At 38.0% G+C, this 72,089-nt stretch overlaps 4 protein-coding genes across 4 annotated transcripts; 3 read left to right on the forward strand and 1 right to left on the reverse strand.

Annotated features, from left to right (window-relative positions):
- The first annotated feature begins 36,923 nt into the window (after positions 1–36,923).
- VAMP724 (vesicle-associated membrane protein 724) lies at positions 36,924–38,831 on the forward strand. The gene is made up of 5 exons (XM_079041472.1): positions 36,924–37,273; positions 37,881–38,022; positions 38,144–38,264; positions 38,356–38,418; positions 38,519–38,831. Exons 1-5 carry the CDS (start codon positions 37,084–37,086, stop codon positions 38,666–38,668), a joined length of 666 nt encoding a protein of 221 aa, XP_078897598.1. The 5' UTR covers positions 36,924–37,083; the 3' UTR covers positions 38,669–38,831.
- On the reverse strand, positions 38,787–40,342 carry LOC145104195 (DUF1365 family protein). The gene is made up of 5 exons (XM_079041471.1): positions 40,036–40,342; positions 39,725–39,836; positions 39,556–39,648; positions 39,254–39,451; positions 38,787–39,175 (listed from the first exon to the last, which is right to left on the reverse strand). Exons 1-5 carry the CDS (start codon positions 40,338–40,340, stop codon positions 38,936–38,938), a joined length of 948 nt encoding a protein of 315 aa, XP_078897597.1. The 5' UTR covers positions 40,341–40,342; the 3' UTR covers positions 38,787–38,935.
- A 1,203-nt stretch (positions 40,343–41,545) lies between these two features.
- LOC145104456 (uncharacterized) lies at positions 41,546–42,909 on the forward strand. The gene is made up of 2 exons (XM_079041701.1): positions 41,546–41,799; positions 41,847–42,909. Exons 1-2 carry the CDS (start codon positions 41,546–41,548, stop codon positions 42,907–42,909), a joined length of 1,317 nt encoding a protein of 438 aa, XP_078897827.1.
- Positions 42,910–47,031: 4,122 nt separating this feature from the next.
- On the forward strand, positions 47,032–49,022 carry LOC145104201 (pyruvate dehydrogenase E1 component subunit beta-3, chloroplastic-like). Its single transcript, XM_079041475.1, has 4 exons — positions 47,032–47,330; positions 47,508–47,611; positions 47,702–47,745; positions 47,847–49,022. The coding sequence occupies exons 1-4, from the start codon at positions 47,228–47,230 to the stop codon at positions 48,817–48,819; spliced, it is 1,224 nt and encodes a 407-aa protein (XP_078897601.1). The 5' UTR covers positions 47,032–47,227; the 3' UTR covers positions 48,820–49,022.
- The last annotated feature ends 23,067 nt before the right edge of the window (positions 49,023–72,089 follow it).

The following is a 72,089-nucleotide window of genomic DNA, read 5'->3' on the forward strand; positions in this document are numbered from 1 at the left end:
GTAACAAGCAAATAGGTAAGATCATTAAGGGTCATGTCGTGGTCTGTCACATAGTAGTCCTTAATGAACTCACTATATGACTCGGAAAGTGATTGAAAAACCCAGTCAACAGTCAACTTCCTTGAGACTTCGACACCCAACTCTCCCAGCTTGTCAACATGAGATTTCATCTCCAAGATGTGAGTACATATAGACACTGCTTGCCAATAGGGATTGAGTGACCTTGAACTTTTCAAGATATTGTGGGTTAGGGAGAACAATTTGAGGAGGTGGAGGAAGTGAAGTATGATTTTCAGTCCCATTAATGCACAACAAAGGGATTAATCTTTCACCTTGATTGCCATTTGGGATATCATCTTCATTAGGAAAGCTTTATCCAAAAGGATAAGGAAGACCATAGTTGTCATAACTAGACATCTATGGGGGAGAAATTCAAGTTTAGTTGATTTAAGTCCTTAATATAACATCCAATATGAAATATTAAGGCTAGGACCCAACACAATATTTTATAACTTGGAAGCGGGATGCCGTAATCCAAGCTACAAAATATTTGAAGGTAGGTAAATGACGATTTACCAATTTCCACCATGAAAAACGAAATTTAACATTAGGTTTTAAATGAATTGAAACTCCTAGATCTTTTGAGATTCATTGAACTATTCAAGGGCATGTTTAAATCTCGATTGTGCCCTTCAAGTTTGTGACTGGGATGTTGATGATCACAAACAAGGAGTGAAAAACCATGCAAATTAACTTGGTACACTTAATGTTACAACCACCTAATCAATGTGTCGGTTAACCACACACGCTCCATTGATCTATGATTAACATCAAGCTACCCTTTGCCACACATTGTCAGTCCCAGATTAGTGTTCCGGTTAACCACACACGCTCCACTAACGACTTAACAAGGTGCAAAGTGCAATTTCATGGGTTAGCACCAAATTCACATTTTCCTAAAGTAACTAAGATTGGGAATTTAATAAAGTTTAGTTACTTTATATTTATCATTATACTTTTAATGAAGGGAGAATTAATGTCATGTCCTACCCGTTCGGCTAACGACCCTCCACCAGTCAAGGAAGCGGTGGGTGAGAAGGACACCCATTAAACTGCCATTCTATAGGCAGTAACCTTATACCCCCCTTATAGACCGACTTCATGAATGAGGCCTACTAACGGTAAGACTGACTTACTCTTATACATATATATAAATATTAAGCCTATAATATTATAATAGTATAAGGGTTGAATTTTAAACTTCTAAAATTCTAAGGGTTGGAATTAAAGTATACATGGGGGTAACTTTGCAAATTCCAAACCTTGAGGGCAAGTTTTGAACAATTCAAAAACTTTTGGTTTCCATAACCTATGAGTTTAATATGGTTTTTATGGAAGACTTTTCAAGTTCCATAGCTTGAGGACAAGTTATGGAAGACATAAAACTATTTTATGATGACATTTAAAAACAAGACATTTCATTATTCATAACCTATGAACTTTAATGAATCTTTTAAAAGCAAAACTCTTCATTTTCCATAACTTGAGGACAAGTTATGGAGTTCATAAAAAACATTAATATCAATTATTCCAATTAACACAATAATCAAATAATTTTTCTATGATCTAGATCAAACTCATAAGTAAAGATAATTCATATCAAAAATTTTCAAGAACTCAGCTAATCACATAAACTAACACAAATCTTGAAACTTTGAAAATTATCCTTTATTTGGATGAGGATAATCATTACCATAGCATCACAATCAATGTTTATGAACAAAAACATTTTTTGGTAATGATCCTAATCCAAAACAGGCCAAAAAAAACTCGAGAATCTGCATCCAGGACAGCCAACTCGTCGAGTGCATGAGCTGACTCGTCGAGTTGGTCAACTTTGTGAGGGGACTCGTGTAACACCCAAATTTTCAAAACAATTTTTCATTTCAAAACATACTTTCCACCACATAAAAATCACAAAATCATAATAAATCTTTGTATCATCACAAAACATGTCCCAAGATCTCATATAAATAAATCCTCTCTCGTGTGTACGAATCATGTCGGCGCCTTCCAGCGATCCTCACTAGTACCTGAAACACATCACACAACAACTGTAAGCATAAAAGCTTAGTGAGTTCCCCAATATACCACATACAACACATACGCCACTCGAGGCTACAATACGACCCTCCGGTCCGATGTGTCTCAGCGGGACCCTCCAGTCCCGTAGCTCGTTGGACCCTCTGGTCCGGTCATAGCTCGTTGGACCCTTCGGTCCGGTCTGTATCATTGGACCCTTCGGTCCGGTCTATATCGTTGGACCCTTCGGTCCGGTCTATATCGTTGGACCCTTCGGTCCGGTCTATACAAAACATAGCATACATATAACACAATGCACATAATCTCATACATACACATAGCATACAAGACCCTCTGGTCTACACATAAATACCACTCTAGGTAATGTATAGTGAGAAGACTCACCTCGGATGTCTCGGATAATATCCCGCCCGTGTATATACTGATCTAGCCTCTGCCTATACACATAACATAATCATCTCAATCAATCACGACTCTCTAGGCTAGACTAGACTCTCACATGTCCTCTAAGAAGACTAAAAGGCTATTTTACCCTTCAAACAGTCCACAAGTTCCATTGTTGACCAAACCCAAAAAGTCAACAAAAGTCAACAGTCAACCCTTGATCAGACTCGTCGAGTGCACAAATGTGACTCAGCGAGTTCAGTCGTGAACTCGAGTCCTCTATCCCCCTTCTGACTCACTGAGTCATTCCCTCAATTCGGCAAGTCACTCACTGTGTGATTCACGGGAAACCCTAACCCTACTAGCTGAGTCTGCCCTTGGACTCGGCGAGTTCATGTCATGCACAAACTCAATTGACCTCCTGAGGTCAGATATGTTCCTTAGAACCATAGATCTGACCTTCCCAAGCCTGATAATCACGTAAATCTTGGATCTTGACACTCATGTGACGCCTAGGAGGCTTTACTTGGTGATTTAGCCCCAAAAACAACAACCTGAGCTCATTGCCTCCATAACTCAACATAAAGCAAGCTGGAATAAGCTCTTTAGACCACTATGGGTCCAGATCCGAAGTCTCAAAGTGAATAGGGGCCATATTCTCACAACTCCTTCCAATAAAAGACATAAAAACTCTACATCTATGGATTCCTTCAACAAAACAGATAAAGGGGCGACATAATACCTCAAAGATGAAGTCTTTTGCTCGAAATCCCCAGATGCACAACCTCCTTGGTCCCTTCCAAGCTGGAATCACCTCCTTCTTGTAAGAATCAATCACAAAGATCAAGAAATGGCTCCTTTCCTCTCACAAACGCTCTAGCTCTTTTAGGGTTTCTCTCTGGGGTTTGGTAGCCGCAAGTGACGGCCCTAAGGGCCTTTAAATAGGTCCCAAACCCAAGAAATTAGGGTTTCATTAAACAGCGTGGACTCGCCGAGTCCACGTATGGACTCGCCGAGTCCAGTCATTAATCCAGTCCAACAATGCGCGGCTCTACTCGGCGAGTCTAAGCGCCTACTCGCCGAGTCCCTCTCCAAAACTCAAAAATAATTAGATAAATACAGTACCTAGAAATCCGGATGTTACAATTCTCCCCTACTAGAATCAGACTTCGCCCTCGAAGTCTCTCTCAGCAAATAACTCTGGGTACTGTTCACGCATCTCTAACTCTGGCTCCCAAGTCTGCTCGGACCCCTTCCGATGTTGCCACTGGACCTGAACCAATGACACCTCCTTGTTTCTCAAAACCTTGATCCTCCTATCCCGAATCGCGATCGGCCTCTCAACATAGTTCAGGCTCGCATCCACCTGAATGTCCTCAAGGGGAACCACTGCCGACTCATCGGCGATACACTTCCTCAACTGAGATACGTGGAAGGTATCATGAATCTGACTCAACTTCGCAGGTAGTTCCAAACGATACGCTACTCTGCCCACCCTGGCGATCACCCTGAAAGGACCAATATACCGAGGCCCCAACTTGCCTCTCTTCCTGAATCGGATCACTCCTTTCCAAGGAGATACCTTCAGGAGGACGAAGTCACCAACCTGAAATTCGAGCTCGGACCGTCGTCTATCCGTATAACTCTTCTGACGGCTCTGGGCCGTCAGTAACCTCTGCCTGACCTGCTGAATCTGCTCGGTCGTCTGAAGCACAATCTCCGTACTACCCATCACACGTTGCCCGACCTCACCCCAGCAAATGGGAGTCCGACACCTCCTCCCATACAACAACTCAAAGGGTGGCATACCGATGCTCGAATGATGGTTGTTGTTGTAGGAAAACTCTGCCAAGGGTAAATATGTGTCCCAACTCCCTCCAAAGTCCAATACACATGCCCGAAGCATGTCCTCGAGCGTCTGAATCGTCCGCTCACTCTGCCCGTCTGTCTGTGGGTGGTATGCGGTACTAAAATGCAGCCTCGTACCCAACTCCTCATGAAACTTCTGTTGGATTAGTGTCTAAGGCTGTAACTATATTTGGTAAGTACTTGATCCGGTTATGCATGGTCCTTTTGGGTTGCCTTCACCATAGCAACTTGACAGGATGATTTGTTAAGAGAGAAGATATATTATTGTTAATATATTATGAGAATAATATATTAAAGAAATAATAATGTTATTTAATTAATATAAGTCATATATTAATTGAGAATTAATTTGGTGACTTAAAGAGGTTAATTGAATAAAGGGGCATAAACTGTCAAATGTGTGATAGTTGTATTTTGGGCTATGTATCCTTATGGATATTAGGGTGAACGAAATTTAGGGGCTTGGGAACCTTAATTTCGTCCAAGCCTTGTATCTAGAAGGACCTTGGATTGCTTAGGGCCTAAGTCATTCAATTAGGGTTAAAGGAGAAACCCTAATAGCTCATAGTATAAATAGGACCCTTGGGGTGGAGAAATCGACACTCTTGCAAGCCAAGGAACCCTAGGGCTGATTTCTATCCCTCCTCCCTCTCTCTCAAATCATCTTTTTGCTATTTGGTGTTTGTAAGCCATTAGAGGAGTGACAATTGTGACTCTAAGCTCCAAGAAGAAGAAGTATCAAGCAAGTAATTCAAGGTATTCTTTCAGATCTGATTTCATATGATTAGATTCAATATATTACATTAGATCTAGTATTGCAAGTCTTGGATTCAATGCATGTTCAATTAGAGAAACCTAGATCCGAGCAATTAGGGTTTGCATGTGCACATAGGAAAGTTCTTATGGCTCAAACCCATCAGTGGTATCAGAGCTTTGATTGATTTCTATTGAATTGATGCATTGGTTGATTGATTGTTGCTTGAAAAATTCGTTTTTGTGATTCTGACTGCTGTACTCGGCGAGTTCCACTATGGACTCGGCGAGTCCATAGAGGTACTCGGCGAGTTCGAGCGTCAGAAGGAGGAAGTTTCGGGATTTCTTGCTGTTTTACTTGAGGATACTTGCCTTAACTGTTTTGGGTCATTAAAATCCGATTTTAATCATATATATGAGTATATTCTTGACCTAACAAAAGATAATTACCAATTAGTTGAATAATAATTTCCTTATATGATAATTGTTGATTATTTGAATTGAATTGGTAAATTGTTTTGCAAGTAACATTAAATAAGATCAAATTGAGATAATCTAATTAGATGATTTATATTATTTGCTATTTGATCCTTATGCTTTGAAAAAGTTCAAGACTTGTCCTCAAGCTTTGAAATTTTAAATTTTGTGATTAAAAGTTTAATTTGGATAATTTTAAATTTCAAATCCCTAGAATTTTACAAGTTTAAAATTCAACCCTATACTATTATATTATTACAAGCTTAATATATATATATATATATATATATATATATATGTATAATTTAAAATGCTAGTCTTACCGTTATTAGGCCTCATTCACGAAGCCAGTCTATAAGGTGGGTATAAGGTTGCTGCCTATAAAATGGCGCTTAATGGGTGTACATTCACACCCACCGCTTGCTTGACTGGTGGAGGGTCGTTAGCCGAACGGGTAGGATAGGGCAAACCTCCTCTCATTAATAAGTATAATGAATCTATATAAAGTAACTAAACATGTTTTATAAAATTCCCAATCTTAGTTACTTTAGGAAAACTGAATTGATGCAATCCCATGAAATTACACTTTGTACCCTCGCTAAGACATTAATGGAGCGCGTGTGGTTAACCGGCACATTAATTGGGTTCTAAGCAAAGGTGGCAAAGGGTGACTCATTGTTTGTTATAGTTCAATGGAGCGTGTGTGGTTAACCGGCACATTGAATAGGTAACTGTAACAGTGGGAGCACCTTGTATATTTGCATGGTTATTCACACCCACTTTGTGATCCTCGGCATCCCAGTCACAAACGAGAGGGGCATATCGAGATTTAAACATATCATTGAAAGGTTCAATGAATCTCAATGAAATCTAGGAATTCTCAATACATTTAAAACTTAAAGCTTATGTTTTTCATGGTGAAGAATTAGTGAATCGTCATTCACTTACATCCAAATTATTTGCATGTTGGATTACGGCATCCCTTTTCTAATGTGTAAATAATGTTGTTGGGTCCTAGCCCTAATTTTCTTATTGGGTGTTAATTAGGGACTTAATCTAATCAAACTTTGTTCTTTCTATTTGTAGATGTCTAACGCAAACAACGCAGCTGCTAGCTCATTTCCTCTAATGAGCCTTTGTCAAAAAGTGACATTCGATGGAACGAACTTTAGCGAATGGATAAGATACATTCGCACAATCGCGCGTTACGAGGACAAAGAGTATGTTCTCGATGAGAAGCTCGAAAAGATCAATCCAGAAACTGCTACTCCTGAAGAAATGGCTGTCTTTGAGAACCATGAGCGTGATGCAACGAAGGTCCATTGCATCATGATAGCCACAATGAACTCAGAATTCCAAAAGTCCTATGAGGACATGTATCCTTATGAGATGCATCTAGACTTGATGGAGAGGTATCACCAAAGCGCGAGGCAAGAGCGCTATGAAATCATAACGAATATGATTACTGCTAAAATGGGAAGTGGAGAGTCTCTTACTGTGCACTTGCAAAAGATGCAAAGGTATGTTGATCGTCTTCGCAAGTTGAATGTCAACTTTGGGGAAGATTTGGCTATCGACATTGTTCTTCACTCCTTGCCCTCATGCTACAACCAATTTAGGATGACCTACCACATGAACAAGGAAGAGGTCCCCCTAAGCAAACTCTAAGGGCTCCTGAGGACTGCTGAGAGCAACCTCAAGGACAAGTCTGTTGCACCAACTCCCAATCCACCCGTTGCTCCTGTTTTGGCTATTGGACAGGGAAGGGGCAAGAAGAGGAAGGCTTTTTCAAAGAACCACCACAAAGGAAAGTCCCAAAATGGTTCCTCTTCTAGTGGGACCAAGGTTGATCCTGCTAAGCCCAACCCAAACCCAAAGGAGGCAGAGTGCCACCATTGCCACAAAATAGGGCATTGGAAGAGAAGCTGCCCGGAATATCTGCAAGCCATCAAGGATGGGAAGATCAAGCCATCTTTCGCAGGTATTTACACAATTAAATCTAATGATTCATCTCATGCTATTTCTTGGGTTCTTGATACAGGGTGTGGTTACCACATTTGTTCTGATTTGCAGGGACTAGGAAGAAATAGGGATGTGGAGCTTGGAAGAATAAATCTGATCATGGGAAACAGAAGAACGTCGCCTGTCACCAAGATTGGAGTGTATTCTTTAGAGCTTAGGAATGGTTTGAATTTAGAATTAAATAATTGTTGCTACTCGCCAGATATGGCAAGAAACATCATTTCTTTTCATGATTTATTTAGAATAGGAGTTAGATATTCGTTTAATAATGAGAATGGTTCGATTTATGCTTATCTAAATGGTGTTTTATATTTTGAAGCAATGCCTTGTAATGGAATTTATGAAACTGTTATGGTTGTAGATAACCTAGGAAATGATGTGTTGTGTATGGATTCTTCCAATGGTATGGATAAAGCATCCTTGTGGCATTGTCGTCTTGGACATGTCAACAAGAAGCGCATAGCCCAACTCCAAAAGGATGGAGTGTTGGAGTCGTTCGACCTTAGGGAAGATGACACGTGCGAATCTTGTTTACTTGGAAAGATGACCAAGTCACCCTTCACTGGCACTTGTGCGAGGGGTGAGGGTTTGTTGGATCTCATACATACAGATGTATGTGGACCCTTTAGATCCACCACAAGGGATGTAAATCGCTTCTATGTGACTTTCACAGATGATTATAGCAGATATGGGTATATCTACTTAATCAAGCACAAGTCAGAAACCTTTGAAAAGTTCAAAGAGTTTAAACAAGAAGTGGAGAATCAATTGGGCAGGAAAATCAAGATGCTTCGATCTGATCGAGGTGGAGAGTACCTAAGTCTTGAATTCCACGACTACCTCAAGGAATGTGGAATAGTTTCACAATTGACGCCACCTAGGACACCACAATTGAATGGTGTAGCTGAGAGGCGTAATCGAACCTTGCTAGACATGGTTCGTTCCATGATGACTCGTGCTTCACTACCTATCTCATTCTGGGGGTATGCCTTAGAGACTGCCGCCCATATCCTTAATTTAGTACCCACAAAGAAGGTTGCCAAAACACCTCACGAGATGTGGACAGGGAAAGCTCCCTCGTTGGCACATATCAAGGTTTGGGGCTGTGAAGTTTTCGTAAGACGAGAAACTCACGACAAGCTCAAACCTCGTAGTGAGCGATGTATATTCATCGGCTACCCACAGAAATCCTTTGGATATCTCTTCTATAGGCCGAGTGACAATGTTGTCTTCGTTGTGAGGAGAGGGGTTTTCCGAGAGCGAGAACTCATAAGCCAAGGAGACAGTGGGAGGCAAGTCGATCTTGAAGAGATTCAAGAATCTAGTGATGAAGAAACCTCTAACACTGGCGCTCAACCCGAGGAGGAAACTCCAGTTGAACAGATTGACGAGTCCTTACCTCTTAGACGTTCCGAAAGAGTTAGAGTTCATCCCCAGTTTTATGGTTTCCATATTACTACCGAAGGGGACACGTATATTAGTGATGGTACATTAATAAATCTAGATGAACCTAATAGCTATAAGGAAGCCATGGCAGGCCCAGAGTCTGTAAAATGGAAAGAGGCGATGGACAGCGAGATTCAGTCCATGTATGACAACCAAGTTTGGAATTTGGTTGACAATGTACCAGGTCGTAAGACGGTCGGGTGCAAGTGGATCTTCAAGAAGAAGACCGACGTGGATGGGAACGTGCACACTTATAAGGCGTGATTGGTTGCGAAGGGTTTCACTCAGACTCCTGGAGTTGACTACGACGAAACCTTCTCACCAGTTGCGAAGATAAATTCTATTAGGGTGATGCTAGCCATTGCTGCATTTCATGACTATGAAATATGGCAAATGGATGTAAAAACCGCTTTCCTTAATGGGAAGTTGGCTGAGGATGTTTACATGGCTCAACCAGAGGGTTTTGTCGATCCAAAGCATCCCAATAGAGTGTGTAAGCTTGAGAAGTCCATTTATGGGCTTAAGCAAGCGTCTCGCAGATGGAATCTTTGTTTCGATGAGAAAGTCAAAGAGTTTGGATTTGTACGAAGTGAAGATGAATCATGTGTATATGTCAAGGCCAATGGGAGTATAGTTAGCTTTCTCGTTTTGTATGTCGATGACATACTGCTCATAGGAAACAACGTCCCGACTCTGCAGGAGGTTAAGTCCTGGCTCGGGAAGTGTTTCGCTATGAAGGACCTCGGAGAGGCTTCCTATATTTTAGGAATAAGGATAGTGAGAGAACGAAGTAAGAGACTAATAGGACTTAGTCAGAATACTTACTTGGATAAGGTACTAAAACGTTTTAGTATGGAAAACTCGAAAAAGGGAGAACTACCGATACAGAGTAATGCCAAATTGAGTAAGACTCAAAGCCCGAGTACAGAAGTCGAGATAGCTGAGATGAGCCGAATACCCTATGCTTCCGCAGTTGGCTCAATCATGTACGCTATGACTTGTACTCGCCCTGATGTGGCCTTTGCTTTGAGCATGGTCAGTAGATATCAAGGGAACCCGGGCAGAGCTCATGGGATTGCGGTCAAGAATATACTTAAGTACCTTCGGAGGACCAAGGAATGATTTTTAGTCCTCGGAGGGAGTGATGACTTAAAGGTGCGAGGGTATAGTGATGCCAGTTTTCAGACTGACAGGGACAACTACCGTTCGCAGTCGGGCTGGGTCTTTACCCTTAATGGGGGAGCGGTGACTTGGAAAAGTTCCAAGCAAGAAACAGTAGCTGATTCAACGTGCGAATCAGAGTACATTGCAGCTAGCGAAGCGTCAAAGGAGGCTATGTGGTTGAAGAACTTCATTGGTGATCTTGGAGTTGTGCCTACCATAAAGGAGCCTATGGAAATTTTCTGTAATAATGAAGGAGCGGTTGCCTTGACCAAGGAACCGAGGGATCATGGAAGATCTCGACATATCGACATAAAATATCATTTTATTAGATATCGAGTAGAAGAAGGACACCTCGTGGTAAAGAGGGTATCGTCAGAAGATAACCCAGCAGATCCACTTACGAAGGGACTTAGCAGGGTTAAGCATTTGCAGCACGCTAGGAGCATTGGGCTAAAGGACGATATTAGTTTAGATTAGATAGTTTGGAAACGTGTAATAGATAAATGTAATTAACATTTGATGATTAAATAAAGGAGTATTATTTATAAGTAAAGCTACTGTCTTATGTTAATTGTTTAACTATTGTTTCATTTTGCATGTTTTGACTTCCTGAGTAATTAATTATTTGATAATAATCGAATTATTCGAATAGTCCACAGTCGTTCGTATGTTGGAAGTAGGTATGAATGAAGACTGTCATGAATTGGTGTGTAGATTGTCTAAAGTGTATTAGACATAGCAAAGGTTTGCTGCAACGTTCATGAGTGCTTATGAACTTGATTTGAGCATTGGAATAAACCCGCACTTGTTGGAATCACTTCATGGAATTTATCACGAGTGATCACAAGATGGTAATATCATATAGTCTTAAAACCTAGATATATGGTTTATTGTTTGTTAATTGGTTATGCATTGATAATACGCAAACGCATCAGTAACTTGATGTTATAAAACGTATTGTTGTGTGTAATTTGATTAGTGGATAATAAATGCATATAAGTCGAAGTTTATCTGTTCCTTTTATCCTAAGAGGGTAAAAGCGATATCAGGGCCCCTCGATGATTTGATTTAACTTATGTGTCGGGCCCGGTCAGAACTAAATTGATGTGTTCGATTAAGTTCTATGTCAAATGAATCTGAGATCGAGAAACCAAATTGCAGGACAATAAGTATGATTATGTTCCATGTAACTGTCCGCACGATATCTAGAACAGAGGATTATACGATCCCTTATCTAAAGGACAGGATACTGATAAGATCAGAGTTGACAGCATCCTTGAGAGCTACGATTGCTAATCAGATTATGTTTGCATATATAGTTACTAGACTTATCCAAGTGGGAGACTGTTGGATTAGTGTCTAAGGTTGTAACTATATTTGGTAAGTACTTGATCCGGTTATGCATGGTCCTTTTGGGTTGCCTTCACCATAGCAACTTGACAGGATGATTTGTTAAGAGAGAAGAGATATTATTGTTAATATATTATGAGAATAATATATTAAAGAAATAATAATGTTATTTAATTAATATAAGTCATATATTAATTGAGAATTAATTTGGTGACTTAAAGAGGTTAATTGAATAAAGGGGCATAAACTGTCAAATGTGTGATAGTTGTATTTTGGGCTATGTATCCTTATGGATATTAGGGTGAACGAAATTTAGGGGCTTGGGAACCTTAATTTCGTCCAAGCCTTGTATCTAGAAGGACCTTGGATTGCTTAGGGCCTAAGTCATTCAATTAGGGTTAAAGGAGAAACCCTAATAGCTCATAGTATAAATAGGACCCTTGGGGTGGAGAAATCGACACTCTTGCAAGCCAAGGAACCCTATGGCTGATTTCTATCCCTCCTCCCTCTCTCTCAAATCATCTTTTTGCTATTTGGTGTTTGTAAGCCATTAGAGGAGTGACAATTGTGACTCTAAGCTCCAAGAAGAAGAAGTATCAAGCAAGTAATTCAAGGTATTCTTTCAGATCTGATTTCATATGATTAGATTCAATATATTACATTAGATCTAGTATTGCAAGTCTTGGATTCAATGCATGTTCAATTAGAGAAACCTAGATCCGAGCAATTAGGGTTTGCATGTGCACATAGGAAAGTTCTTATGGCTCAAACCCATCAACTTCTTCCAGAATCTGGAAGTGAAACGCACATCTCGATCTGAGACGATCGAGATCGGCACTCCATGCCGTGATACCACCTCCCTCACGTACAACTATGCCAACCTCTCAGCGGAAAAGCTCTCACTGATAGCAAGGAAGTGAGCGCTCTTCGTCAACCTGTCCACAATCACCCAAATTGCATCGACGCCCCTAGCAGTCCTCGGCAATTTGGTGATAAAATCCATGGTAATCTGTTCCCATTTCCATTCGGGAACCTCCAACGGCTGTAATTTACCATGCGGTCTCTGGTGCTCGGCCTTAACTCTGCGACAGGTCAAGCACCTCTCTACGAACCATGCAACATCCCTCTTCATACAGGGCCACCAATACTTTCTCTTCAGGTCCAAATACATCTTAGTGGCCCCGGGATGGATCGAGAACCTCGATCTATGCGCCTCCTCCATCAAGATGGTACGCGTTCCACCCACGAACGGTACCCAAATCCGACCCTGAAAGGTCATAAGTCCTCGACCATCGGTAACGAACTCCGATACCTGTCCGATAACCCGCTCTCTCTTCCGGTTCTCCGGCCTAATGGCCTCAGCCTGCGCCCCTCGAATGGTGTCCAACACCGGAGTCATCACTGTCAATCTCATACAAACATCTCGTATCGGGGCACTCTCCGCCCTGCGACTCAGCGCATCAGCTACAACATTAGCTTTGCCCGGGTGGTACAGGATCTCGCAATCATAGTCCTTCACCACATCCAACCATCTTCTCTGACGCATGTTCAGGTTGGGCTGATCCATCAAATACTTCAAGCTCTTATGGTCCGTGTATATGGTACACCGAACCCCGTACATGTAGTGACGCCAGATCTTGAGGGCGAACACTACTGCCCCCAGCTCCAGATCGTGGGTGGGATACCTCGCCTCGTGAGGCTTCAGCTGTCTCGATGCGTGTGCTATCACATGCCCTCTCTGCATTAGCACCGCTCCCAGCCCCGATATCGATGCGTCACAATACACCACAAAGTCCTCCATTCCCTCCGGAAGGGCTAACATCGGGGCTTCGCACAGTCTCTGGCGAAGTGTCTCGAAGGAGGTCTGCTGCTCTGGGCCCCATGAAAAAGCAACACCCTTCCAGGTCAATCTGGTGAGTGGCACGGCGATCTTGGAGAAATCCCTGATAAATCTCCTATAATAGTCGGCCAACCCGAGGAAACTCCTAATCTCGGTGGGGGATCTCGGCACCTCCCAACTCATCACTGCCTCAATCTTGGCCGGATCGACCAAAATCCCATTCTGGTTAACGAGGTGCCCTAGGAACCGGACCTCTCGTAACCAGAAATCACACTTGGAGAATTTGGCATAAAGCCTCTCCGATCTCAAAACTCCAAGTAACTCTCTCAAATGCTCCTCATGCTGCTCTCTGGATCTCGAATACACCAATATGTCATCGATGAACACGATCACCGAACGATCCAACATCGGTCTGCATACTCTGTTCATGAGATCCATGAATGCCGCCGGTGCATTGGTGAGCCCGAAAGGCATCACCATGAACTCGTAATGCCCGTAACGAGTCCTGAATGATGTCTTCTGGATATCCTCATCTCGTACTCTCATCTGATGATATCCAGACCTCAAGTCGATCTTGGAAAACCAAGACGCTCCCTACAACCGATCGAATAAATCGTCGATCCTCGGTAAGGGGTAACGGTTTTTGACCGTCAGTTTGTTCAGTTCCCAGTAATCAATGCACATCCGGTGTGAACCATCCTTTTTCTTGACAAAAAGGATCGGCGCTCCCCACAGCGAGCTACTCGGCCGTATAAACCCCTTCCCCAGCAGCTCCTGAAGCTGCGAGGATAACTCCTGCATCTCTGGTGGCGCAAGGCGATAGGGCGCCTTGGCGATAGGCGCTGCCCCCGGAACCAAGTCAATACGGAACTCTACCTGCCTCTCGGGAGGTACACCCGGCAACTCCTCGGGGAAAACATCCGGCAACTCACGCACTATCGGAACCTCATCAACCGACCTCGGTCTCTCTGCATCTACTCTCGTATCCACCACATAAGCCACAAACCCACTACAGCCCTGCTGTAGACTCTGCCTCGCTCTAACGGCCGAACAAAATGCTGAGCCAGAACGGGTACCCTCGCCGTACACCGTAAGTACTCCCCCACTGGGGTCTCGTATCGTCACCAACTGTCGCTCGCAGTCTATCACAGCCCCAAATCGGCTCAACCAATTCATGCCTACTATGACACATACGTCCCCCATAGCAATCGGGACCAGATCTATCGAGAACTCGATACCAAAGATCTCGAGTACACATCCTCGAATCACATCAGTAGCATACACTGCTCGCTTGTCGGCTATAGAAACTCGTAGAGGTCGACTCAACGCCTCTCGCTGAACACTGATGTGTCGACTAAACGCTATCGACACAAATGACCGACTCACACCCGAGTCAAACAACAGCAAAGCAGGTATAGAACACACAAGAAATGTACCTATGCATACCTCAAAATAAGCATAATATCACAAACTCAATATAAACCGAGGAAAGCATACATACCAGCTACCACATCGGGTGCTGCGCGGACCTCCTCCGCTGTCAACTGGAAGGCTCTCCCGCAAGCCTTCGGCACCTCGGCCTTCGCCGGCCGACTCTCTGTAGCTCGAACAGCAGGCGCAGATCCCTGCGCTGATCTCTGCAGTAGCTGTGGGCACTCGGCCTTCCGATGGCCGGTCTGGTTGCAATGAAAGCAAACCGTGAATCCCTTGGGGCAGTCCCTCGCATAATGCCCCTCCTCCCCACACTTATAACAAACCCCAGCTCTCCATGTCCCCTCATGGCTCTTGCCGCACTTTCCACAAGTGCGGCCCTTCGGACCCCCAGATCTCGAATCAGCGGGCTTTGCCCGCTTGGCTGCCGGCTGAGACTGTGCCGGTCGCCGATCCACCCTCTGAGACTCGGCCTCCTCCCTGGCCTGCGTCTCCAGCTCAATCTCCCTCTTCCGGGCATTTGCCTGGAGCTCAGCAAATGTCGGATAAGTCGAGTTCGACACGAACTCCCGTATATCCCTCCTCAAAACACCCAAGTACTGGCTCATACGTGCCTGCTCAGTAGACACCTGCTCAGAGCAGAACATCGCCCTCTCATGAAACTTCCGGGTAACCACAGTAACCGAATCAGTACCCTGTTTGAGGGTCAAGAACTCCTGAGCCAATCGTTCCCTCTCCACCGGAGGAACATACTCATCTCGAAACATCGTGGTGAACCTATCCCAGGTCACCGCAGTCAGCTCTGCAGTAGTGAAGTCTGCCGTCACAAACTTCCACCAGTCCTTCGCTCCCAAGCAAAGCTGGTTCAGTGCAAACCGAACCCTCAGATGCTCTGGACACGAGCAGGTATAGAAACAACCCTCAACATCGGTAATCCATCTCATAGCAGCAATCGGATCCTGCGTCCCATCAAACTCTGGTGGCTTCGTGTTGCTGAACTCTCTGTACAGCAACAAGTCACCCCCCTGCGGCTTGGCAGCAGCAACGGCTGCGGTGGCCGCAGCAACAGCTGCATCAGTAAGAGCGGCGTACCGCTTATCAAAAGCCTCCATCATCGTGGTCTTGATAGACCCGAACATCTCTCGAATCTCAGCGCGGATGGCAGTAGCCACCTCATCATGAATCATCTGGCGGAGCTCCTCATCGCTCACAACCCCCTCGCTAGTCCCTGGCCGGTGGCGCGTCCCAACCATGATGTCTCTCTGAAATACAACACAAGATATCAGAGACTCGCTCGAGTATACTCGCACTCGATAACTCAACCCTACTTGCTCCTTAGTACCCAATGGATTCTTACTTAGGATGCACACTGCTCCGGTGTCTTCAGTAGTACGGGCCCTATACTACCGTCCACACCGCATCAGCATTCACTCTAAGTCCTCCTCCTTGGATTCCAGATCACAAGTACACTACATCTCACTGGCATAGGCTACCCTTCGGTAGGCCTCCCAACAGCTCCTCACTGCTACCTATTCGCTCTCAAGCATCATATAGCAGCAAAATCATTCCTAGGCTAAGGCATCATAGATCAGGCCACTCTATTCCTAATATGATCACCTAGCCTACTCTAGCATGCATAATATCTCATAATATCTCATAACACATAAGGTAAGGGTATTTTGGGAAATCACCGTTCGGGCGCTGGCTGATCGTACACACTGCTTCCTTTTGCCTTTCTCAAAATCTTTTATTCTTTTAGAAAAATTGTTTATTTTATGAAAACTTTCTCATCTCCTCAGTTTGAGTTCGGATTCATCCGATGATGCACCCGAATCCCTCAAACCAAGGCTCTGATACCAAATTGTAACACCCAAATTTTCAAAACAATTTTTCATTTCAAAACATACTTTCCACCACATAAAAATCACAAAATCATAATAAATCTCTGTATCATCACAAAACATGTCCCAAGATCTCATATAAATAAATCCTCTCTCGTGTGTACGAATCATGTCGGCGCCTTCCCGCGATCCTCACTAGTACCTGAAACACATCACACAACAACTGTAAGCATAAAAGCTTAGTGAGTTCCCCAATATACCACATACAACACATACGCCACTCGAGGCTACAATACGACCCTCCGGTCTGATGTGTCTCAGCGGGACCCTCCAGTCCCGTAGCTCGTTGGACCCTCTGGTCCGGTCATAGCTCGTTGGACCCTTCGGTCCGGTCTGTATCGTTGGACCCTTCGGTCCGGTCTATATCGTTGGACCCTTCGGTCCGGTCTATATCGTTGGACCCTTCGGTCCGGTCTATATCGTTGGACCCTTCGGTCCGGTCTATATCGTTGGACCCTTCGGTCCGGTCTATACAAAACATAGCATACATATAACACAATGCACATAATCTCATACATACACATAGCATACAAGACCCTCTGGTCTACACATAAATACCACTCTGGGTAATGTATAGTGAGAAGACTCACCTCGGATGTCTCGGATAATATCCCGCCCGTGTATATACTGATCTAGCCTCTGCCTATACACATAACATAATCATCTCAATCAATCACGACTCTCTAGGCTAGACTAGACTCTCACATGTCCTCTAAGAAGGCTAAAAGGCTATTTTACCCTTCAAACAGTCCACAAGTTCCATTGTTGACCAAACCCAAAAAGTCAACAAAAGTCAACGGTCAACCCTTGACCAGACTCGCTGAGTGCACAAATGTGACTCGGCGAGTTCAGTCGTGAACTCGAGTCCTCTATCCCCCTTCTGACTCACTGAGTCATTCCCCCAATTCGGCAAGTCACTCACTGTGTGATTCACGGGAAACCCTACCCCTACTCGCCGAGTCTGCCCTTGGACTCGGCGAGTTCATGTCATGCACAAACTCAATTGACCTCCTGAGGTCAGATCTGTTCCTTAGAACCATAGATCTGACCTTCCCAAGCCTGATAATCACGTAAAGCTTCTATCTTGACACTCATGTGATGCCTAGGAGGCTTTACTTGGTGATTTAGCCCCAAAAACAACAACCTGAGCTCATTGCCTCCATAGCTCAACATAAAGCAAGCTGGAATAAGCTCTTTAGACCACTATGGGTCCAGATCCGAAGTCTCAAAGTGAATAGGGGCCATATTCTCACAACTCCTTCCAATAAAAGACATAAAAACTCTACATCTATGGATTCCTTCAACAAAACAGATAAAGGGGCGACATAATACCTCAAAGATGAAGTCTTTTGCTCGAAATCCCCAGATGCACAACCTCCTTGGTCCCCTCCAAGCTGGAATCACCTCCTTCTTGTAAGAATCAATCACAAAGATCAAGAAATGGCTCCTTTCCTCTCACAAACGCTCTAGCTCTTTTAGGGTTTCTCTCTGGGGTTTAATAGCCGCAAGTGACGGCCCTAAGGGCCTTTAAATAGGTCCCAAACCCAAGAAATTAGGGTTTCATTAAACAGCGTGGACTCGCCGAGTCCACGTATGGACTCGCCGAGTCCAGTCATTAATCCAGTCCAACAATGTGCGGCTCTACTCGGCGAGTCTAAGCGCCTACTCGCCGAGTCCCTCTCCAAAACTCAAAAATAATTAGATAAATACAGTACCTAGAAATCCGGATGTTACAACTCGACGAGTCACTCATCCAACTCGGTGAGTCCAAGGCAAAAACCATGCAACTCGTCGAGTTAAGCATTAGACTCGACGAGTTCTGCTGTCAGAGTGCAGAAAATTTGATTTTTTCACTTTGAAAACCAATAAAACGTCAAGTATAATAGAAAACAACCCACGGATCTGATACCACTGTTGGGTTTTTTGTATACTACAACATCCTATGGTGCACATACAACCCTAAATGCCTTGGATCTATGTTTTCTCTAATTATACATGTAATAGTGTTTCCAAAGCATTAAGCCTATAACTACCATGCAAATAACATATGTATAATAAAACAAGTTTTAGACATACCTCTTGATGTTGTTTATGTTGCTAGGAAGCCTTTGGCCTTTAAGAACTTAGTGCCCCAAGTGTTGCACCTCAAATGGAATCACAACTCATCTAGGACAAAGGACGACATTTTGAGAGAGAATTCCATGCACCAAAAACACCCTCCATGAACTCCAAGAACTAGAAGTTCTCCAAGTGGCATTTTTAGGATATGGAGCTTATATTTATATGTAGGATTCCAAGATTCATGGGTATAACCCAAATCCATACCCATGGGTTTTATGTGATAGGTTTCGAGCAATACATCATTCCTATGGTGTACATGCAAACCCTAATAGCTTTGGATCTAGTTTGTCTAATGAACATGCAATTGATAATCCAAAGCCATAAACCCTAGATCTAATAAACTATAACTGAAATTAGGGTTTAGATCTTACCTTTGATTGTTATATAGCAATAACAATCAATCCTTGGCTTCAGAAAGCTTAGTGCCTCAAGTGTTGCACCTCTAATGGAGTCACAAACACCACTAAGCAACTTGGATGAAGAGGGAGGAGAGAGGAGGCACCAAAAACGGCTGGAAACCCTAAAGGATTACTTCACCACGTTTTTGGGGCTTAAGGGTCATTTATATACATGTAGGCTATTAGGGTTTTCAACTAGGAAACCCTAATCTGACTGCTTAGGCCTTAAGCAATCCAATGGACCTTTCCAGAAGGCCCTTGGACGATTTCTTTATGGACCTACATATAGAATTCGTCCATTGCCATCTAATGGATCCAAAACCCAACTTTGTAACTATCTTATAATTACAATATCAGTCCCCTTAATTTAATTAATCTCTTTTAGTCACAAAATTAATTCTTAATTAATTCTTGACTAATATTAATTAAATTATATGATTTCTCCTTTAATATATTATTCTTATAATATATTAATAAATCATAATTAAACCTTTCTCTCCTTAATTCATCCTACATATTGCTATGGTGAAGGCAACCCAAAAGGACCATGCTCATAATCGGGTCAAGTACATACCAAAATAGTTATGGACTTAGACACTAATCCAACAGTCTCCCACTTGGATAAGTCTAATAACTATTCTGTATAACTTCAGAACCTGATCAGCAATCGTAGCTTTCAAAAGCCGCTGTCAACTCTGATCTTATCAGATACGCGTGTCCTTTAGATAAGGGATCATATATTCCTCCATTCTACAAGATATCGTATAGACATGAGACATGGATTTAAATCATTCTCTCTGTCTATGTACTGTTTCCCGACATCTGATTTATGACGACTGACAACAGACTACAATTGAACACATCAACTTAGTCCCGGCTTGGCCAAGCGCTTAGGGTGTCATCACTAAATCATCGAGGGGCCCACAGATATCGCTTTTATCCCACTTTGGGTAAAAGGAATGGATAAACTTCGACTCAAATGCTCGCTTGCATTTACTGATCGAATCACACACAACAATAAGTTTTATAACACCAAGTTACTGGTGCGTTTTCTTATTATCAATGCGCAACCGACCAACAAATAACAACTCACACGTCTCGGTTTCAAGAATATACAATGTTATCGTCTCACTAATCACCTGTGATAAATCCATGAAGTGATTCAACTGAGCGTGGGTTTAATCCAATACTTTAATCTTATCAAAGCACTCATGAACTCTGCAGCAAACTTGTGTTATGTCTAAACACTTTAGACAATCTACAGACAGATTCATGACAGTCTTCCTTCATACCTACTTCCAATGTATGACCGACTGTGGAGGTTCGAATAACCCAGTTATTCTGGAAGTCAAAACATGCAAAGTGAAACGCAATAATAATATTAATCCTATATGGCCCCAAAACTTTTGAGCGTAAATAAAACACTTTTATTTAAACACCATATTGATTACTCATTATTCATTGCTTACTGTTTCAGAAAATCAACTTATTACTCGAATTATAACCACAATTGTCCCATGCTCCAAGCATGCACACTTTGGTTTCCTATGGTCCATACTTTGTGAAATAGATCAATTGAAAAACTTTTCCAATGAAACTCATTTCACAATCCCTAATCCTTATTATTAGTATAAGAATACCAAATTCTTGCCACTTTTAGAATATGTCAGATTCTAATATTTTATGCAATGATTCTTTCGTAATGTCACAGCACAAAAGTCACCAAGACCCGGCTAATGAAATTACAAGGTATTCTATCGGAAATTGTTACAAAACAATTCCATAGACGTGAAGTCTCACATTCAAAGTACATTCCTTTGAACATCCTTCTCACATAAAAGTTTCTAATCTAGACATATTTCTTAATATCCAACTCCCATTAATGGAAACATTTCCATATTTGCCATATGACAACTCATTCTTAATAGAATCTTATCTATTCATAATAATGTCAATATAGTCCATCCAGTACTATACTTCCAACTACTCACAAGCGACAAATCCTCAGTGAACCTCAGATCGTCCTTTGATAGTTGTTTAATTATTTTAGTCAAAACCGATTCTAGTCCCTTTTTCCCTCTTAATGCCCTAGGCATTTGGAAAATTTTAGAATGGTCAAATATTATAGCATATGCAATCGATCCTATACCCGAAGCGTATTGGACACGATGCATAATGTCTCACATAAAGACGTGATACTTTATTAGCCTTCTGCCATAATATTTTATGTGCCCTGTTCCCATAATTCGAACTATGAAGAGGGATGCCGTAATCATAATCGAATTTTGAGAATGCACTATGTATCCTTGACTAAATTTATTAACATTTCTCGATCTAAGCTTTTAGATTTTGAAATGAAGTATAATATTCTCTCCCTTAATTATGGCAAAACAATTTTTCAACCCTGCAACTTTGCAAAATGAATCTTTGTTTTCTATAATTAATATTGCTAACTTGCAATACTTACCATAATAATCATGTTCCCACTAACATGATGATTATTTTCTTACCAGCATAACACTTATGCTCCCACTAGCTTTGACATGTATTCAGAAAACAATTGAACTTCCAGAAAATAATGCTTATTGAATTCCTTAAGTTCATATTTGTAATACCTAATGCTTTGATAAGCCTTTATCTAAGCTTTTTAAGCTCATACATCGTTGCCTTAGATAGCTCACATGTGTGTCTAAACAATTCAGAATTTATGTTACTAAGTCCCAAATGTTCAGACCAATTGCCAAATCTCACAATTCGAACTATGAAAAGGGATGCCGTAATCATAATCGAATTTGAGAATACAATTTTCACAATTGCTATCTTCTTAAAATCTCTCTTAGTGAAAGCATTTCCTCACAATCATTTTCATGAAGGAGGGAAACCTTATGACACTTAGATTTTAAAGTGTATGTGTTCCTATCCATGTGAATTTGTCAAAACCAAAGTTTGCGACAAATCCAAACTCATATGGACCGAACATGCTCAATCTCGATTTCTTGCCTCATGGTAACATGAGTGCCCACCATGTCTTCCAAGAAACTCACCCTTTCATATCAATGTACTTTCCATTGATCAAGGTGCTTTGTCTTTATGTATTCAAATGAGAACTCATAGAACTCATATGCATATTAACTCAATTGGAATGGCACAGAAAAAGAGTATGTCATCCACGATAGGCTTTAAACCTCAAGTCGTGTGCTAGTGATGATCAACTAGGTTTAACTCTTGATTTGTTCTTGAAACCTTTTAAGACCATTAAGACTCCCACTGACTCCTTGACATATAAGATTCTCTTGTCAAGAAACATTCCTTGACAAAACAAATATTTAAGAGTTATTGTAGTTTTTATCAAGACTATCACTTCACATAATTGGTTCTAGTTGGTCTTTGTCTTATCCAAGACATCACAACTTACCAATCTCAAATGTGCAGGAATAAGAAGACTTTTTCCAATTCCACATTTGTTGAGTGTTATAAACCTACTGAAGACTTGTCACTCAATTCACAATCTTGGAATATAACTCTAAGACTTGATATTGGAACGAAGTATGATTGACTTCTTGATTTTAACCATTTCTACAATTCTCGATTCCTTTTCTTAGACATGCAAATGCACTAAGACTCACTTGGAGGATCAATTGAGATATGGTTCTTAATCATTAAGACTTATCATAAAACACAATAAAAGGTACTCTCCCTTCTTCTTAGAATAGAGAAACTTTTATCTTTCTGCCTACTTGATTCTTCTTATTCGTTCTGCTATTAACTGAACCTCTTTCAATCAACTCAGAATTATACTTAATCTTATAAGTATAACCATATTTACTAAACTTTAGTAAATCATGACGAATATCTTTATCACTCTTGTGATGGACTTGATCAACGCACAACCTAGTGTACTTGATCTCCTAGTCCTTCTCTTGACACTTTGTCAAAAATAGTCTAATTTCCAAATATGAAGTTTCTCATTCATCACGCAACCTAGTTGTATGATTCCAAGTTTCTGTCCAATTGAAACTTGGGCGATGAGAATCTTCCCTTATTTGGCAAATTCTCGACATTTCCACAAATAACATAAGTAAGAATCAAATCCATTATTGCTAATAATAGAAACAATTAATCATCAATTTTTCATACACACCATTGCAAGGATAAATAAATAAGACAAAATCAAAATTTATTTTATTGCGGAAAAAATTGTCCTTAAAATGCAATTCAACTGAAAAACTATGCTATTTCATATTTCTTATCATTCTATCCTAACTCTAGAGTAGCGGCTCAAAAAATCTGATCTTCGAATCCATGCGATCGAAATCCATTTCTTCATGATCAGATTCAGCACGCTTCTTCCTTAAGCTTCCTTTCTTTTCTTCGATCCTGCAAAACATCAAAATGTAATCTTATCACATCATGTATCAAGAATCAAAAAATAGGAGCTTACAGAGTTAGTTAGTGGATTTTACCTGAAGTAGAGCCATACGTCTTGACTCTCCCATCTCTTAGATCTCTCAGGTAAACAGGGCAGCTTCGTCTCCAATGCCCCTTCTCTTGGCAGTAGAAGCAGATGGACTCTTTTGGAATGGCACAAGGAACTATCTCAGAATTTACCTTTTCTGGATTTCCAACGTCACCATTTTCAATGTCCATTGAAGTTTGGGAGTTTGATTTGCCAGACAAATTTGCTTGATCAGCACGCCAAATCATTTCTGATTCAGCAGCTATAAGCAAATAGGTCAAATCAATGAGGTTCACGTCATGGTCCATCATATAGTACTCTCTAACGAACTCACTATATGATTCAGGAAGTGACTGAAGAACCCAGTCAACAGCCAACATTTCTGAGATATCGACACCCATCATCCTTAACCTATCAATGTGTGACTTCATCTCTAAGATGTGTGCACACACATGTTTCCCATGTTCGTGTTTACTTGCCAAAAGGGCTTGAGTGAGCTTGAACTTTTCAAGCCTTTGAACTTGTGGGTTAGGGAGAATAATTGGAGGAGGTGGAGGAAGTGAAGCATGACTCTCATTTCCTTGATCGTATCGTGGAACGTCATCTTCATTTGGAAAGCTTGTTCCAATGGATTTGGGAAGACCATTGTTAGATTCAGACATCTACAAAACGGGAGAAAATTCAAGTCAAGTTGATTAGAATCCTTGATGTAACACCCAAACGAAACATCAAGGCTAGGATCCAACACAATACTCTACAACCTAGAAGAGGGATGTCGTAATCTAGTTGCAGAATATTTGAAGGTAGGTAAATGACGATTTACCAATTTCCACCATGAAAAACGAAAAAGAAATTTAAGTTTTAAATGAATTGAAACTCCTAGATCTTTTGAGATTCATTGAACTTTTCAATGGCATGTTTAATCTCGATTATGCCCTTCAAGTTTGCGACTGGAATGCCGAGGATCACAAACAAGGTGTGAATAACCATACGAATCACGTGGTGCACCCAATTGCTACTATCACCTAATCAATGTGCCGGTTAGCCACACACGCTCCATTGATCTATGATAAACATCGAGCCACCCTTCGCCACCAATGCCAAACCCAAATTAGTGTGCCGGTTAACCACACACGCTCCACTAACGTTTCGACAAGGGTACAAAGTGTAATTCCATGGATTAGCATACAATTCCACATTTTTCCTAAAGTAACTATGATTTGGGAATTTGTAAAAGCATGTAGTTACTTTGTACTTCATTATACTTATAATGGAAGGTTTCGTCCTATCCTACCCGTTCGGCTAACGACCCTCCACTAGTCAAGAGTGCGGTGGGTAAGAGTGGATACCCATTCAATCGCCATTTTATAGGCAACTTCCTTAAACACCCCTTATAGACCAGCTTCGTGAATGAGGCCTACTAACGGTAAGACTGACTGTTAACTTATACATATATAATATTAGACTTTTAATGTCATATATACATAGTATAGGGTGTATTTTAAACTTTTAAAATACTAGGTGGTCTAATTTAATTAATTATACTTTTAATTTAATTAAATGTAAACCAAAACTTTATGGAATTATTAAATCTCTTTTAATTATACACTTTAATTAATTAATAAAACCATAAGGGTGTAATTTGAACTTTTTCAAAAATACGAGGGTTTTAGAATTTAACATTTCAAAATTAAACTTTTAATTAACTTTTAAATTCCAAAACTTGAGGGCAAGTTTTGAAACATTTCAAAACATTAGAGTTTAGAATTTAAATATTTCAAAATTAAACTTTTAATCAAAAATTTAAATTCCAAAACTTGAGGGCAAGTTTTGAAACTTTTCAAAACATTAGGGTTTAACTATTCAAATTTCAAAAACAAAACTTTTAAGTTCAAATTTAAACTATAAAACCTAAAGGGGAAAATTGAAACTTTTTCACAAGATAATTCAAATCTAAATTACAAATAATCAATCTTTATCTAATAAAACAAAAGATTATCTAAATTTTGACAATTATCTTCTATTTTGGTAAGGATAATCACCCAATATCAATAAAAATCAGATTTTATGAATTAAAAACGTTTATGGTAAGTATCCCACGCCAAAACAGCAAGAAAATCGCCAAAAAACGCTGCCAGATCCATGGACTCGCCGAGTCAGGGACTGGACTCGCCGAGTTCATCCACTGACTCGCCGAGTCGGAGATTCAGAGGCCAAAAAACTTCGTTTTTCATGCAATTTTCGATCAATCAAGCATCAAATTCACTAACAAACAGCCCTAGGCTCTGATACCACTGATGGGTTTCGAGCAATACATCATTCCTATGGTGTACATGCAAACCCTAATAGCTTTGGATCTAGTTTGTCTAATGAACATGCAATTGATAATCCAAAGCCATAAACCCTAGATCTAATAAACTATAACTGAAATTAGGGTTTAGATCTTACCTTTGATTGTTATATAGCAATAACAATCAATCCTTGGCTTCAGAAAGCTTAGTGCCTCAAGTGTTGCACCTCTAATGGAGTCACAAACACCACTAAGCAACTTGGATGAAGAGGGAGGAGAGAGGAGGCACCAAAAACGGCTGGAAACCCTAAAGGATTACTTCACCACGTTTTTGGGGCTTAAGGGTCCTTTATATACATGTAGGCTATTAGGGTTTTCAACTAGGAAACCCTAATCTGACTGCTTAGGCCTTAAGCAATCCAATGGACCATTCCAGAAGGCCCTTGGACGATTTCTTTATGGACCTACATATAGAATTCGTCCATTGCCATCTAATGGATCCAAAACCCAACTTTGTAACTATCTTATAATTACAATATCAGTCCCCTTAATTTAATTAATCTCTTTTAGTCACAAAATTAATTCTTAATTAATTCTTGATTAATATTAATTAAATTATATGATTTCTCCTTTAATATATTATTCTTATAATATATTAATAAATCATAATTAAACCTTTCTCTCCTTAATTCATCCTACATATTGCTATGGTGAAGGCAACCCAAAATGACCATGCTCATAATCGGGTCAAGTACATACCAAAATAGTTATGGACTTAGACACTAATCCAACATTATGATCCATGGGTCATGTGGCCCAACTCTTTATCTATCCATATATAAACTTAGTCCAATATGGATTATAAGCCCAACACATATAAATATAACCAATTACCATAATTAGTCCCCATATATTTAATTAGTCTCTTTTGATCACTAAATTAATTCCAAACTAATTCCTGATCAATACTAATTAAATCATATGTTTTCATATTAATATATTAGAACTTATAATATATTAATAAATCATATATAACCTCTTCTCAAAAGTCCATCCTAACAAATTGTCATGATGTTATGCAACCCAAATGGACCATGCTACTCTCGGGTCGAGTACATACCAATAATAGTTATGGGCTTAGACATCTAATCCAACAACAAGACAAGGCAAAAGCACAAGTTTTTCTTCGTAAGCATATTGATGAAATGTTGAGATTTGAATATCTTGATATTACTGATCCAAGTATTCTCTGGAATCTCTTGAAAGAAATATGTGATCGTCAAAAGGAAGTTATACTTCCAAATTCTAGAGATGAATGGAGAACATTGAGGTTTCAAGACTTCAAGAAAGTAAATGAATACAACTCAGCTTTGTTCGGAATATGTTCGCAACTCAAGTATTGTGGACAAGAAGTTACTGATGAAGATATGTTGGAGAAAACTTACTCCACATTTCATGCAACAAACATTACCTTGATGTAACAATATCGGTTGCAAAAGTTCACAAAATATTCTGAACTGAATGCATGTCTGCTTGTTGCAGAGCAAAACAATGAGCTCTTAATGAAAAACCATGAATCTCGTCCAACAGGATCAGTAGCACTTCCTGAAGTAAATGCTACAAATATTGATGGTTATCGAAACAATACACATGGACGAGGGTGTGGCCGTGGTCGAGGACGAGGTCGTGGCTATTTTAATCAAAACCAAAGCCATAATCAGAACCATAATTTTGGTCGTGGACAAGGTAATAATCATGGTCATAGCCATAAAAGGAATAATTACCAATCTTTACAAAGAAACAATATCCATACACAAGAAAAGGCCAAAGTGGCAAGGCATGATGTTGGGACATCACAAAATTCTGATGGTTCATGTTATAGATGTGGTAGCACAAGCCATTGGTCAAGGACTTGTCACACACCTGCACATCTTTGTCAACTTTATCAAGAGTCCATTAAAGGAAAAGGAAAAGAAGTAAACCTCATTGATAAAGTTGAATGCACTCCGCTAATTGTTGTTGATTTCTGCAATGACATGGAAGACATAAACTAAAAATTTATTTTATTGTTCTTGTAAACCTGTTTTTCCTTCCTTTGTTTTTTCTGTAATGTCTTTCCTAAAATAAATGAACTTTATTTATAATAATTATTGTGATTATGTTTATTGGCTTATTATTTCTTTCATATGTGAAGTTTAATATGAGTCCAACTGGAGCACAACACCAAGAAAAGGTTGGAGATCTTTGTATAACAGATAGTCATAGTATGCATACTATTTTGAAATCAAATAAATATTTTTCAAAATTAGTACCAACAAAAATAGTCATACATACAATAACAGGTCCTGTAGACTTGATAGAGGGAACTGGGAATACCCAATTTATATTACCAAATAGTACGAGCTTTTGTATAGAAAATACCTTATTTTCTCCAAAGTCTAATAGAAACTTACTAAGTTTCAATGAAATATATTTCAAAAGATATGACACAAAAACTATGACCGTTGAAAATAAGAAATATATGTATATTATAGACAAAAACCATGTGCCTGAAAAACTACCAACACTTGATTTTGGTTTGCATTATACAAATATACACATGATTGAATCAAATATGGTAGTCAAAGAAAAATATTGTGATCCTGGGACATTCAGTTTATGGCATGATAGGTTGGGCCACCCAAGATTAACAATGATGGGAAGGATAATTGAGAATATGCATAGGCAACCACTGAAGGACCAGAAGTTCCCTCAATCCAGTAGCATAAGACCATGTAAATCTTGTTTCCTTGGAAAGTTAATTATAAAACATTCTCCAATGAAAGTTGAAAGAGAGTTACCCAGATTTCTAGAAAACATTCAAGGTGATATATGTGGACCAATTCATCCACCATCTGGACCATTTAGATACTTTATGGTCCTAATATATGAATCCAACAAATGGTCTCATGTTTGCCTATTATCAACTCGTAATGTGGCATTTGCAAAGTTTCTTGATCAAATTATTAAATTAAGGGCACATTTCCCTGATTATACTATCAATATAGTGAGACTTGATAATGCTGGTGAATTTACTTCACAAGAATTTAATGACTATTGTATGTCTGTAGGAATTGTTGTTGAGCATCCAGTTGCTCATGTACACACACAAAATGGTTTAGCTAAATCACTGATTAAACGTCTCCATCTAATAGCTAGACCATTGATAATGAGAACCAAACTTTTTGTTTCTGTTTGGGGCCATGCAACCTTACATGGTGGATCATTGATACACATGAGACCAAGTTCATATCATGTATATTCTCCCCTAAAACTTGCCTTTGGTCAAGAGCCAAATATATCTCATTTGAGAATTTTTAGGTGTGCAGTATATGTCCCCATTGTACCACCACAAAGGACAAAAATGCGTCCTCAAAGAAGGTTGACAATATATGTTGGTTATGAGTCAGTCTCTATTATAAGTGTAACGCCCTATTTTGAATCGTTTCTTATTTTGGGAAGTGGTCAAAGATCGGGTATCAGTAGGATTAGGACCTTTAAACAATTAAGTTATGGACTCATTTGGAGGCGGGTGATGTATTTGGATGATCCAGGTGTTCGGTTTGTGTTTTGGAGCCAAGGGGTCTTTCGGTAAAGTGTCATTTTGGGTTTTATGGAAATTGGATTCTTGTTCGGTAAATTTTATGGTAGGTATGAGTTGATGAAATCATAGAGCTTCTTGTTACCTTTTCATGGATATAAGGATCGTCGGAATCGGATTTATAACAAAGAAGTTATGGCCTTCAGAGCGTTTTAGGGTTTAAGAGGAAACTCTAGTACGAGGGGCGTACCTAGGGAGTACGCAGGGAGTATTGGTGCAAAGGGTAGTACGTGAGGCGTAATTTGGTGTACACTTAGCGTACTGCAAAGGGTGGATCAGGAGTGCGAGGCCTCGTACATTGGGCGTATGAGGAGTACGCGGGGCGTACGAGGAGATAGTGGAAACCCTAATTTAGGGTGTTGTACCCTATATAAACATCTTAAGTCTTTAGGGCTGACCTCTTTACCAGCCTCCAAGCCCCCAAAACCCTAGAAATCGTCCCTTAGTCTCCATTGATGTGCATTTGAGCTCTTGAGGAGAATTTGGTGTTGTTTTGCTCATTTTTAAAGAGATTGAAGAATGAGGAAGGTTCATAGCTTGGTGGGGAACTTAGAGATCCAGAATCATTCATCACTTTGCAAGATCCTAGAGGTATCAAGTTCAAATCTTGACTTCTTAATGCTTAGATCTCTTCCTGTCTTGATTTTCATGCTTTTGGGTCCCTTTTTGGGTTGATTGATGAGTTAGATGTTTGAAGGACTTATTATTTTGGATCTAAGTTCATTGGGAGTTCCTTATGCATAAAGGTGCCAACTTTATGGGGTATTGGGTCTCATGCATCCATTAAGTCATATGTTAAGTCCTTTTAAAGCTTAAGAGCTTCATTTAGCCATGCATAAATGTAAAGTTGGTAATTTTACGTGATTATCCAGCTCAACGAAGTCAGATCTACGTTTTGGGATCAATGTCTTAGTTGATTAAGAAGCAATTTGAGTTTGGGCTGAATGGAGGAGTACGCTGGACGTACAAGCCTGTACACGCAGCGTACACCCCCTTAAGCCAGTACGCTTAGTGTACAATCTGAGTACGCCCCGCGTACTCATTAGGATGGGATTTCGGTGTTTGGGCTTCGGTTTGGGCCATCTTTTGGGCTTAGTTGTTTTGGGACATGTTGGGCCATCAGGGTTTGGACTGATATTTATTTATGGAGGCCCACTATGGGATTTGGGCCCAATTTGGAAAATTAGGCCACGATTTGGGCCTTGGGTGGATAATTAGGTTTGGGCCATTGGATTGTTGTATTGGGCCTTGGCCTTGGGCCAAGTTATGAAGAGGGTAAAAATGTCTTTTACCCTAGTTTAGACTTTTAGTATGAGTTAGGACCCCCAGTATTTATTTGGATTATGTTTTGTGATTATAGCGAGGGGAGTTAGCGGGCCAGCAACCAAAGATTTATCTGCGGGATTCAGAAGTGCAAGGTGAGTCTCCTCACTGAGTTTAGCGGGTTGAAGGTGTTGGGTTTTAGTTCAAAAATAGTTTCATAAACTAGAAAAATATGGCAACGGAAGACTTAAAATTTTGAGCATAGCATAACATTTTATACCCACCAAGGATCTCCTTGCAAGTTATAGAAAGATAAAATACCAACCATATAAAGGATGAAGAAATAACAACATTTGTTGTTCTTTGGATCCTCAAGGGGAGGCTTGGAAGTTGATGAAGAATGTGGAACCTTTGAGACACCAACAATGTCTCAACTTGATGTAGATGCTAGTCCATAAACTCTTAAACCCTTAAGCTTTAAGTTCATAACCAATATGAACTTAAAGGGGGGACGAAGATGCAAGTAATTTCAAGTGTTCTTAACTAATTAAGAGAGAATGAGAGGGAGAAGATGGATTCAGAAATTGCATCAAGCAAAGAAGAATGAGTGCAAGCCTCATCTTTTATATGCATAAAGTGAATTTATGGACCATAAGTCCTCAACACTTTAAGACAATAATGTCTCCTAAAGCCTATTTGTCTCCCCATGCTTTTAAGACATGTAATTCTTTTCTTTTAAATAATCAAAAGCCCATAACATGCTTCCTAGAAGCATGTCACGGTTTTAATATATAAAAAAGAAGTCAAACTTTTATAAAACTTACAAGCTCTTTTATAAGTTATAAAGTTTGGATTTTGGCTAAAATACAAAAGACTTTCTAGTCCAAAATAATGTACATGACTTATAAATCATACCATATGATCTATTATGTTACTTGCTAATGAAAATTAGTATTTCCAAGAAATAAATAATTTCCAATTTAATTATAAGAGTTTTATTGAATATTTATTAAAATCAATTTCTAATAAATAATCAATTATATTAAGTTGTTGTTAGTGTGACCCATTAGTATCATATGTTAATTAGCAATATCACTTTAACATGACTCTTGAGCATACTAGACCTTTCAGAAGGCACCAATTCCGACCCATGGTTTATATGTTTGGATACTAGATGTTTGCATGACTTTTAAGTTGTTGTTAGTGTGACCCATTAGTATCATATGTGATGGTATGCTTACGGGAAACGCTCGATGCCAGGTGGGACCTGATGAGTATATTGTATGCTAGTTATCAGTATGTGTTTTTATGCTTATCGAGTGAGGCCCGATGCCGGGCGGGGCTCGATGACTATATGGTATGCTATGGTCTTTGTGATTATTGCATGGGCTAGTAAGATTATATGTTTATATGATTATGTGGTTATATGATTAAGTGTGTATCAGGCGGGGACCAATCTCAGGTGGGGCCTGGTGATTGACAGATCTTTAATCTGAGGGGGGCTTGATGTCGGGCGGGGCCCGAGGCCGAATGGGACTCGAGACCGAGCGGGGGGCGATGGATGGGCGGGGGCCCAATATGTGGTTTATTGTATGTAGGGTATGTTGTATCTTAGGGAACGCACTAAGCTTTGTGCTTACGATTTTCAGTTTATGTTTCAGGTACTTTGGTTTTCAAATGGAAGAGCTCGAGATGATTGCAGAGCACACACCACATGTTTCCGCATTCTGTGATTTACTCTGATAACGATGATATATTAATAGAGCTTTGATTACCTTGGTTTATGAAATTGAGATGATGTACTATTTTAGAAATTTAAAAATGGAACCTTTTTGAGTCTTTTAGTTGGGACGTTACAATAAGAAATCTTGAACCTTTAACATGTGATGTTTTTACAGCATACCTAGCTGATTGCCAATTTGATGAGGCAAATTTCCCATCACTAGGGGGAGAAAAGAAGATTATAGAAAAGGATGTTTCATGGCATGAGCCTTCTTTATCATATCTTGACCCTCGCACAAAACAATATGAAATGGAAGTTCAAAAGATAATGCATTTCCAAGAAATGGAAAATCAATTGCCTAATGTATTTACTGAGATGAAAAGGGTGACTAAATCATATATACCAGCTGTCAATGTTCCAGCTCGAATTGAAATTTCATATGGACAATCTGATGATAAAGTCACTTAAGAGTCTAAAACACGCCTGAAGCGTGGAAGACCATTTGGTTCTAAGGATAAGAACCCACCGAAAAGAAGAGGAGTAGAAAATACACTAGATCATGAGGAAAGTGTTCCTAGAGAAACAAGAAATATCAAAATTCCCCCAGGAAAGGAAGATGTTGCACTAAATTATGGTTAAACAAATAGAATATGTGACCAAAATGAAACTGATAATATAAGTGCAATATTTTCTTATACAGTTGCATCTGATATTATGAATGATGATCCCGAACCACAATCTGTCATTGAATGTCAAAGAAGAAATGATTGGGCTAAATGGAAGAAGGTTATGCAAGTTGAATTAAATTCTCTTAATAAGACAAAGGTTTTTGGGCTATTATCCTCACACCTGGAGTTGTGAAACCATTAGGGTATAGATGGATCTTCGTACGAAAAAGAAATGAGAAAGACGAAATTGTAAGATACAAGGCTAGGCTTGTGGCTCAAGGTTTCTCTTAAAGACCTGGAATTGATTATGAGGAAACTTATTCACCGGTAATGGATGCAAACACTTTTTTTAATCAGCTCGACAGTCCCTGAAAATTTAGAGATGCGCCTTATGGATTTTGTTAAAGCTTACTTGTATAGATCACTTGATAGTGATTTCTATATGAAAATCCCTGAAGGATTTAAAATGCCGGAAGCATTACGTGCAAAACCCAAAGAAATATATTCTATAAAATTGTGAATATCTTTGTATGGGTTAAAGCAATCTGGGCGCATATGGTGTAATCGTTTAAGCGATTATTTGACAAGTAAAGTTTATAAAAATAACACTATTTGTCCATGCATATTTATTAAGAAAACAACATTTGGGTATGTTATGTTGATGATCTAAACATCATTGGAACAGATAAAGAAATCCTATAAGTGATTGAACTTTTAAAGAAAGAATTTGAAATGAAAGATTTTGGTAAAACCAAATATTGTCTTGGTTTGCAGATTGAGCATATGTCTAACAGAATACTTGTACATCAATCAAGTTATACAGGAAAAGTCTTGAAACGTTTCAATATGGCCAATGCCAATCCTTTAAGCACCCCAATGGTTGTTAGATCATTAAATATTGACAAAGATCCATTTCGTCCTCGGGAAGAAAATGAAGAAGTTCTTGGTCCAGAATTACCATATCTAAATGCAATTGGGGCTCTTATGTATCTTACAAATTGTACTAGACCTGACATTTCTTTCATTGTAAACTTGCTAGCAAGGTTCAGTTCATCCCCAACAAAAAGACATTGGAATGGGATTAAGCATATTTTACGATATCTTTGAGGAACTACTGATTTAGGGTTATTTTATCCTAATGATTCAAAACAAGGTTTGATTGGTTATGCAGATGCAGGCTATTTATCTGATCCCCATAAAGCTAGATCTCAAACTGGATACATATTCATGAACGGAGGCACTGCAATTTCCTGACGCTCTCAAAAGCAAACACTTGTCGCCACGTCCTCAAATTATGCTGAAGTAATTACACTAAATGAAGCTACTAGATAATACAAATGGTTAAGATCGATGAGACAACTCATTTTGTCTTCATGTGGACTAGATAAAGATAAAGGTCCAACTTAAATTTATGAAGATAACTTAGCATGTGTCACTCAAATGAAAGAAGGATATATCAAGAGCGACGGGACAAAACACATACCTCCAAAGTTTTTTTAATACATTCAATAGCTTATAAAAGATCAAAAGGTTGAGATAGAATATGTTCAATCTAGCAACAATGTAGCAGACCTCTTCAGGAAAGCACTTCCTACTGCAATCTTCAGAAAACATGTACATGACATCAGAATGTGACATGTGCATAACACACAACGTAACAAATGTCTAAATAAGAGGGAGTCAACTATATGTTGCACTCTTTTTCCCTTCGTTAAAGTTTTTTCCCGTTGGGTTTTCTTTAACAAGGTTTTTAATGAGGCAGTACTTCGAGGTTGAACTCAGATTTGAAAAAATATGATTTAAGGGGGAGTGTTATAAAAGCCATAAAATTATTGAGTTAGACATAGCATGTAGATGAACATTTTCACCCTTCAAATAGTCTCCTTTAACTATTTTGTTAATTGATGATGTAAGAATATGATGATATGTAGTATAAATACACATCAAATGTGAAAGAAATAAACACACGATCTTGAATACAATCTTCTAAGTGTTCAAGAACCCTCACAAATCTCCTTCTTTTATTTTATAATGCTTTAGTTTAATTTTGTTAGTTTTAGTTTTACTTGCACCAAATTTATATATATATATATATATATATATATATATATATTCACGATGATTTAGAGATTTCATTTTTGTCACCAACATCTAATACATTAACAACGCCTTCGATGTGTTTAACGTCAAACTGATTTTATTCTTGTTTGGTATAAAAGGGAAGGTGACAAAAGCTAATTGAGCATCCATTCAAGCTAAAAACGAAAAATTAATAATAAACATGATGATTTAGAGAGTGTCGGACAAGAAAATTCAACATAATGCATCTGAAACCTTCATACATACAAAACATATAAAAATGAATATTATTAAAGTTCTCCATATCAAAATTCAAAATTAAAGAGATTTGTCTTGCTTGTCGAGACCGAAATTTCTTATGACTAGGGATATCGCAAATATAAGAAAATGGGGTATCATTGATGGATGTTGTTGGAAAATAACCCGTTAATATGGTCATCAAACTATTTTGTAATGTTTTTATGTGTTACGTGCAATTATATTATGCATTGTAACATTTTCCATAATGTTATGACAAATCCCTAAACTTAAGTATATGCAGGTTATGTTTGATGTAGTAGCTGAAAAGCTAGTTGATAGTTAAAAAGTTAGTTATTAGTTGAAAAACTAACTAATAAAAATAATATTTGATAAAAACTAGCCGATAAGTTAGCTTAAATATATAAAATGACATAAAATGGCATCTAAAAGAATATGTTTTTATAATTAGTTAAGGGTATATTAGAAATTATTTAAAAAAAACACTTATGAAAAACTAATATAAGTAACTTTTTAAAAAGCTAGCTTATAAGCTATTTTTGGTTTGCCAAACATAACAACTTAAAAAGCTCAAAAAATAAACTAACTTATCAGCTAAATATGACGCACCACACGCAGTCGTAGTATGATGGATATCACATTTTGTCTATAATAGAAGAGACTAAATCTATATGGTTATATAACTTACCTATAAAATATAATTGATAAATTAAACACGCAAGCATTAGAGAAACCTACGAGTGAAATCTCATTTGGTTCATATCCTCTAACATAAATTCTCTATAAACACCGTAATCCTATGTGTAATATTCTATCGTATTCATGAAATAGTAATTTTACCAATTGATGGGAGGGGTGAAAGAGAAAATAGAAAGGTAGGGAGGATAGAAAGTGAATGGTTGAGTTCTTATTTCAATTTTTGTAATAATTTACATATATGGTACTTGTAGTTTATATCTTTTATAGACTTAATTTATGAGTAAAATAGTCATCACCTATTGACGGCAACGCCCAGAAAAACAACATTAATAGATTTTAAAACCATGAAAAGTTGAAAACTATCCGTATAAATTTTTTAAAACTTGAACCAAAGATAAGTGCCAACCACAGGGACTGAAACTGTAATTTACTCAAAAATTGAATCGATGAAAGTAACCATTAGCCCATCCTCATGTAATTTCCTTTTCCACCAAAATATCTTTAACTTTAAAACCGGAAAAACAAAATTAATCATTCGATTATTTTATTTTTAAACATCCCCATGCCAATTTTATTAGTATTAAAATAAAAACTGTGGCAACCGGTGGGAAATACTTTTCTTAAAATGTGAAAGGAGGAACTGTGTCGGAGAACATCTGCGGATATCGGTCACTGAGTTTTCTCTCTCCTTCTTCCCACCATAACTCGGAGCTAAATCGAGAGAAAACTCAAACCAAAAGCAAGCTTGATGGGTCAGGAATCCTTCATCTACAGCTTCGTAGCTCGAGGAACAATGGTTCTGGCCGAGTACACCGAGTTCACAGGCAACTTCCCCGCAATCGCAACTCAGTGCCTTCAAAAACTACCTTCTACTAATAACAAATTCACGTACAATTGTGATCACCATACCTTCAATTTCTTAGTCCAAGATGGTTACGGTAAGTTCTTCTATTTCCTTCTTCGTTTTTTCAGCTGGATCTGACAGTTGGTTTGTATTTCGTCCGAGATCTTACTCTGCTTTACGTACATGTTAATCGATTAATTGATTGATGGATTTGGGGAAGAAATAGAGAAATTGCTTTGCGAGGTTCAGGGTTTTGTTAAAAGGGAAAAATTCAGATTGTTTTGATTGGCTTACAAAGGATGGTTTAGATTGTTCTTGGATGATTAAATATGTTTTGGTAGGGTTTTGCTGTTCTCCTTTGCTTTGAATGTAAATTTGATAAGATTGAAAGACGAAAGTTCCATAAAAAAGTAGGGTATGTCGTGGGTGAAAAAGGGTCTCTTTAGATTCTGAACTGGTTTTTAGGGATTAGGGTTTATAAACTTTATTCATGCCAAAATTCATCCTTATAACACTAAACAACATCATATATTCAAGAACAGCAAATTCATACATTTCCCCTTTTTAACTCCTTTTTTATATCTTGAACATTTACAAATTTGAAGGGTATGGTATTTAAATATTTGTATAACAACATTGATCATTAATATATTGAATCACGAAATTGTATAACTCATAATTACTCTGATTTAAAATTTCAGCTTATTGTGTTGTTGCAAAAGAATCAGTTGGCAAACAAATATCAATTGCATTTCTTGAACGTGTGAGAGCAGACTTCAAGAAAAGATATGGTGGTGGTAAAGCCGATACAGCAGTTGCCAAAAGTCTCAACAAGGAATTCGGGTACTTATAAAAACATATATATATATATATATATATATATATATATATATATATATATATATATATATATATAACCATGTCTTGTTATATTAAATTGACACAACACGATTTGTGAATGCAGCCCTATAATGAAAGAACACATGCAATACATAATCGAACATGCAGACGAGATTGAGAAACTTATAAAAGTGAAAGCACAAGTTTCAGAAGTTAAAAGTATAATGTTGGAGAACATAGACAAGGTTTGTATGTTTTTATTTATTTTTTTATATTTATTTTGGTAGTTTATTAGTTTTTGATATTGAAATTAACATTCTTGATCTTACATTTCAGGCTATTGATAGAGGACAAAACCTTACAACTTTAAACGACAAGGCTGAAAATCTGCGTGATTCAGTATGTGCATTTACCTATTTGGGTAAATCAATTTTCATGTATGTCAGTATGTATAATATTTTACTAATTCTTTATTTTATTTTATTGTATTATTTTTCAGGCACAAGAGTTTAAGAAAGCGGGAACAAAAATACGAAGGAAGATGTGGTATCAAAACATGAAAATAAAACTAGTTGTTCTTGGGATTCTTCTGTTACTTGTTCTTGTTATTTGGCTTTCAATTTGCCATGGTTTTGATTGCACCAACTAAGGTTATAATGTAAAGTTGTGTTGTTATATGGTTTGAGAGAAAGAGTGAAACTAATTTCCCTTTTTCTCTCTCTTTTAATTACTTGTATCTTCTACTTAATTTGTTGTAAAATAACAAAGACAAGTAACTTGATTTATATTATATTTTCAACATGTTGTAGTCATTTTTTTCGTTAATACAATACTCTTACAATCATCATATGTTCATTCAATGTGACATCTTAGTGAATTGGTTTTTAAATAATCTTACAACAATGACTTAATCGATTCAGCACCAAGGCCATTTAGCATCTGTCCATTGAAACCAACGATCTTTTTTGTTCACATCAGAATCAAAAAGGTCGGATTCAATACTCTTTTCAAATTTTCCACTTTCATTTCTTTGTGTTCCAAAAGCTTGACAACATGCAAAACTTCTATCGCGTGTCAATGCATCTTCTTTATACGATGAATTTCCATATCTTGGGTGCATAATAAACACCACATTCTTCCACCATAGCTTCAAAGCCTGCATCATGTATTTGAATTTTTGAGGTGCCTCATACATTCTAATGTATTTGAATTTTGAATTTTGACACACACTTACATGCCAATAGATCCAGAGTGCAACTTTGTGTGGCATTAACCAGAAGAAAACTGCATGATCGACTGATGATGAAGATACCCTATTTGCCCTCAAGGATGCAGTGAAATAGTCACCATGTTTAGGATGTTTAACGGAAATATTCACTACAAGATTATCCCCAGGTGTACTTGTTCTTATACTCCAGTTCCCAAGCATATCCTGTAATCAACATGAAATCAAAACAATAACAGAAACAATCAGTTTATGCATACATATCTATGTCTACATGTTTGTTTGTAAGTGTGTTTAAGTCGATTGAATACCATGAAAGGGCTGACATGAAGGGGTTTAGCGACTACATCAGAATCCGGGTTGAAAAGGAACTGTACTCTTTCTCCCCATGGTGTATTGGTGACCTAAAGGGAGAAATTGTAACCATGTTAAGGTAATTGACATTATAAACAGAGAAATCGAAAGTGATGGATTACAGACCTCAGCTATGCACTTGATTAAGGTTGTGTTTGAGCCTTCTTCGTTGTAGCAATAGTACAAACTTAAGGGGTTTTGTTCGTATCCGACGCTAGGAGGAATTGTCAAGAGGAAACTAAGCGAAAGGTGCAAAAGTTAGTCAAGAGATCTCGAAATCCAAACATATTTGATCTATATCATATTATCCAAAGAAAATGAAACTACTTAAAAATTCAAAATATTGGAATCGGAATGGAAGAATCGAAATTATGCAGAACAAATAAAATTGACAGAAATAAGAAATTAGCAAGGTTTAAGGACAATTAGGTACTTACACAGGACCATTGGTTTGAGCAATATCGCGAGCTTGTTGAGGCGAGAGGTGGTGAGGTGGAGCGTGAGGTGTGTGATCGAGGTCAATAAAAGCGTAACGGACGGGGTACTTGAAGGAATGGTGAACGGGACGACCGCGTTCGTGCCAGACGGTGCCATCGTAGAGGGAGATCGAAGTGGTTGCGTCGGCGGTCGTTGAGCGAGGGAAGAGACGGTGGAGGAGGAGGCGGAAGGGGAGGAGGAGGGAGAGAGTGAAGGAGATAAGAGTGGTGGAGATGATTGAGCAGAGAAGATAAAGCAACTCCATTTAGACCGTTTGTTGATTGGCGTCATGTTATATGCGGTTTTCGATTTAACCGCGTGTTTTATTTTTACTTTTTATTGTTTAAGGGCATTGATTTTTCCACTTAATTTTTTGATTCTTCCACTGAAAAAATTACATATTGACTATTATACCTCTATTTGAATTTGTAAATACTTAAAGATAAAATAAAGAAATGCAGTTTTTGTTTACAAAAACTTATGACCAAGTCTTGGAAACTCCGAACGAGGCACAGCGGACGAAACACTTCTTCCCCCCTTTAGGCTGCATCTTCAGTCGACGCTTCTTCAGCCCACAAAACAAGATTTTCTCATTTCTTCTCGATCACCTTTATACCAAACAGGATCTTAAAGATGCGGTTATCATGTTATTGAGTCTTGCTATGCATTTCATCAAGCACATGATGGACGAACCAAACAAAAAGACCAGAATTATTGACACACATACACAACCACAGCCAACCAGATTAAACAATATACACCCTTAGTCATGTACAACTTTATAGACTGGTGGATTTTTTAAACATATATTTTAATGGACTTGACATATGGCTTCTTCACTTTTTCCCCGGGTACAGTAATCGTGACTCGTAGGTTTTGTTGTTCATTGTATGTTACCTTTAAAGTGTTATGACATAGATCATTTAGGTTGCATGTGCCCTTAAGTGTTAAGAGATTTTCCGCAAGTATATAGTTTTTTTAACCTATAAAACCCATCAAATTGCTCAACCCTACCCCTACTGCATGTGATTTCTTAAAGCATATTGTAGTCTTTTTTGTAGTTTTGTCCAATCCCAACATATAAAACAATTAGATATTATTTCAACTATTATGTCTCACGTGAACATTAAAGAAACTTCTCTTAACCAAATCCAGTAAATGAGACATCAACAACATTCGATAATTCAGCTCCTTCTGAAACTATGAATGTTCCTCCCGTTTTTGCCTTCTACCCTAAATATACAAAGACATAATAAAAACCATTGGAAAAATCCAACAAAAACTTTACCGGATTGAAAACTTTCAATCGATATCCCATTTGTATTCCACGTAAGGTCTTTCTGGCACTTTCTCCAATTCTTGAATGTATCAGAGACTTCAATTCATTTTCTCTCTCAAAGCTTTATGCTTAACATGGTATCAGAGACTTCAATCCTTCTTTTCTGCCATTAATCTTCATCATCGTCAATAATGGTTGAATCATCTTCAACTGTTAATGATTCATCTGTTCTTAACAATTCAAGTCCTTTTTTCATTGCTTCTTCAGATACTCCCAATTCAATTCTTGTTTCAACAGTCTTCAATGGTGTTGGCTTCAATTCTTGGAAGAGATCTATGATTTTATCTCTTTCTGCCAAAAACAAATTAGGTTTGTTGATGGATCAATCGCTAAACCAGCTTCTAATTCTTCTTCATATTCTCTCTGGTTTCGTGCAAATTCGATGGTTATCAGCTGGATCTTAAATTCTCTCTAAAAATCTATCGCTGATAGTGTTCTTTTCTTCGAATCCGCCTCTGAAATTTGGAACGAGTTAATTCAACGCTACGAACAATCAAGTGGAACTCAGTTGTATCAAATTCAACAACAACTATACTCATTATCCCAAGGATCTGGAGATTTTTCTACCTATTTCACTAAAATCACAAAGATCTGGGATGAATTGAGGATTCTCCAAGATCTTCCTTCTTGTTCGTGTGGTACTGCTGCTCGGATTCAGAAATTTCTTGATGATCAGCGTCTTATACAACTTCTGATGGGTTTAAATGATACATATAAAGTTGTGAGAGGTCAATTACTCATGACGAAGCCATTACCATCTGTATCTACTGCATATTCAATCCTTCTCCAAGAAGAACAACAGAGAAGTATTATTAATTCTCCTTCTATTCATTCATATGCGATTGCTATGCAAGCTTCATATGATAATACTTCCAAAAAGACTCTCACATGTAACCATTGCAAGAAAACGGGGCATACCAAAGCACAATGTTACAAGTTAAATGGTTTTCCATCAAATTTCAAATTCACAAAAGGGAAAAGAGATGATGTCAAGTCTACTGCACAAAATGTCACCGCTCAATCTACCTCTCCCATTACTGTTGATCAGTATAATCAACTGCTTCAACTGCTCACCGTTCACAATTTCAGTCCATCTTCTTCATCCACTCAAGCCAACACTTCCATTACTGAAGGTGCTATGAACAGTGAAGGTATCTTTTCTTTTGAACATTTTGTTTCTAATGTTCAAAAATCGTCACATTTATTACATGAATATTTTTCATGGATAATCGATTCTGGAGCTACTGATCACATGTGCTCCAATAAATCTTTGTTTCTTAATCTTCGAAAGCTCCATCAACCTCATCTTATTGGTCTTCCTAATGGCCATAAAACTTCCATTGATTCTTATGGTGATATACAAATACATGATTCAATTCTTCTTCGAAATGTATTGTATGTACCATGTTTCAAATACAATCTTGTTTCAGTCCCCAAATTAGCTTCTCAACTACAAACATTTGTTCTTTTTACTGATCAATCTTGCTTCATGTAGGACCCTTTATTGAAGAGTAAGCTTGCTCTTGGTATACTGGGACATCGAGTCAATGATCTCTATGTTTTCGATCATAGATGTATTAGAACAAGTCTTTCTTTCAATTGTTCTGTTTTCAAATTTCCAATAATTGCCAATTGTTCCAATGTAAAACATATTTCTAGTGTGTCTGTTTGGCATAATAGATTGGGGCATGCCTCTTTTGAAACACTTAAACATCTTAATGTCATTCCTTCGAATACTAATAGTTCTAGTATTTTCCCTTGTTCAATTTGTTTTAAATCCAAACAACATCGTTTACCATTTATGCACAGTCAAAGTGTTTCAAATGCTCCATTTGATCTAATACATATTGATGTATGGGGACCCTATAAACATCTTTCGTATGATGGTTACAAATACTTTCTTACAATTGTTGATGATTGTACTCGACACACATGGATTTACCTGATGAGTAATAAGGGATGTGCAATGTCTTTAATCAAGGCTTTTGTAAATCTCATTAAAACTCAATTTTCAAAGACTATCAAAGTTATAAGAAGTGATAATGCTTTTGAATTGGGGACAAGCTTTGAAGGACAAGATTTTTTCAAAGAACATGGGATTTTACATCAGAAATCGGCTCCAAGTACCCCTCAACAAAATGGCATAGTTGAGAGGAAACACAAACACATATTGGAGACAGCAAGAGCTTTGTTCTTTCAATCCGGATTGGGTATTGCTTATTGGTCTTGTTGTGTTGAAACGGTTGTTCATTTAATCAATCGTATGCCTAGCAAAGTTATCAAGCTTAAATCACCATTTGAAGCTCTCTATAATGTAAAACCTGATATTTCACAGCTCAAAGCATTTGGTTGTTTGTGTTTTGCAAGCACAACTCATGTTGGAAGGGATAAATCCATGCCAAGATCTCAAGCATGTGTTTTTGTTGGATACCCACTTGGTCAAAAAGCATATAAATTACTAAACATCTCTACAAAACATATTTTTGTTACAAGAGATGTTAAGTTTTATGAAAACATTTTTCCTTTACATGTTCTTAATCCCATAACACATGAACCAAATTCCACCTCATATCTTCCCCAATCTGTTGTAGACGAGTCTATTACTTTGAATTCTGAAGAGATTTATTCACCCATAGTCTCTCCAAGTGTTGTTCATACTCAAACACCTGATCCACCCATAAGACGAACAACCAGATCAAGACAACCTCCATCATATCTTCAAGATTATATTTGCAATCATGGTGATGTTACATCCTCTACTGATACATGCAATCACACGATTACTAACATGTGCATTCTTCCTTTTTCTTCCACTCATTCCTTTTGTTCTCAAGTTTCTTCCCAAAATACCCTTTCTCATATTCATCATATCGAGCCTGCATTCTATTATCAAGCTAAGGGTAACACTAATTGGGAAGATGCAATGGAAAAAGAGTTAAAAGCCTTAAAAGACAACAACACATGGACTCTTGTTAAACTACCTAAAGGCAAGAAACCAATATCATGCAGATGGGTGTATAAGATAAAGCTCAAAGTTGATGGCTCTATTGAGAGGTATAAAACACGCTTGGTGGCAAAAGGTTTTACACAAAAAGAAGGGGTGGATTACCATGAAACTTTCTCACCAGTGGTAAAATTTAATACCATTAGATGTATTGTTTCTGTTGCAGTGAAAAATGGATGGCCAATTCAACAATTCCATGTAAATAATGCATTTCTGCATGGTGATTTACACGAAGATGTTTACATGAAAGTGCCTCCTGGATTAACAGTTGATTCACCTTCATTGGTTTGTAAACTCAACAAATCCTTGTATGGATTGAAACAGGCTTCAAGGCAATGGTATGCTAAATTGGTGAATGCTTTACAATCAAGAGGTTATCACCATTCTCCAAATGACTATTCATTGTTCTTGAAGAAAGATGAACATTCAATTGTTATCATTGCTGTATATGTGGATGATATTCTGATCACAGGTGATAATCTTGTTGAAATTACATCACTCAAAGAGTTCTTAAATGATACATTCCAAATCAAGGATTTGGGAAACATAGGGTATTTTTTGGGGTTAGAATTCAATGAAACAAATGGAGGAATGGTCATTCATCAACAGAAGTACATTCGTGAACTTCTTGCTCTGTATTCTATGGATCAGTCACCTTCAACTTCAACTCCTTTACCTGCTAAAGTTTCACTTTTACCTGACATGGGGATCCCTTTAACTGATCCAACCACATATAGACAATTAATTGGGAAATTAAATTTTCTTTTACATACAAGACCAGACTTATCTTTTGCTGTGCAACATTTAAGTCAATTCAATTAAAAACCATGCCAAGATCACTATGAAGCGGCTTTACATGTTCTTCAATATCTTAAAGGCACACCTTCTCAAGGATTATTCTTCAATAATGACAAAAATTTCAAATTGGAAGCTTATTGTGACAGTGATTGGGCAGCTTGTCCAATCACTAGAAGATCAGTCAGTGGATTTTTTATCTTATTTGGAGGAAATCCTATATCCTGGAAATCTAAAAAACAACTCACTGTATCACTTTCTTCAGCCGAAGCTGAATATAGATCCATGAGAAGAGTCTGTGCAGAGCTTGCTTGGTTAAGTCGAGTATTTGAAGAATTACAAGTCATCAATATTACTCCTATACCCTTGAAGTGTGACAATCTTGCAGCTATATATATTGCCAAAAACCCCGTATTTCACGAGAGGACAAAATGGCTTAATTGTTTTGTCTCATGTTCCTACTACTCAACAGTTAGCTGATGTATTCACTAAATCTTTACCAGGATCTAAACATCGAGAAGCAATACACAATCTAGGTCTTATTTCATATCCTCCAGATTGAAGGGGGGTGTTAGCATTAAGGGTATTTTCGGTATTTCAAGTGTTAATCTGTTAGTTTGATTTGTTAGAGTTAGTTAATGGTTATTAGCATGCTATATATTCTCGATGTACATATTGTAATCAGTTAATCAAGAAATGAATAAAGAAATCAATTCATTTTCTCTCTCAAAGCTTTATGCTTAACAATGAACAATGACAAACAATTTTTATAATTTATTAACGATATCGTTGTTGAAGTATATGTTTTGGTAGGTGTCTATGTGTTGAAGGCTTCAATAGTTATCAACGGATTGTTTCTTTCCTTTTTTTTTTTTGGTTTGTGTGTTTAGGGTAGAAAATAAGTATGTCGAACAGTGCATGATGTTGTTGAAAGGTTGACATTTGACGTGATACAATACAAACATTGTTTATCTATGTTTTTTTTTTTTGGTGTGAGAATTTAGTTTTTAAACCGAAATCTCTTCTGCACGAGGACCATTCATTGTCCCCTGCAACTAATCGTGTATTCTAATATGATATTATCAACGCCAACGAACATAAAATGTATGATATATATTGAGTCATTGATTTATGTAGTAGACTTCAACATATTTAAAGATATATGAGATCAAGTTGTACTAATGTTGGATACAATAACACCCCCTATAGATGGAGACTCGATAAAAATAGAAAATGATGTATTAAGCCATGATAATGTTATACACCGACTTTGATCCCGTAAAATATATGTAGAGTATATGGGTTATTCTATAAAAAAAAATTATGTAAAAAAATGGATGATTAGAACACATATAAAATCGTATAAGATTACGATATACCAATAACAATAAAAATACAACCTCCAATTCTAATCCACACATGTTTTAGACTTTTAATAGTTTCAACCAAACAATTAAATTATAGCTACAATTATCTATACTATCTTTACTATATTACTTACTCATACAAAATCAAAAAATAAACAAAAAATTAATTCAACCCGTTTCCAAGTCGTATAAAACCATCGGTTTTGCTGCCAATTGGTGACCAAACAAGAAACAACACATCATATTGACTCAAAGGCCTTGATTTTTTATAATTAATTTATTTATTTTTTGCATAGATGCATGATGCATCCAACTACTCCTATACATCCACGTAGATAAAAATTATTCTTCAAGTGTACTTAAGTCCTTCTCATGACACGTGTCCTATTAAGATTTGGAGGAACATTTCTTATCATGCACACCCGCTGTAGGGGAACCGGCGTTAAAATCAAAGTCCGACTCCGAAGCCCCAATTCTTCTGCAACAAACACCCACTAAATCGACACACGCTTCGCCACAGAGAGCTTCCTCGATTCCTCCGCCGCCGCTCCCCCACACACTATAGAGTGAAGTTGGTGTTCTTTCCGAGTTTGCTTACCAATTGATCTTCTTGCAAGCACTAGTTTCATCCTCAAATCTTGAAGACAATGGCTTCGATTTTTCAAGGAGTCGGAGCTGCAACAGCGCTCTCGTCATCCACCTCATTCGACACCAAGAAATTCCAGTTCTCTACTCGCAGATCTCTTCCAGGTTTGTAGAATTGATTTCAATTGTTTTAGTTTTATTGATTGATGTTTTTTAGGTTTGCAATTGCATTTGATTGATTCCAGTTAGGTTATTTCCTCTCGTAGTGTTTCAATTGTTTGAGATTTTCGTGGATTATAATCAATTTTTACTGATCTGTATAGCTTATTGCTTGAATTTCAGAGAGGAAAACGAGTTTTGTTGTTGTGAGATCTGGTGCGAAGATGAACAGTGGTTCGAGCAGGACAGATGGCAGAGCAGACCATTTGGTTACAAACGCTGTTGCAGTGAGCATCTTTTTTACTCAATTTTTTACGTATCTCTGTTTGTTTAATCTGATCTATCTAATGAACTATTCTATCGTGTATGTATTGTAGACAAAGTCTGATAATCCAGCAGCATCAACTGCATCCAAACCTGGGTAAGCATGTTACTTCAGATCTATACATCCTAATCACATTTCTTTGGAATACGAGGTGATATAATTCTATAACTCATAATCAAACAATATTTCTTCTACAGCCATGAATTACTACTCTTTGAAGCTCTCCGAGAAGGTCTAGAAGAAGAAATGGAAAGAGACGCTCGTGTATGCGTCATGGGAGAAGACGTAGGCCATTACGGAGGTTCATACAAAGTAACAAAAGGACTTGCAGATAAATACGGCGACCTAAGAGTCCTCGACACCCCCATAGCAGAGAACTCCTTCACCGGAATGGGAATCGGAGCAGCCATGACCGGATTACGTCCCATCATCGAAGGTATGAACATGGGATTCCTCCTCCTCGCTTTCAATCAAATCTCCAACAACTGTGGCATGCTCCACTACACCTCCGGTGGTCAATTCAAGATTCCGGTGGTCATCAGAGGCCCTGGCGGAGTCGGGCGGCAGCTTGGAGCGGAACACTCCCAAAGACTGGAATCGTATTTCCAATCCATCCCGGGAATCCAAATGGTGGCATGCTCAACTCCTTACAACGCAAAAGGACTAATGAAAGCAGCTATTCGAAGCGACAACCCTGTGATACTTTTTGAACATGTTTTATTATACAATCTGAAAGAAAGGATTCCAGATGAAGAATATGTTTTGAGTTTAGAAGAAGCTGAAATGGTGAGACCAGGTGAACATGTGACGATTTTGACCTATTCAAGAATGAGGTATCATGTGATGCAGGCTGCGAAGACTTTGGTCAACAAGGGTTATGATCCTGAAGTGATTGATATCAGGTCGTTGAAGCCGTTTGATCTTTATACGATTGGGAATTCGATTAAAAAGACTCATCGGGTGTTGATTGTGGAGGAATGCATGAGAACCGGTGGAATTGGGGCTAGTTTGACGGCGGCGATTACTGAAAATTTTCATGATTATTTGGATGCACCGATTGTTTGTTTGTCATCGCAGGATGTGCCGACACCGTATGCAGGGACTTTAGAGGAGTGGACGGTGGTTCAGCCGCCACAAATTGTGGCGGCAGTAGAGCAGCTTTGCCGGTGAAAAGGCTATTGCGTATTAGTCTTGCATTCTCATTGCCTTCCTCCTTATATATTTATTATATTATACTCATTAAAATTATCTTTTTTTGTTATGTTTTATAAGATGTTTTTGTGTTGGTTTTTCATTATTGACATTTGAAATTGGTATGTAGTAGTTTATGGAATTCTTTGATTAATATTTAAATACTTAAAATGTTTCCTTTAGATGATTTGCATTGGAATCTTTCTAAAAATGGAAATATTGCAGCTTTGATTATTTATGTGAAATACTTGTTTTTACTCTTAAAATACATCCACCTCTCGAATATGGACATCATGGACAAATGATAAATGGCAGGAGATTTAGGGTTTGCCCCAAATATATGGCAAGTGGGTTTCAATTTTGAACTAATGTTTGCATTGAAGCCTTCAGAAATTTCATTCTCGATTGCTGCATCACAACACCTGTCCTCTTAAAAAACCCATTTGACCATGTTTTTGGTTAACTCTCCATGATATGATCACAATCGAGAATGAACTAATAATAACAAGGATGTACATCCTCCAATGATGTAGTTGAGTTGGAGAGGTTATAGAAGAAGAAGAAACGAGGATGAAGAGTTGAAGACCTTCTATTTGGACTTGGCTTTCTTTCTGTTTAGTTTGAACAACATTAACCCTAAATGAGGAAGATGACTTGATAGTCTAGCTCACAAATAAGATGCGGAATCAGTGTTGAAGTTATAATTGTCGGTAATAATGGTATTTTTTCAACAATTAATGTAAATTTAATGGTTTAATATGTAAAAACATTATGTACAAATTCAAAAGTTGGTCCCTTTGTTCAAGTCATCATCCCTTGATTATTATTATTATTGATTTCATACTAAGACAATCCACACCAACCTTATCCCACTCGTTTTTCATATGTTTATCAACTTTTCCGACTACATATTCATCATAACAAATGCATGAAAGTTGATCTTTATTGTCAATCAAAACTACTTTATATTTAACAAATATCTTAATTATATATAATTTATAATAATTCAGTAATATATTTTATATTTAACAAATATCTTAATTATTTATAATTTATAATTATTGAATAATATATTAGAATGAGTATCATTATATGTACTTTAAATAGTATTAAAAATTATAATAACTAATGATAATGAATATTATATTTGATTTAATTTGTTGTGCATTTAAATAATTTAGACATTATAAAGCTAACAAATCACAAAACAAACATCAGATTAATTAATAATTATCATTTTATTTTCATATCCTCCCAATTTTTTTCTACAAACTTTCCTTGGACATCCCGATATGTCCTAAACATTTTAAATAAAGCTGTTTTTATCTATTATAATAACATATATGGTAAAGAAAAAAACAAGTATTATAGAACAAAGTTTACATTTTAAATAATTTATTAAGCATTTTATAAAAAAACAATTTTCAAAGATGAACTAAAAGATATCATATATGGTAAAGAAGAAAAAATTGCAAAAATAGTCGTTGTAGTTTGTCAATTTCTATGGGTAAGGTCCAAAAAATGTTTATTAGTAAAAAAGGTCCTTATTTGATGGTTTTGTTGTGCTTTTGGTCTTTACCTCGTTAAGTTTAACAGCATGACTGTAAACTTTTGACAAATGATGAATTTACCCCTGAGACCGTTTCTGCAATTTTATCTTTTTACCAAATTATAAGGACCAATTATGCAAGCTTTCTTTTTCATTTTATTGAACTATTGTATATTAATTCTTTTAATTACTTTTTTTTATAACTTTTTTCTTATTGTATTATTTTTTTATTGGATTATTATATATAAATAAATATTATTTTTAATATATTATATTTATATATTAATAAATATTACTTTATTTGATTGTTATTTTTTTAATTTTTTTTTTAATTTCTTCTTATTGCATTAATTTTTTTATCGGATTATTATATATTAATAAATATTATTTTTAACATATAATATGTATCGATTAGTAAGTGCTACTTTATTGGATTATTAATTTATTTAATTAATTAATTTTTTTTACTTTTTTTTATTACGTTAATTCTGTTTATTGGATTATTAATTTAAATTTATTATTTTTATTTATAATAAATAATAGTTTTTAATTTTTTTATTTTCTTTTAATTTATTTCTTTATTGTTTTACATAAAAATACCAAAAAATCTCACCCACCACACATTTCCTAATTTATTTTAAATATTTGGAAGATAACATATTTTGGACAACACCGCCACCATCACTCAGTCACAACAAACCACTATCGGGCCGTCTCCAATAGATAAATATTATATGTATATAATTTCAGTAATTATTCACGAAGTAAGATCATCGTGTGTATTTTAATTTTTGTGTATTCACATATATCTAAATTTGTTATATATTTCAATAAACTTATGATTTTGACATATATAATTTTCCTAAAAATATTTCTAAATGAATTACCAAATCTGAGTATTCGCTACTCGGCGGTCGGCCGAACGAGTACCGAATAACGAGTTCTACAACCTTGCCACCACCTGTAGTGACTATGGTGGTTTGAAAACCCTCGATCTAACATTGTCATCGTCGATGGCGGTATCTGTAATGAATGGTCGGCTGGAGGCTGTATGGTTTCTAGGGTTTATTGCACATTGTGTGGGTAGTCGACTGGTGTAGTTTTCGTCGAGAATGGCCGACTGTAGTCGATGATCGATGATTTCCAGCGAGATGATACGACGACGCAAGGTGGTAAAAAGCAACGAATGGAGGAGCTGACCAGGAGTGTTTTAATTAATTCTTTTTTTCAATTTTTTCTTTATTAGATTAATTTTTTTTCATTGGATTATTATATATTAATAAATATTAATTTTATTATATTATATTTATATCTTAATAAGTATTATTTTATTATATTATATTATATTCGTCGGAATCCTCTATATCTACCACTAAGCTGACCATATTCTGCTACAACCACGAGGAGGTCCGATCCAAACACTCCTGTTCAGCTCCCCCATTCGTTGCTTTTTACCACATTGCGTTGTCGTATCATCTCGCTGGAAATCATCGATCATCGACTACAGTCGGCTATTCTCAAAGAAAACTACACCAGTTGACCAGGCTCATCCCAGAGGGTGGGCGATAGAGGCTACCGTCCAGGGCCTATCTTTTAAAAGTGCCCAAATTTTTATGATAATTGTTATATTTAGAAGATAATATAAGTAATTTTCTTTCAATTATTGAGTTATTATAAAGAAACTTGATGACATTTGTGTATTTAAGGGCTCATTTTTTTCTTTCGCTCTGGGCCCATAATATGTTTGGAACGGCCTTGCAGTCGACTACCCACACAATGTGCAATAAATTCCATAAAACATACAACCTCCAACCGAATATTCATTACAGATATCGTCATCGATGACGACAATGTTAGATCGAGGGTTTTCAAACCACCATAACCACTACAAGTGGTGGCAAGGTTGTAGAACTCGTTATTCGATACTCGTTCGGCCGACCGCCGAGTAGCGAATACTCGGATTTGGTAATTCATGTAGAAATATTTTTAGGGAAATTATATATGTCAAAATCATAAGTTTATTGAAATATATAACAAATTTAGATATATGTGAATACACAAATACTAAAATACACATGATAATCTCACTTCGTGAATAATTACTGAAATTATATACATATAATATTTACATATTGGAGATGACCCGATAGTGGTTTGTTGTGACTGAGTGATGGTGGTGGTGGTGTTCAAAATATGTTATCTTCCAAATATTTAAAATAAATTAGGAAAGATGGGGTGGGTGAAATTTTTTGGTATTTTTATTTAAAACAATGAAAAAAGAAATTAAAAGAAAATAAAAACAATTAAAAAATATTATTTTTTATAAATAAAAATAATAAATTTAAATTAATAATCCAATAAAAAGAATTAACACAATAAAAAAATAAAAAAAATTAATTAAATGAAATTAATAATCCAATAAAGTAACACTTACTAATAGATAAATATTATATGTTAAAAATAATATTTATTAATATATAATAATCCAATAAAAAAGAATTAATGCAATAAAAAAGAAATTCAAAAAAAATTAATAACCAAATAAAGTAATATTTATTAATATATAAATATAATATATTAAAAATAATATTTATTAATATATAATAATCCAATAAAAAATAATACAATAAGAAAAAAGTTATAAAAAAAAGTAATTAAAAGAATTAATATACAATAATTCAATAAAATGAAAAAGAAAAATTGCATAATTGGTCCTTATAGTTTGGTAAAAAGATAAAACTGCAGAAATGGTCACAGGGGTAAATCTGTCATTTGACAAAAGTTAACAGCCATGCTGTTAAATTAACGAGGTAGGGACCAAAACGATAACAAAACCACCAAATAGGGACATTTTTTGCTAATAAACTTTTTTTTTGGACCTTACCCACAGAAATTGACAAACCACAGTGACCATTTTTGCAATTTTGTCGGTAAAGAAAAAACAAGTTTTAGTTTATATGAAGTTTCGTGGGACTTAAATGTTCTTCAATTATTCTTTGCAATACTAAACATCATTTTCTTAAAGATACATGACATTCAAAACATAATATTTAAGACAATAATGTTCGGGGAGCTACAATTTAAACATAATAAACTATTAAAAACATTGGACAAAATCATTGCTACAATCAGAATTTATGCAAGATGCATTGTATGCATTGTTTCAGTCCTAAATCTAGTGGTTATATACCACACCATATATGCTTACGGTCACCACTCATCACTACCATAGCTGCTTACGACAGCCAATCCTCATTACCATAGTTTTTTTACAATCACCGCTCGACATTACCATTCCAATAAGAACTAATCAACTCGGTATGTGTTTATTGATTTTGTGATGAAATGCAATTTGTGGATGGAAGTGTAATTGTATGTGTATGTTAGATATATGTATATATGTTACAAATGACATGTTAAGTATTTTTATGCCTCCTTTTTTTTTCTTTGAACGGTAGAAATTTTCGATGCCTACTTGCTAAATGTGTTAGCATAGAAAATTTATTTGGTAATTTTTTGTTTGGCTTTGTGAAATGGAAGAGTAACATTCCACTAGAAAATTGATTTGCAATAAAATGACTATGTGCTAAGTGTATTTACCAAATGGATTGCATAAATTAGTAAAAAGCATGTGTTTCGGTTTGAAACTTTTGTTTAGGTTTTTAAAAAAATTATCACTTTTCTTTTACCAAAACGATTTTTACCCAAAAAAAATATAGATATGTTTTATATCTGATTTTGAAAATTTTAAAATTTGTTTTCAATAATTAGAGATGGAATGCAAAAGTGGGGCCAGTACCCATCTTTATCTCTGAATCATCATTCCAATCATCGTCCCCATCTACATATATCTCAATTGGAGAATATAAATGAATCCATATCCACACCCCAACGGGGACCGAAGATCCCTAGCAGGAAATCAGAGATTTCTTTTTCTAATTTTAACATGAAAACTTTTACGTAAAGAAAACTTTATAGTTCAGTTTTACCCACATAAGTTTAAAGATTTTACAAAACGTAAATTCATCAATAGATTGTATAACAACTATAAACATATTTCTTTTATCAAATTTAAATACATACATAGAAAATCAAGTAGAAAAAATTTAACAGAGTGACATCAATAGATAAACCAAGGATAAAAAACTATAAACGAGGTTAAATTAGATAAACGAAGAACGAAAAGTATAACTTCAACCAAATAATTACTAATGATTTAGGTTGTTTGGATCAATTTTAGATATTGTAGACTTTACTACAAATAAATGTTTTGTATTATTTGTATATGTTAACATCTATTGGGGTCAGGTCAAGGGTCGAGGATTAGGAGTATTCTCATCCCATTTTTTTATTTTGGGATTCTCTATCCCCATCCCCATCCACGGTCAACATGGGGATTCCCCGGTCAAAATGGGTGCGAGTTTCGGATTTTCCATCGGGTATGAGTTTTTTTTCCATCCGTATCAATTCTGTACAACATATATAATATACATATTATGAGGAAACCCACTATTTTCCGTGTCGTACGATGTCTCTTTGAAAGATCACGATGTCAGCCTTTCTTGCAAATTTTCAATGGATGTTTGCTAGACTTATTAGGTTATATGATTTAACTTTTAAATGATTTCATGATGTTTCGATTGGCCAAATTGATTTAATATAAATTTACAAAAATGTAATCTTTTATGATTACAACATGTGATTTATTTGTTTGTAAATCATTCTTGATGTTTTAGCACATTATTATGTCATAATCTAGTTTCGGTTGTTTGAATTAAATTTATTAGAATTATTGGCTTTTCTTGGTTAAATGTATCAACATTTTGCTAATATATTATTGTTTGATTATGCGTGAGTATGGTTTCTCTAATTGATTTTATAATCTTTTTATGTTCTAGACATTAGAAAATTTTTGATTGAAGATATTCTTGTTTGTCATTTGTGGTATTTAAAGATGGCTAATCCAATGTTTGATCAATAGGCAACACACTACCAGATGAATCCGGACATTTGCAATTGAAATATCTAGAAATAACTTTATAAGGTGGATAATAAGAGATAGATGTCGACAATCATGTCTTCAAAGGGGTTAAATCGACTACATCATATAAATGACATTCGACATGAGCAACTGACAACCTGTAAAAGAGGAAAATATAATGAGTAAATCAAAGTTAGAAGAAAGACATAAAGATTATAAAAAAAATAGGGCCTCCAATTTTGAGAACCTACAAAAGAGGCAAACAATAGGAAGTAAGTAAAATGTAAGTAGTAGCATAATAGATGAATAAAACATGATACAAAGATATGAGCATAAAGTATATGCCAAACAGTCGATCATGAAACAAAAATGCACTGGAGCGAGCATGGGCGGATCTTATATAGGGCTAGGGGGGTTGTGCCCCTCCCTGATTTTTTTGGCAGAAATAGTCCCTATACTTTAGTTTTATACATATTAGGCGCAAAAATATAAAATTTTGAATATAGCCCCCCTGTTCACCATTTTTTTATACAAATTATATAAAATCGACTACATCATATAAATGACATTCGACATGAGCAACTGACAACCTGTAAAAGAGGAAAATATAATGAGTAAGTCAAAGTTAGAAGAAAGACATAAAGATTAAAAAAAAAATAGGGCCTCCAATTTTGAGAACCTACAAAAGAGGCAAACAATAGGAAGTAAGTAAAATGTAAGTAGTAGCATAATAGATGAATAAAGCATGATACAAAGATATGAGCATAAAGTATATGCCAAACAGTCGATCATGAAACAAAAATGCACTGGAGCGAGCATGGGCGAATCTTATATAGGGCTAGGGGGGTTGTGCCCCTCCCTGATTTTTTTGGCAGAAATAGTCCCTATACTTTAGTTTTATACATATTTGGCGCAAAAATATAATTTTGAATATAGCCCCCCTGTTCACCATTTTTTTATACAAATTATATAAAATCGACTACATCATATAAATGACATTCGACATGAGCAACTGACAACCTGTAAAAGAGGAAAATATAATGAGTAAGTCAAAGTTAGAAGAAAGACATAAATATTAAAAAAAAAATAGGGCCTCCAATTTTGAGAACCTACAAAAGAGGCAAACAATAGGAAGTAAGTAAAATGTAAGTAATAGCATAATAGATGAATAAAGCATGATACAAAGATATGAGCATAAAGTATATGCCAAACAGTCGATCATGAAACAAAAATGCACTGGAGCGAGCATGGGCGGATCTTATATAGGGCTAGGGGGGTTGTGCCCCTCCCTGATTTTTTTGGCAGAAATAGTCCCTATACTTTAGTTTTATACATATTAGGCGCAAAAATATAAAATTTTGAATATAGCCCCCCTGTTCACCATTTTTTATACAAATCGACTATTTTTTTGACAGAAATAGTCCCTATACTTTAGTTTTATACTATTCTCCTACTTCCTTTGATGACGTCTCTCCTTCTCTTACCATCAACTGTTATTGACTCTACCATCCTAAGTGATTGTCACTGATGGTAGCCTCCCGAGGACATGTCCATACGACCTCAAACGTATTTTCCTTATTTTTTCGGGGTTCAGTGCCACTCCTAAAGACTTAATGTGTGTTATAAACATATCAAAACGATATCAACAATAATTGCATGTCAAATGGACATCATGCACCTATAAAAATTATAATGATCTTCATTGTTCAATGGCCACAATCTTCATTTGACGAGACGATGTACAAAACTAGTATATTTAAAATTTGAATGAAAACTGCAAACTCTCGATATTATGAGTGTTTTCGAATCATAATACAAATGTAACGAGGTACACTGATTATTAATATTGACATCTGTTTTTTAGATGTAAACGTTTATTTTCTAGCATGTACGGATACTAAAGAGTTTTGTGTTTGCAAATGAGCACACTAACAACTCATATGTTCGTTCTCTAACATGTGTTCAATGACGTATGTTTACTAATTACAATGATTCTTATTTTGTTATAAAGGTTAATTTATTGATATATATATGTTATGCCAAAATACTATATTTTCATGATTTTCAAAATGTATATCAATTTTCAATTTAATTTTATTTATCGAACCTATATAGTTGAATAAATCATACTAAGGAATCAACAAAATGTATTTATGTATAACTGGAATCATAAAAGTTGAAGCTGATTGACCAAACATAATTTTTCCATTCATGTATTGGCTGTAATAAAAACTTGGAAGCAAACAATAAATGTAGGACTAGAAATCTCGACGAAGGTACAATGGATGTGTAATGTATATTGATTGAATGAAACATAGCAAAATAAGAGAGGAAAGTAGACAATTTTGTTAAGGTGATAGCTCAATTTATAATATGATATTCACAAAATATATAAATTTCACGAGCAGTTAGTCAAATCATAAAGATATATAAGTTCGACAATTCGATATAAATGAACTTATCAAACTTTATAAATTTTGATTTAAATGAACTTATCAAAATTAATAAATTTTGCGAATAATCAATGAAATCACTCTTCATAAAAAAATGCATTTTTTACTTATTAAGGATATTTTGAGGTAGGGATATAAACCGGTCCGGATACGACACTACCGTACCAGAAACGAAGGACCGAAAACCAATTAAGGAGTTAACGAGAGACCGAGAATCGGACCGAATACCATTATTCGGTCCCAACCGGTTCCGTTTCGATTTACTAAGGAGTGTGCTATCAAAGAATGTGTTCGGTACCGTAACTGAAAAAATAAAAACCCGAAAATAATAAATTGAAGGAACCGGATACCAGACCGAATTCCACTAATCGGTAGTTGCGGTTCGATTTCGATTTTTTTCCGATTAAATAGCTCATCCTATTCATTTACCCTATTTTGAAGAATCGATGGTGGTCATTGTAACGTCCGCAGATTCGAGGTAGTCAATTTAGAGACAATAAACGTTAAAAATGATTTTTTGATAGAAGATTATTTAGAATAAATAATATTAACCAAAGTTATAGTATGTGTCGCAAGGATTCCGTACATATAAAGAACGCTAAAATCCGACTTATAACGAAGAAGTTATGACCCGTTGAAGTTTCGCGACTAAACCGACAAGACGCCGTGTATCGTAAAAAGTGAATTTTTGATAAACTACTTTTTAGCCTTAGTGATCTAAACGAAAGTCATAGTATATGTTAAACCGATAACGTACATAAAAAGAACGTCCAAATCCGACTTCGTTAGAGGAAGTTATGATTTTTCTAAGATTTAGCATAGCAATACACAACCCGAAAATCGAATTTTAGATCGATCGATTATTATTCAACACAACCTAAACGATAATTGAAGATCTCGTTAATAGGAGCTCAACGATATAAAGACAGTCGAAAACGGACGTCGGATGACAAAGTTATGAATTTTTAACGGACTTTAACTGTCTAAGCCTGTTAAAATATAACTTTAAAAATAAAATCAAAATTAGCTGACGGAGTTTAAACGAAAGTTGTAGATTCCATTGATACCTACGCGTGGGTATAAAGAACGTCAAAAACGGAGCTCGTATGCGAAAGTTACGGATTTTAGAAGATAATTCGTTTTTGGAGTAACCAGCGATTGACACGTGGCGCAATCTGAGCAACACCTTCTTCCCCACGGCTTTGCACGAGATCGCGACACGTGACACATTACGCCCAGAGTAAATTAGAGTATGCTCAGCATAACCCTTTAAAACTCATTACGCTCAGCGTAATTCTGGAGTACGCTCAGCGTACTCGGTGTTGGCAACCTATAAATAGAAGGCATTTTCATTATTTTTCTCACATCTCTTCACCCATTTCTCTCCCAAACACTCCCAAACCCTCTAAGTCTTTCCCTAGCACCTCCTAGGTGTTAGTAGCAAGTCCGGAGCGCCAGAAGGCCCCGAGAAGAAGAGCTTTCGACTCAGAAGTTCTGACCGCTCAGAGTCCGGTTTCTCGTTAAACCCCCCTTGTAAGTGAGTTATGCTTACCATACTTTAAGTATAACTTATGTTTAAGTTCATTATCATTACGATGAACCTATAAACAAGATTTATCAGTGATTCCAAGTCGTTATACTGATTGATCTACTTACCGGGATGATGTCTAGGCTGTGATTTAGTGAGGTGTTTAAAATGGGATTTCCAAACAGTATACTTCGTATACCAAACGGACTCTACCTCCAATATGATCCTACCTGGTTGTTCCTTAGTTGATAGATCTTGAAGTAGACTTTGAGTTAATGATGAGTTTAGACTAATAATTAGTCGCAATATTAGAATAAAACTTAGTAATAATAATACTAGGTTCTGTCAACAGAAATGACCATTGCTAGAAGCGAAGCGCTGCCCGAATTTCGAGTCGTCACTTTAACAAGTGAGTGCATAGTTACTTTCATGTTACACATAGATATGAAGTATTTAATATTAATACGTGATATATGTGCTTTCTATCTGTGTTCCTGATATATATGCTAGATGAACGATTTAGACCTGTTTTACGTGATTTAAACTGTATATGTATTTTTATACCCATAAATATATTGGGTAAATATGGGTAGATGAATGATGAGAGATAAAAGATGATATAGATGATGAGAGGTGAAAGATGATGAGAAGCCGTGACTTTAACGATGATTCAGTCGTCTAGCAGAGTATAGATGACGACCGCAGACTATTCTAGATAGTCCAGTGGAACGCTAGCAGGCTCGCAACCTGTAGGTGTTTTTGAACTACGTGTTCACTAGATGTACTCTAAAAATCCTGACATCTGCGCCTAATGGATAATATTGGCAGATGTGCCTAATAGATAACCTTTGAACTGCGTGTTCACCAGATGTACTCTAAAAACTCTGGCAGCTATGGACTTAGTGCCTTGTAAATGAACATTGGCAATTGTGCCTAACAGATAACATCGACAACTATAGACTTAGTGCCTGTTTGATAAACCCTGGCAGCGATGGACTTCGTGTCTATTCCTTCGAAAAATCCTTAGGAATAAATATTGAAGAATAGATGATTCTTAGGGTAGATCCTTAAGAATAAAGAAGACAATGGGGATGAGAAATTGGGTTAATTGTTTGATTATTAAACATAATAATTATATTATTGTGGGTTGAAAACCCTATGTACTCAATAAGTTTTCAAATCTGACTCACTCAGTGTAACGCCCTGATTCCCGAGTATCAATTTATAGTTATAAATTCTCATGGTTTTAAGGTCTACTCGACGAGTTGGTGGCCTGACTCGCCGAGTGGCAGCGGGTTGGTCCGCGAGTTTGAGTGACCTACTTGCCGAGTCCAAGAAGGGACTCGACGAGTAGGAGTTGGCAGATGAAACCCTAAATTCCGGGGATTTGCACCCTATTTAAGGACCACTTATTCCCCTTAGCCTCTCTTACTGCCTCCCTTGAGTTCAGAAACCCTAATTCGTGGTTGCTCTCTATAATTGTGTGCTCCTTAGCTTGGAAGAGGGATCTTTGGAGTAAAAAGCTTGGAGTTCATGAAGTTTGTAGCAAGGGGCTGTTGTAGGTCCGAATTCTTCTCTGTCTTGGCATCATTTTGGAGGTAACAAGTTGTTACCTTGGCTCTCTCTTAGTTAGATCTCCACATTATGGGTTGGGATTTTAGGGTTTTGTGGTGGTTCTCCAATTTGGGTCAAGATCTGAGGTTGCAATCTCAGATCTGGACTCCTTTAGCCCCTCTTTGTCATAAAGTTCCAGTCTTTGTTGAGCTATGGCCTTTCCCTTACCTTAAGCCACTCATTTAGCTTGTTTTGGGCCATTATCACCTTGCATGCACGTAAAGTTTGCAACTTTACGTGATAAACATGCCCTAGGAACTCAGATCTGCAATATGGAGTCTTTGCATGACCTAAAAAGCATCTGTATGGTTGAAGGATTGAAGGGACTCGACGAGTCGCAAGGTCGACTCGGCGAGTCATATGAAGATGGTCATGAACTCGACGAGTTGGATGAACAACTCGGCGAGTCCGATGAAGATTGCCTTGGGCTCGGCGAGTCAGATGAGTGACTCGGCGAGTCGGCTAGGGTTTTCCCAACCTTTGGACACGTATGAACGCGGCGAGTTGTAAGGGGAAAACTCGATGAGTTGGCCAAGGAGTTTATGGCCACTGACTCTAGAAACTCGGCGAGTCACTCAAGTGACTTGGCGAGTTGGCGAGTTATGTCAGGAACTCGGCGAGTAGCTGAGAGTACTCGACAAGTTGAGGTCAACATGGACTGTTGACCTTGATAGTTGACTTTGACCTTGATCAAGGGTTGACCAGTTGACTTCTGAGGGTATTTTGGTAAATTGAATATTGATAGCAAAGGACATTGGTGAATATAGGTGTTGGAGTTGGAGCTACATTTGGAAGAGTTTGACACTACCTTCCGAGCTACTTGCGAGGTGAGTTATCCTCACTGTACTCAAGGGTCTAAGGCACCAAGGCCGGCCCTTTGATTTGTATTTGGAATTGATTTTGTTATGATATGTTAGATCGGTATCCTGGTAGATAGGATGGTTGTATGTTGGTATGATCTGTTAGGTCGGTATTCTGGTATACAGGATGGTTATATGTTGGTATGGTATGATAGATCGGTATCCTGGTAGAGAGGATGTGGTTATGCTTAGAGACCTATAGTTGGTCTGACTGTCTGTATGATGGTAGGAGATTACCTGTTATGTGTGCACATGATTGATCGGTAGTTTAGGGTATTCCATCCCGAGGATGATAGGACCCTAGTATGTTATCTCTATAGTCTGTTACATGATTATCTGATATAGGTGCACATGTTTGATGGTTGTGGGCCGAGAGTATTCCATCCCGAGGATGAGTGGACTCGTAGTACGTTGGCATTCCAACCCGATGGTTGAGGGGCCTGGGGTATTCCAACCCGATGGTTGATTGGACCCATAGTATGTTGGCATTCTAACCCGATGGTTGAGGGGCTTGGGGTATGCCATCCTGATGGATGAATGGACCCATAGTATCTGTGCTATGTGTGTAGTGTGTGGGCATTCCAACCCGATGGTTGTGGGTCGAGAGTATTCCATCCCGAGGATGATTGGACTCGTAGTACGTTGGCATTCCAACCCGATGGTTGAGGGGCCTGGGGTATTCCAACCGGATGGTTGATTGGACCCATAGTATGTTGGCATTCCAACCCGATGGTTGAGGGGCCTGGGGTATTCCATCCCTACGGATGATTGGACCCATAATATGTTGTTTGTTATTATATGTGTATTTTTGTGTGTATGGGTACTTTAGGGGTAACTCACTAAACCTTCGAGCTTACATTTATCGATTATTGTTTCAGGTACAGCGGATGACCGCGGGAAGGCGAAGGCGTGACCGTACACTTCCTCGATTGATGAATATGATTTCTGGGAAATCTGATGTTTAAACTATTTTGAAAACTAACTGTAATAAATGAATGGTTTTAAATGATTTAAAAAGTTTTAAATTGGCTCAAATTTTATGGGTGTTACAAGTTGGTATTAGAGCCTTGGTTTGAGTGAATTGGAGGAATATTCGTGTGCATCCAGTCTCAAACCAAGGAAAAGATTTTCAAAATGATTTCTTAAAAGGTTTTCAAAATAAGAAAGGAGGATGCGAAGTGTACGATCAGCCGGAGCCAGTAAATAGACCCCAAAATACCATACAAGTTATTTGATCTTATGTGTTAGAACAACATGCTAGTAATAAGATAGGGATCCTCAGGAATCGTATGATAGAATTGTCTGATCTTTGATGCCTTATCTTATGTAGAGTACCTCAGTTGATTGATTGTGACTCTTTCGCGTGTGAACTAACTATTGGGTGAATACTCTAAGTCACATGCTACATGGGTTAAATGGTCTTAGGGTGAGGAATTTGTTCTTGCTGCGCAGCTCTTGTCTGAGTCCAACCGTTGTGGGATTAAATCTTTTAGCCTACGATTGTTTAAGCCATGTGGTATGTGATTGTATTCACGCAATAGTTAACTGGAACCAATGGAGGGTCGTGTGGCCGTTGGTGGATGGGTGGGTAGTGAGAGGCCGGAAGGCCAGTTATGGGGTAGTTTAGCATTCCTCTAGGAGTGAGGATTGAGTGCTCGCTATGATATATATTAGGTTAGGGTGTTGTGATGATACTTGAGACAAATATGGGTAGGTGTGGAAGGTAGTATGGGCCCGTACTACTGAAAGCACAGGACCCATACGCGTAGCAAGGAAGTCACAACCCCTAGGGTTTGGTAGGGAGTTAGTTCCCGGTTATCTGTGCGGATTTCCTGATATCTTCTTGTTATATTTCAGAATGGTGGTTACGAGGCATTTCATGACTGGATCCGGATCGGGGTCCGAACAGGGTGATCAGGAGGCCCCAGCAGCGCCTGAGATTATCGGCCAGGAGGAGCCGGTGTTGACAGAGGATCGGGTCAGGGAGATCATCCGCGAGGAGGTGGTCGAGATTGTCCGGGGTCAGATTCCGGAGTTGTTTGGGACTATTAAGTCCGCTATGATGGAGTACTTTGATGACAGATACACAGCCCTCAATGAGGCGGCTGCCGCCGCAGCCACAACAGCTGTATCGGCGGCAGGGTTGGGAGCCGGGCGAGCTTTTCAGTACCGGGACTTCGATAACACGAAGCACTCGACATTTGATGGTACTCAGGATCCGATCATTTCCATGAGGTGGCTATCCGGCGTGGAAGGATGTTTCTTCACATGTTCATGTCCTGCTGACCAGAAGGTCAGGTGTGCTCTGAACCTGCTGAGGTCCGGAGCAAAGGATTGGTGGAGGTTGATTACTGGATCATATTCGGATGAGCAGCGCGCTGCGGTTACTTGGGATCGATTTCGGGATATGTTCCGTACCCGTTACGTCCCGTGGGTTGAGCGGGAGAGGCTAGCGCAGGAGTTCTTGGATCTGCGACAGGATGCAGAGTCGGTGACTGAGATCACCCGCAAGTTTACTGAGAGGGCGATGTTTTGCCCTGAGTTTGCTTCAGAGCAGGCTCAGATGACCCGATATCTGAGCATGCTCAAGACGGACATCAGACAGTCCGTGTCCACACAGAGATGTGATAACTTGATAGAGTTACAGGAGGCCGCCAGGCGGAGAGAGTTGGAGATTGAGCTTCAGCTGAGAGAGCAGAGGTAGGCCCCGACGTAGTCACAGCCTGCGCCAAAATGGTTTAGGGCCGCTGATTAGCGACAGGAGAGTCAGAGGGGTCGTACTTGTGGGAAGTGCGGAAAGGTACATGATGGGGTTTGCCGATCTTCTTCAGGATGCCACAAGTGTGGCAAGGAGGGTCACATCGCGAAGGATTGTAGGCAGCAGACTCCAGGGGCTGGTGTCAGAATTTGTTACCATTGTGAGCAGATGGGCCATATGAAGGCCCAGTGTCCCCTACTAGTTGCCAGGCCGGTGCAGGCTCCAGCGCCGGCCACCCTGAGGATTACTGGTGGGGGTCAGGGTAGAGCAGAGCCTCTGAAGGCTCAAGGACGCGCCTTCCAGCTTACAACCGAGGAGGCCAGGACAGTACCTGATGTGGCGACCGGTATGTCTTTTCTCCTGTCTATTTGTTTATAATCGTATTACGAGCTTTCGTTTTCTTTCTGCATGAATTATTAGGACATAGGAGATGTTAGGGATAAATTATTGTCAGGGGATTGTAGATAGTTAGGATCCGAAGATGCATTCGAGGATGAGGAGTTAGGATAGAGAATCACCAGTCTAGGACGAGCAGTTGTAAACCATAAATTCAGAGATCATCAGCGAGAATTCGGATTTTCTTGAAGTTCGTTACTTCGTATCAGGAGGATTGTCTTGTGTGGGTTAACCCCTATAAAGTTAAGAATGGTAATACTCGGTTAGGACGGTTAAGTCGTGTATTGGTTCTCCATCAGCGGGTAGTGGTTAGTGCTCTAAGTGGGGGAGAACTGGCTATCTAGGGAGGGGCACCAGGACGGGTTCAGGATTTTGCTCAACAGACCCAGGGCGGCCCGGATAGACTGAGGGCCCTGCGAGGCGGAACAGTCTGGCCGGAGGCCCGGAGAACGGTCCAGACAGGCTGTAGGCCCAGTCAGGGCGGACCAGGCATGCTGTAGGTTCGGGGAGTGGGCCAGATAGGTTGAAGACCCGGTAGGGGCGGTCCAGTCATGCTGAAGACTCTTTATGTGTTTGTAGATCTATGTGTGGGTATTGAGTATGCTGCTATGCTATAGCAATCAGTAGATCTACCCCAAGTATTGAACATGCTGATGGAGTATGCTGAAGATTTTGTATGGGTTTTGTTAGTTATATGATCAGGTTCTGAGTATATATGTGGTATGGGGTAGCAACTTGTTCTGCAAGTGGATAGTGTAGGGTGAGGTTCAACACTGTGACACTTGTTGGTGTTGTGAAGGACATTGATTAGGCCTTCTTGGGAAGTAGGGGAGGTGAGTACCTCCAAGTGGAGAGTTGGACATCCATAGCGACGACAGTGATGTCGATAGGTTATCGGGAGCATTCCAGTCATGAGCTAAGGGCCGGAGAGGGCATACCAGACTCATGCTGTGGGCGCAGAGGTAATCAAGACCTATGCTGAGCATTCCAGTCATAGGCTGTGGGCGTAGGGATTGTGGTGGTTATGTCTCTGGTAGGAGCGCGCTCGGATTGGATGTGTTGTGAGATTCGGGGGAGTTGTATTCGGTTGTGACGAATCAGAGGATTTTGGATGAGACGTAAGGATAGATCCTTGGATCTCAAGTTATGAGTTTAGACCCGGGTTATGTATTCAGTGGTATTCCAATCTAGGGTATTCCATCATAGGGATGATCAGACCCTATGATTGACTGGACCTGACATGTTTAGTATTCCAACCCAAGGGTTGATTGGGCCAAACATATGTGTGATACGAGGGTATTCCATCTTAGGGATGACCGGACCCGTCGTAGGCATGCCTGGTATTCCAGCCGAGGCTGATTGGGCCAGGCATGAGTGTTCATGGTTATTAGTGGATTGATTATGTATGATATTCTGGGAGCTAAAGGACGCATTATCCTGTCAGCACAAAGGGGTTCGCTTCAGGAAAAAGGGAAAGTTGGGTATCCGGTACTTTGGATCATCAGGATTTTGTCAGGTTGGCGAGGTGGCATATAGGCTAGAGCTTCCGGAGGAGCTTAGTCGGATTCACAGCACTTTCCACGCTTCGCAATTGCGAAAGTGCGTTATGGACCAGGAGGTGGTGGTATCCTTGGATGACATACAAGTCGAGGAGCGTCTGAACTATGTCGAGAGGCCCGTGGCCATACCAGAGAGGAATATGAAGATTCTACGGAACAAGGAGATACCTTTGGTGAAGGTACAGTGAGAGCATCGGAGGGGATCCGAATGGACGTGGGAGCCGGAGGCAGGGATGCGGGAGCACTATCCAAGGTTGTTCACCACAACAGACTTCAAGGACTGTCACACCCCCGAACCAGGACGGCGGAAACGTTCGGGGGTGGATGACTTCATGTTACAGTATCATAACAATTGAATATGAATGAAGCATAGCAACCAAACATCATACATTAGAAATACACACTTACATAGTTTACATATTGAACTTGTTCATCAGTTACACAAAACTAAGAATGTAAAATTTCTTGAAGTCGCACCACTTAATCTCATAGCCGAGCTTATTACCTGTTACTGAATCCCTGAGAATACAAGTCGTTTTGAAAAGCGTCAAATAAAAAGTTGGTGAGTTCATTAGCAGTTTTGTATAAAAATGGTTTTTGTACTTGTTTAGAATAGTTTTCATAGTGCCTTCAGAAATCCGATATTTTCTAAAAAGAAATGATTTGAAATATTTGTGTCTGATCTTATATTAATGCATGTGTGTTAATGTTTGCGAAAATAGAAAGAGAATGATTCCAGACAACCCGATGTTGTCTGCGATAGATAATGCTGGAATCTCAACCCTCGTGGTTGAGTGCCAGTGCGTATAGATTACTGTTTTATCAAAAAGAAGGTTTTCCGTTTTATCCAAAAAGAACATAGAATGGTTTCCCGTTTTATCCAAAAAGAACATAGAATGGTTTCCCGTAAATTTTATAATGTTAATTCCTCTAAGTGAGCCGTTATAACCATACTAAATAATGACAATTTCGCCTGTCTTGGCGTCTTTGGGACGCCGATGGAACAAGGTACGGTTTGTCACCCTAGACTGGCCTAGTCTAACTGTAGCAAGCAGCTTAGGTGTGAGGCGTCACCCCCGTATAGATCTATACACAAACTCACACTCAACCTCCAAGAGACTCTGATTATAACTACAGGCTACGATCGTACACTCAATAGGTGTCAACCGACACGTCTCACTAGATCCATAATCAAAGTTTACTCGGAAAAAGAAGAAAAACATATAAAACTCATTCCTAGGCCCAATGAACCATGTAAGTGAACCATTAAGGCATCGCTAAACATGTAAGTCATTTGAAGGCCCGATAGGAATGATATTATATAATATGGGCCCAAAATATATGTAAAAGGACCACTAAGGCCCATTTCACATGTAAGGTATTTATAGGCCCAAATAGCATGCAAATAGAATCCAAGGTCCGTCACACATGTTAATCGGTCAATGAGACCCAATAAACATATAAATAGTATTCAGGACCTATCAAACATATTAATGGGTTACTAAGGCCCAATAAATATGAAAATAACCTAATTAGCCCGTTTGTTATTATATTTCTAGTTTTAGCTCGATTATTTACTAAATTGATAAAAAAAACCCACTTTTTGTAAAAATGACGTTCTGGGCCCAATAAGCCGCAAAATTTTCAATTAAGACCCAATACTAGTAAAAATAACACTTTAGTCCCCATTTATTCAAAACTTGTATTTATAGCTCGTTTTTGGTAAAAATAAAATTTTAACCCATTTTTGTCAAAAATATCATTTTTGGCTTGATTTTTGTGAAAATACATATTTTTCTGGTTTTTGACTTTTCTGACCCGGTTGTTGGAAATTTTGTAGAAAATTCATCGTAAGTCGAAATTTGGATCCGTAAATTTTGGAAGTTTGGAGATTTTGTCTACTTTGTTCAAAATATTTCTCATAATTTTTAATGGCCTCTAACAAGTGTGAAATTGCTCACCTTCACCGGCTGGTCCGAAATTATTTCAAATATGATAGGCAGTTTTGTAAAATTCGCCAAAAATTGTAGAAAAATCGTATGAAAACGTGAGAGTAGTCATTTTAAAGGTAATAACCTGAACATTTTGCATGTAAAACAGTTTTGAAAAATATTACCATTAAGGTGGTCAAAACAGTCCGAAACTAGACCATAACGTTCCTGTGAAAGCTGAATTTTTGAGTTTAGGTTATAGATGTTTGAACACAACACTTGTTGTTGCTACTTAGGGTGTATAATCTCAGATCTACAAGTTTACATGTAATATATGAGACAAAACATACTTTTCTCATGGTTTTTATGAAGATCTAGGTGATAAACTTCATTTTCAAGTAAAGATCTAAAAGTTAAACACATAAACATGCACATATACATAGATCTAACACAAAAGCACTTGTATCCTCCCCCAAAAACATTATAAAACCGAAAACAAGGGGGTATGAACTCACCTTGAGGGTTTTTGAGATGTAGAAGAAGAAGAAGAAGAATCTTTGAACCTAGCTTGAGTTCTTTGAGATAATCTCGAAATGGTGGTGAATCTAAGAGTTTTGAACACAATCAAAGGATGTAAACAAGAGTTTTAGCTTGAAAGATGTGATAATCTTTAAGGTTAACAAGAGTACTTACCAAGTTATGAAGGCTTGAAGAGAACTTCTTGAAAAACACACTCACAAGCCCACAAATTTTTGAAGAAGAAGAAGAAGAAGAGAGAATCCTTGAGTTGTTGGGAGAAATTGTGTTGGAGATGAAATTGTGAATGTAGGTGGAGAGGGAGAAGTGGACGAGAGATAAGAGGGAAGAGAGGGAGAGAGAGAAGATCATTGATATATGATGGTTAATCCAAGTTTGCATGGATGTATGCAAGATAATGGCTTTGTTACATGTAGTATAATATGGAGGTGGCAACAAAAGTCAACCTCCCTCTTATTGGTCTCTCTCTCTCTCTCTCTCTCGCTCTCTCTCTCTCTTTAATATAGGGCCGAGAATGGGGGAGATATTCGGCCCAATGTTGGCCCAAAAGATCAAATTTGATTTTTGGTTAGCCCAAAAAGGATTTTCGGCCCATGAAAGTTTAACAAATGGCTTTGGTTTCAAAGGGCCCAAAGAATAATAACTATTGGCCCAACTAAGGTCCTAGTATATGTTTTCGGCCCAAAAGGCCCAATGAGAAGGTTTTGGTCCAATAAGGGTTTTAGGTTGAGGATTTACGGGTTAAGGCCCAAAACTGATTGGGCTTGGCTTATTGGATCGAGTTTTGGGCTTATACAAGGAGATTATATTGTTTAGGAATTCACATCTTGACCTAATTTTGCCAGATGTGACATCATCCCCCCGTTAGAGAGAATTTCGCCCCGAAATTCATTCTAAAGCAGCATCTCAAGTAGTAAGGGAAAGGTGCGAGTATCTCAGGTTCGCTTTCCTATGCTCTTCCCAAAGCGTATTATCTCTTTCCAAATAGGGCTTTTAGTAGCACAAGGTCACTGACTTGGAATCCTAAAGACTTTTGTCGTTTACTGCATATTCCTTTGTTAGTTCCTAGATGTCTTTAGTCATGCTCGAGTTTGTGTGATCTCTTCCGTTGCCTCCCTGGTGTTCTCAGGGCAGGTGACAGTGTCATCGAGTACTTGCCCTTCGGCTAGTTGGGTGTTGGTCATCTCATCCCCACTTAGAGGCATCCCGCTTTTGCGCCCTATATGGTGAGGTGAATTGAGGATTTGTGTACTTTGTGTCCCAATAGTAGTTCCTCTAACCCTTAGGGCGAACCCTATTGCTACTAAAGTTAAGGTCGTGTACTGTAGTTGGTCTTGTAATTCTTAAGTTGTCTTGGGAGTTTCTTACTACGAGATTCTAAACTAGTGGGATGTTGATCTTTTCTTGTTTCTGAAGGTGGGTCGAGTAAGTTTTCGATTCAGGATAGGGGATATCAATCCTTGAGGATGGTTTCGTTTGATTTCTTACAAGTCAGTGGTCCTATGGACACCTAGCTTTTCCTATTTATGAGTCTGATAGGCATTCTCTAAGGTTCAAGTCTTGGTTTGATAATTCTTATACTTACTGGGTCGTTCCATCGACCGGATACCTTCGGTGTTTATGTTGGTGCTAAATGATCTTGGTGGTCTGGCTACGAGAATGGCTCTATGGGTTGAGTCGATCACCGAACTCAACTTGGCATGTAGGTGATATTTCTAGAAAGGATTTTGAAAACGTCTCCGGGGGGTTATAAATCTCTAGGTTACCCTTGGTGTCCTTTGCTCCTTGTTTCTTAACCCTATTATGGGCTAGGAAAGAGCGTGGTATTTCTTGCACGGGTACCTAATGGTCTAGATGCCCGAGATAATTCGAGGATTGTCGTTACAAGTTGTAGGGGTTTCGTTAATCGATTGGTTAGGGCGAAGAGCCTCGTTGGTACAAGAATTTCGTATGGTGAGGATTAAGTCACCCATGTCAATTGACACCGTTGGGCTCCTTATGGTATTAGATGTTGGATTGATCTGAAAGGGATGGTTGTTTGAAATGATAGTGTGTTCTATGTACACATTTGTAATGTTACCAGTTTCGTCCTCGGTATTATTATTGTGGTTATTTCGTTCTGAATTTTTGGGTGTCCTAGCAATACGAGTGCCTTGGTATAAACGATGTGATTTCGTAGTCTGATTTCTATTAGACCTCTCTATGATGGTTTGATGTAGCCTAGTCGTACATAATTTAAGATTAAAAAGATTGTAGACTGAGTGGTCATGTCCTAAATCCACAGTCAGCCAAGGAATAAGAATTAAGGCGGGTCCACGTACTCTAAGTTTGTAGAATCTTAATTACACACGGCCTTACGTTTACACTAAGTTATCATAACTTTCGCAAGGATATTTAGTTTTTCTACGAAGGATATGATTAGTTCGGAAGAGGGAGTACTTTATGATTATGATTTTTAATTGGCAAAATTTTTGTGAAAATGCGATGCTTAATTTTTGTTGTTTTGAAACGTACCGGTAATCCCAGTAGGGTTCCTTGTTGCTTCATCATGTCCTGTTGTTAAACCCCTTCCACTCCCCCGCCATTCCTCTCTGTTGGGCAATCTCTATTGAAATGCCCTATTTCACCGCATGTGTGGCATACTGGACTCACTTCTGGGTTGGGGGTTGGAGTGATGCATGGGGCCGGGGTCCTACAGTAGCGGGAGGTGTGTCCCTTCTTGTTGCACCTTTTGCAATCCATTTCCCGACAGACTCCCTGGTGATAGTAGTTGCACTTGCTGCAGGGCGGGAGGTTTCCACGATATGGTCTTCTCGGCGCTGAGGTAGGAGGGCTAGTGGGGGTATGGACTGCTACCGCTTGTTGTCTTTTGGTAGACCCTTGAGTTGAACCGCTTCCTTTCTTGTTCCCTAGTTTTCGCTTCATCCTCTTAGGTTTGGAGTTTGAGGTGTCTTGGCAAGTTGTCCCTCGTTGGTTTCCTTGGTTGTTACTACGGTGGGAATTGCCGACACCATTTCCATTTCCATTTGGGTTGTTGGCGTTGATTTGTGCCATGACGGCTGTCACGGCAGCTGTTACAGCGG

Source organism: Lactuca virosa, chromosome 4 (assembly GCF_052849685.1).
Source record: "Lactuca virosa cultivar CGN04683 chromosome 4, Lactuca_virosa_CGN04683_v6, whole genome shotgun sequence".
Classification (NCBI taxonomy): domain Eukaryota; kingdom Viridiplantae; phylum Streptophyta; class Magnoliopsida; order Asterales; family Asteraceae; genus Lactuca; species Lactuca virosa.

Bases quoted from the DNA above. Each gene is read 5' to 3' on its own strand.
- LOC145104201 (XM_079041475.1), top strand. From the start codon at position 47,228: ATGGCTTCGATTTTTCAAGGAGTCGGAGCTGCAACAGCGCTCTCGTCA. The intron at 47,612-47,701 runs GTGAGCATCTTT...TATGTATTGTAG, and splicing joins TGGTTACAAACGCTGTTGCA to ACAAAGTCTGATAATCCAGC. The intron at 47,746-47,846 runs GTAAGCATGTTA...TTTCTTCTACAG, and splicing joins TCAACTGCATCCAAACCTGG to CCATGAATTACTACTCTTTG.
- LOC145104195 (XM_079041471.1), bottom strand. From the start codon at position 40,340: ATGGAGTTGCTTTATCTTCTCTGCTCAATCATCTCCACCACTCTTATC. The intron at 39,837-40,035 runs GTAAGTACCTAA...CCTTTCGCTTAG, and splicing joins GCTCAAACCAATGGTCCTGT to TTTCCTCTTGACAATTCCTC. The intron at 39,176-39,253 runs GTAAGTGTGTGT...TACATGATGCAG, and splicing joins CACTCTGGATCTATTGGCAT to GCTTTGAAGCTATGGTGGAA.
- VAMP724 (XM_079041472.1), top strand. From the start codon at position 37,084: ATGGGTCAGGAATCCTTCATCTACAGCTTCGTAGCTCGAGGAACAATG. The intron at 37,274-37,880 runs GTAAGTTCTTCT...TTAAAATTTCAG, and splicing joins CTTAGTCCAAGATGGTTACG to CTTATTGTGTTGTTGCAAAA. The intron at 38,419-38,518 runs GTATGTGCATTT...ATTATTTTTCAG, and splicing joins CTGAAAATCTGCGTGATTCA to GCACAAGAGTTTAAGAAAGC.
- LOC145104456 (XM_079041701.1), top strand. From the start codon at position 41,546: ATGGTTGAATCATCTTCAACTGTTAATGATTCATCTGTTCTTAACAAT. The intron at 41,800-41,846 runs GTTATCAGCTGG...TATCGCTGATAG, and splicing joins GGTTTCGTGCAAATTCGATG to TGTTCTTTTCTTCGAATCCG.